The sequence below is a fragment of the Triticum urartu genome, chromosome 7A, assembly GCF_056163025.1.
Source record: "Triticum urartu cultivar PI428250 chromosome 7A, HENAU_Tu73, whole genome shotgun sequence".
Taxonomy (NCBI): Eukaryota; Viridiplantae; Streptophyta; class Magnoliopsida; order Poales; family Poaceae; genus Triticum; species Triticum urartu.
This window is the reverse complement of record NC_141879.1, coordinates 48,855,658-48,927,746: the sequence shown is the minus strand read 5'-3', so window position 1 is coordinate 48,927,746 and position 72,089 is coordinate 48,855,658. Positions and strand designations below refer to the sequence as shown.

General features: G+C 45.0%; 3 protein-coding genes and 1 long non-coding RNA gene across 4 annotated transcripts; 2 read left to right on the top strand and 2 right to left on the bottom strand.

The window, feature by feature from the left end:
- Window positions 1-22,300: 22,300 nt before the first annotated feature.
- Window positions 22,301-40,781, top strand: LOC125520708 (uncharacterized). Its single transcript, XM_048685694.2, has 2 exons — window positions 22,301-22,809; window positions 36,637-40,781. Exons 1-2 carry the CDS (start codon window positions 22,400-22,402, stop codon window positions 40,469-40,471), a joined length of 4,245 nt encoding a protein of 1,414 aa, XP_048541651.1. The 5' UTR covers window positions 22,301-22,399; the 3' UTR covers window positions 40,472-40,781.
- A 4,065-nt stretch (window positions 40,782-44,846) lies between these two features.
- LOC147957579 (uncharacterized) lies at window positions 44,847-45,388 on the top strand. The gene has a single exon (XM_087537247.1). The coding sequence runs from the start codon at window positions 44,919-44,921 to the stop codon at window positions 45,177-45,179; it is 261 nt and encodes an 86-aa protein (XP_087393373.1). The 5' UTR covers window positions 44,847-44,918; the 3' UTR covers window positions 45,180-45,388.
- A 1,121-nt stretch (window positions 45,389-46,509) lies between these two features.
- On the bottom strand, window positions 46,510-46,996 carry LOC147957578 (uncharacterized). The gene has a single exon (XM_087537248.1). It carries the CDS (start codon window positions 46,903-46,905, stop codon window positions 46,660-46,662), a length of 246 nt encoding a protein of 81 aa, XP_087393374.1. The 5' UTR covers window positions 46,906-46,996; the 3' UTR covers window positions 46,510-46,659.
- A 6,510-nt stretch (window positions 46,997-53,506) lies between these two features.
- LOC147957577 (uncharacterized) lies at window positions 53,507-54,183 on the bottom strand. Its single transcript, XR_015612155.1, has 2 exons — window positions 54,033-54,183; window positions 53,507-53,816 (listed from the first exon to the last, which is right to left on the bottom strand). It is a non-coding gene; the product is annotated as an uncharacterized LOC147957577 (long non-coding RNA).
- Window positions 54,184-72,089: the final 17,906 nt, after the last annotated feature.

The following is a 72,089-nucleotide window of genomic DNA, read 5'->3' as shown; positions in this document are numbered from 1 at the left end:
AGGTATAGGAGTACCGTGGGAGCATTACAATATCTAACTCTCACACGTCCAGATATCTCATTTGCTGTCAACAAGTTTTGTCAATATTTGCATGCACCTACTTCTGCACATTGGTCAACTGTCAAGAGAATTGTAACATATGTGAAGCATACTATGGGAATAGCACTTCATTTCAAATGTTCTAATTCCTCTCTTGTGAGTGCATTCTCTGATGCTGACTGGGCAGGATGCAGTGATGATAGAAGATCAACTGGAGGTTTTGCAGTATTCTTTGGGTCTAATCTTGTTTCTTGGAGTGCTAGAAAGCAAGCCACTGTGTCACGGTCAAGCACAGAAGCTGAATACAAGTCCTTGGCGAATGCAACTGCTGAGATCATTTGGGTTGAATCACTTCTTGAGGAATTGGGAATCAAGAAGAATCGTATCTCATGTTTATGGTGTGATAACTTGGGAGCAACATATTTGTCTGCAAATCCTGTGTTTCATACAAGGTCAAAGCACATAGAAATTGGCTTTCACTTTGTGCGAGAATGAGTTGCAGCAAAGAAACTCGAGATACGGTTTATTCCCTCCAAAGATCAAGTAGCAGACAGCTTTACAAAGGCATTACCAGCGAGACCATTTGAGGAGTTCAAGAGTAATCTTAATTTAGGATAGTTGAGATTAAGGAAGGGTGTAAGAGAATATCTTTGTATCCTTGAATCCCGTTGTAATCTCAACCTCCTTCCTATTCCTTGTTCTACTCAAACTCCTATAATCTCTCTTGTACATCAAGGCAAGGCTTCTGCCCACATCAATATATATGAGACGCGGCTCCCCTGAGGGAGTAGGAACACTTATTATCTTTCACCCATCAATCAGATCCCCATCGCTGCGTTCCTTGCAGCGCGTCTCGAATCGACCTACTTAAGATCGGCCTGCTTTCTCTGAACATCTCGATCCCATACGGATCAGATCCGCTGGGCTGAACTGACACCAACATATCCCCCTACCCTAACCCCAAGCACCAGAATTCATACATTTGACAACCAAAATCCAGCAAATCTCATCCCGCTTCCGGTCAAGAGCCGCCGGCGCAGGAGCGCTGCTGACCGCGTCGCTCTTAATTTTCTCGTGGTCTACTCACCAGTAACCTGTGTTTTTTCCAACTGTGCACTTCCATGCGGGAGTCACCGGTCAGGACTCAGGACTGGGTGGTGTTTTCAGTTTTGGGTGTGCACTCTGTACCACTGATTCCTCCCTGTCCAAAACAGCAAAAGCAACCTTTGGAAGTTGAAAAACACTCGCCCAGCAAAAGATAGCTCTCTCGCTGGTGGGAGGCCTCTGTTTTCAGATGTTTCTTCGAGTTTTGTTATGGTTTATTTCCTATTCAGAAAGACGAGACGACGGCGACTCACTGAAGATGGAATAAGAAGTTCCTTCGAGTTTTGTTATGCTTTGTGTCATACTCAGAAAGACGAGACGACAGCGGCTCACTGAAGATGGAATAAGGTTCTTCCCGCCTAGCCCCCGTCCTGGTGATGTGTCTAGCATCGTAGTGGGCTTGTGAAGGTGTGTCTCCGGCGGATCAGTCCTTGGTGGATTTGCTCGGATATGGTCGTACTTCGTGTACGCTCGTGTGTCTTCTTTTTGGATCCTTCTGATCTATGCTACTTTTAACAATCGGTGGTTGCTATTCTGTTGCGCTGGTCCTGTGAGGCAATAGTACGACGACTTCCCGACTGCCTACTACAATAAGTTTTGCCCAGCTCAGGTGAGGGAGCGGCGATGATGACGGTGCGCCTTCGGCTCGCTTCAGTGTTTATAGTTATCGCTAGATGGTCTACGAATGTAGATGTATTTTTTTTCTGGTGTCTGTTGTACTATCATGATTTAACATTAATAGATGGGACCACCTATACCTCAGGTGCCCCCAAAAAAGTATTGCATCAGTCACTTTCAACAAGGGCCATTAAATCTTCATCCAAATGGCTGAAAATAGATCAGGTCACTGTTTATCTTCAACCTCCAAATTCTTCTTCCTCGCGTAGCCACCGGCCAACTCCCTAATTGTCTGCCTCATTCCCCCCGCCCTCCCCTCGGCCTCCCCCCACTGCCGTGGTGGTTGTCGCTCTGGCGATCCCTCTAAGCCCCACAACGGTGAACAACCCCGGCGACCCCCCCCCCCTGCACGTCCACACCCCTAAGATAGATAGTGAGGCTCCAACTTCCCCGCGAACATGCACCCCCACATCCCTAAGATATATAGTGAGGTTGCTTCTTCTCCGGCGAGGTCCGGTCTCCACATCTAGTGCGCTTACAAAGAAGAAAAAAGTGATGGACACCAAGAAAAAATTCAACCATCTAAGGTTTAGCAAACCGAAATGATTTTTATTTGAATGAGGCTAGCTGATGATAGTTCGTTTGCACGCCAATGTGTTTTGCTTTTACTTTTCCTCGCGCAGAAAATAGGAACATTTCATTTGTGCGACCTACTACCTGCTTTGTTGCCACTTTTTTATCAAGCCAAACAGAAAGTATTTCTTTGACAAGCTAGAGAATTCTCATGCCAATATGGTCTAGTTATAACCACTGGTGAATGTTTGCCGACATGTTAAACTTGGGACACGTCAGATGGTACAGAGAAGGCATGGTTGCCCGCCAAAGGAGTTGAAAATACCTGTTGCAAGGTAGCCTCTGATTCATGTGTACATAGGACTTTTCACTTAGTACTATTTTCCCAGTGTCTTCTCATAATTGCAAGTTGAAGAATGGTATGGCTTAAATTTTGGTTCAGACAGTTTTGATTGGATCCAAAGTTCACCATACGCTCTTGTCAGTTACAAGAACTACATGGTGTAGGATAGACCAAACTGAGTGAATAGAAATTAAGAGGTAGAAGCAGTAGCAGCGGAGCCGACCCAAGCAAGTACAGATAAGAATAAACTAAAATCTAGAAAGAAAAATGGACGAATGGGAGAAGAACAATTATGAAGTACAGATAAGAACAAACTAAAATCTAAAAGAGTAGTACAACGTCGTTCCTCTCTTTGTATGCGTTCAGGCCTTGATCATACCTGACAGTTACTCTATCATTGTTCTCTTATTAAAGAGTGGTCCATCACTGATCACACCCGTGTCAGCCCCGCCACCCTGCCGCCATCTTGTTGCCGGCCGGCCAGCGAGCATCTCTGGTCCATTCCTGAAGGCAGCCCGCTTGATTCTCGCCGGTGCTCACCATGTCAGCCCCATCCCCCGTCCATCATCGATGGAACTCAGTACCTAGGTTGGCCGCCTCCCGCCAGCTAACCAGGTTCCCGTCGTGTAGTCTTAAGTCCACTTAGGACTACCCTTTGGCCATAAAGAAATCGACTCAACTGTGCGCTTGAAAGGAAGTTGCTACTGACAAATCAGATGGATGGCCCAGAGAAGGCATGGTTGCCTGGCAAAGAGAAATTAGATCTTCTTGTGCTAGGTACCCTTTGATCCATGTGTATATAGGAGTATTTATCTCAAAAAAATTCCCAGCGTCTTCCAGTCTCACAGCATATTTTCTTTTCCCGAAAAGGAGGTCGATGCCCCCGACCTATCCATCATTGTGATGCAGACAACATATGTATCATGATACTCACACTTTTGTACGATCGGGTTGATAGAGGCAAAATTTGTAGTGACAATTACAACATCAAAACTTGGGTTAGAAGCAATGATATTTCTAATACCCGGCCAGCCGTAGTTGTCTAGTATCACTTCATTGGGCAATGACCTTAATAAATGATACTCCCTCCCATCCATAATAAGTGTCGCAGTTTTGAACTAAGGTTGGACAACCTTAGTTTAAAATTGTGACACTTACTTGCACTAGTGCAGAACCGGGCTGTAGCATCGGTTCGTAAGGCCCTTTAGTGCAAGGTCCCCCCTCCCTAAAGGGCCACCCGCGTGGCATGAGCTGGCGTCGGAGGCGGGGGGACCTTTAGTACCGGTTTGTAACACCAACCGGTACTACAAGGTTTGGGGGGTTTTGGTTCAGGATTTCTTTTTTCTTTAATTTTGTGTTTTTCATTTAATTCTTTTTCATTTGCTGGTATTTTATGATACTGCATATTGTACACGTTATGCATATATATAAATAGAATTTCTCATAGAACCGATATCATCGAATGTCTCGCACCACCATTTACATATACACACGTATATATATACAATTTGGTATATACAAGTTCTCCTACATGGAGGCATTACTGCGATAGCAGGTAATGGAATTCTCCTGTGGGCTCTATGACATGGTCCACCAAAAATCCCACTGTTTTCTCTGCAATTGCTCGTACACGATTCTTTGCTAGGAGGTTGCCCCGCACCTCATCAAACTTTTAAGAAAGAGATCAATATGCATTTATTAGTCGTATTGTGTGATTAGATATCGATAATGATGTAAAAATTATGAATAGTGTTCTGGCAAACGTACCATAGCTGTCTATCAGATTTGCTCCTTTCGGACACCATCATGTGAATGTTCTCGCAAACGTAGTATGCATATAAATCAGTCCCCGGTGCCTGCTTCATGGCATTTACAAGAATAGAGTTCAATCAGATGATAATTAATCAAGCATTATAATTAATGGATTGAAATTAGAATTAAAGAGGTGGTAGCTAGCTATAGTACTACTTAATTACTTAGCCTGAGTCGAAACCAATTCAGATTTTCTTTGAACTGGCCCGGAACATCTTTGATGAACCTCCGCCAAGCCCTGCCCGCCGGCAAAGAAAATGAATAAAGGAGTTATTAATTAGTTGATATCAGCAAATGACGAACCAAAGAGGCTGACATATAGTTCAATAATGATTGGAATTAATTACCTGTTGACTATCCCCTTCACGATTGAGTAGTCTTTAGATTCTTTAAGCAGTGAGTCCAGTACTTCAACTGTTCCTTCATCAACTTTAATGATTAACAAAATCCAGTGGTACTTGCATGCGCATACGTTTGCATGTATAAATTAAGCGGGCATGTGCATAACACTAATCAACTAACCCTAAACCCTATACACTTATTAACATCCAGCTAGTAAACAAAAACAGAATTTGTAGTACAAGACAGTGTGACTCACTGAAAGTTGTAAGGAAGTAATATATCTGGATTGGTATTGAGGCGCTTCAAGAACTCTAGCATGTTATTCTCTACTTCTTGTTTATACCACTCATAGCTCCATGTCTCTTCATTAATGATATTTGGGTCAATGAACCCAATGCTATAGCGTCCACCTTTTCTCAGTTCGTACATCTTCATCTTGCATAGTACCACAGAAAATAATATAGTGACGATAATTACAGGTAATGATCAACGAGAGCACTATAACTAGCTTGAGACTTAAATTATAGAAAGAAATCACTTACAGAAAATAGCAACTGATGATAGATTTGTCGAGTACGTCTTGATTGAATAACTGAAACAATTCTGTATACTCAATAGACAGAGCTTTCTCATGGAAGTAATCCTCTTCCTTGACTTTCACCATGAGGGACTCGGGTCTTGCAAATTTCCATGTATCATTGATGCAATTCATACATTCTCATTGAGAGCTTCTTGACCTCCTAAGGCTTGACCATAGGTTCGCCGCGGACATATTTCCGTTTTATGCCCTCCTCTTTAAGCGTATCCATGGGCTCGATCTCTAGGAGTTGTCCAACAGTGATACCGAGCTCTTCAGCCTGCCTTCTATGCTCGTCGGTTATTACCAGCTGACCGGCGCCGGTACTCTCATGTGTTGGTACAACAAGCGGGGGGATCGATTGCGCCGCCTGTTCTCCCAGCTGGGGAACGGTTTTCCCGCATTTTTTGCCAGCTGCTTGGCTCGAGCTCGAATTCGACTCCTTCTATAGTCGTGCTCGATGTGCCTTTCTGATTTGGCGCTCATAGTCTGAGTCAACAGGCTTGGGAGCTAGTTTTCTTGCCATACGAATAAATTGGTCAACGAATTTCTCAGGCACTTTCTCCTTTGGCGGCGGTGGCGGTTCCGGTCCAAAATGAGCGCCCACTTGGGCCTTCACTATGGCTGTGTTTTGCTCCTCGGTCATGTCGTAAGGCCTCTGAGGAAGAGGCGCGAGGCTTTGACCATATTAAAATCGCTTGCCTCTGCCTGTACCTCATGTAGTACCTCGATTTGTAGCTCTACGCACCATAGCTGCGGCGGCTCTCTTCCGTTGTTGCTGAGTTGGCGGCAAAGACTGCTGACGTGGCTGACTTGGAGGAGAAGTGGGCTGACGCGGTGCCGGACATGGAGGAGGAGGAGTGGGCTGACGCGGTGCCGGACTCGAAGCCGGACGCGGTTCCGAACTTGGACGAGGAGGAGTGGCCTGACGCGTTGGCAGACATGAAGGAGCAGGACTGTGCTGAGGCGGCGGCTGATGATCACTTGGAGGAGCGGGAGATTGCTGACGTGGTGGCGGACTTCGAGGAGGAGTCGGCTGATGCGGTGTCGGTGGCCTTGGAAAGATGATGCAATCCTTTCTCCATAGGATGATACGATGTTTGGCCTCTTTCAGTGTGTGCTCCACGTCACCTCCAGGAATGTCAAGCTCTAGCCCCGAATATTGGTCCACCACTTCATCAACCTGGAAACGAGCATAGCCAGCTGGAATCGGGTTGCAATGGAAGGTTGCTTCGGGGGAATTTGTATAAGAAACGGCGCCCGCCACCTTTCGTGGATATGTTCTTCATTTTGAAGTGTAGCTCAAAATTAGTACTCTCCATGATGTCATCCACAGGGTATCTATCCAGCAGCTGTGCCTCGCCGGGGCAGAACCCACGCTGCTTCTCGGCATGGAAGGGATGGTGCTATCCAATGCTGGATTATCCGCTAGCTGCTGCCACTGCTGAGACCCCATTTCTTGCCTAAGTGAGTCGATTTGCTGCGGCTGCCGCTGGAATTGGAGTGCCAACTCCACGTGCTTTGATTCTAGGCCTTTAAGGCGTTCTGCTTCCTGCTTCCTCTCCTCCTCCTCCAGCTTCCTCTTCTTCTCCTCCTCCATCTTCCTTCTCGCATGGCTTATGTAGTCGGCGTTCCAGTCTGAAAACCCCTCATACCATGAAACAACGCCTTTGCCTCGTGTTCTTCCCGGGTATTCAGGATTTCCCAGGGCACGCGTAAGCTCGTCGTTCTCTCTGTTGGGCGTGAACACCCCCGTTCGAGCCTCTTCTATTGCAACAAGTATCTTATCTTCGACTCCTTTAAGACTTGCCCTCTTTGAAACCTGGCCTGTCTTCGGGTCCAACGCCCCACCATGCGCATAGAACCAAGTTCTGACCCTGGGGGGCCAGCTGTTAGTAACTGGAGTGACCGCTGGATCCAGTTACTTCGGCAGATGAAGAAGAAGACAATGATGATCAACTGGTGCTGGCAACGGCAACGGTTGATCATACTGGTCGAACAGGGGCATTTTTCAAGCCTCGTACACCAGGGGACAATGTTAGGATGAAGCTAGCTGAATGGATAGAGGATGTTGCACGGTACAACACTTCTGAGGACAAATCAATACCATCCACCGCCATTGTGGCACCGGATCAGCAAGAAAACCTTGCTATTGCAAAGGAAGCTTCGGATATGTGGAAAAAACATGGCACATGTAGTGTTCTGGTTGATATCCCCGCAGTGCACTTTTATGCCGATGAGCTACGAACCCAGGAAATTTTGTTCTACATCCTACGGGAGCTGCAGTCTACAAAATCCCAGCCCCAACAACGAGAAGTTCAAGTTGGCGGAGAGGAGTATACTAACAAAATAAAAAGTGATATCAGTTCCGAAAAGGACAAGCTATTGGAAAAAATCACAGAGCAAGTCCTAGGGATGAAGGTTGACAACAAGATTTTGGAAATCAATAACACTATTGAACAAATGAAGGGCACCGAGTTGCATCTCAACTTGAGTGTCGACCAGCTTGATATGCTGAAATCCACTAAAGATGAGCCCATAGGTGTATTCCTCCAAGCGTTATGGCTGCTCAAGAACAAGCCAGTTGATGATGCTCCTGGTACCAAACAAAGCCATGAAAGGAAGAAAGCCACACATTCAGAAAGGAAGGAAGATTCATGTTCGTATGCCGATATCGTCAAGGAAACATCCAAGCAACTTAAAAAGCATATGGAAAAGGATGTAGAGGAATCGGCCAAGCAATTTGAAAGGCCCATTCATCTCGAGGAATCACACGATGAACATATCCTATGGGAGTTGTTCCCTCTGGTGCCACCCAACAATCCCCGCCGGGGTAGGGAGAAAGACTCCAAACAAGCCACCGCCATCAATGGCACTATTATATTGGTCGAGGACCAATTCAAAGATATGATCCACAAGGTGCTACAAGAGTTGCAGGAAGACAAATCTGTGAAGAAACAAGATGCAAATCTGAGAAGAAAAAAGATGCATGTCAGTTGCAGGAAGACAAATCCATGAAGAAACTAGATATGCCTGAAGGTAAACCAAGTAAGGGTTGTATCTGAAGAAACTAGACTATCCAAGTGTGGCTGAACGAACCACTGAACATTGCAATCTGCTCTGTGAAGATGGAGTTATATATGGAAATATATTTAAATTCACAAACTAAGGTTGGTGGAATATTTATTACTTGTTCTTTCCATTTCTCTGGGTTTGATCATTGATCAAATGTCTGTACGATTCTACGGATTTATGTTACACCCGCTTGGCTATTTCAACTCTGTTGGCAATGTATATGTTTTTCCCCTTATTATGTTTAGCTTATAATATTCCTTTAGAATCATGTGTATTGGATATCAAACTTCGTTCAGTTGGGGCAAATGGCTCGACAGGTGTTTATCTTGCATGGATGACTATTTGTTCTATGGGTGGGTTCTCCAACACCCTAGTCGATGTCATTTATTTTTTGTTAAACCATGTTACATTTAATTTTCGGTGGGTTTTGAACTTTATTGGGTTTGTGCATCTTCGCTACATAGAAGTTGGGTTTGTATGTACTCACAACGGTTGTATCACCTCAATGTGTTGTCTTTTTAAAGGCAACATATTTGTTTAGTCAATAAATCTTCCTTTACTAATAAGAAATATGAATCAACAATTTAGAAAACTAACGAGATACAAAAGGCAATAAGCAATTCTAATCTGGTTACCATAGCAATCAAAATTTCTGATAATAAAACCACTTGGACTAAATATAGCGATAGATATTTACGTCTCAAATGGAATATACATTACTTTATCGTACAAAATAAGGTGCAAGTGCAAGTGTGCCTATGTTTGAGCGTTTATCTCTGTACTATGTTTCAACAAAAAATCTGTGTGTAGGAGTGTGCAACCGTCCAATGCTGAGGAATTGCACAAGAATCCAAGCTAGCTGGTGTGGTGGTCCAGCTAGCCAGCGGATAGGCGATGGTCGATGATGAGGCGAGCTGAAGAGACGATCAGACTACGTAGGAGTGGTATTAGGCTACTTGTCGTCACATCTCCACATATATGTGTTATTAGAGGGATGAGGTATGGATAAGCTAGCACAGTTGCCCGGTGAGGACAAATCTTCTCCTGATGCGTCCGGTTCCTAAGTCTCTCTGTCGTTCTTTGGTTATCTCTCGCCTTCTACTTTTTTTTCTGTGTTTGTCACTTGGAGCAAATGAATGGAGTAGTGAGTACTAAAGTGCGGACGAAAGAACCACTGGAGCCAGCAATTTGCTCAAGTGAAGATAGAGTTATATATAGAGAAATCAATATTGACGAGGTTGGTGGATCATTTATATTGTTTATTATTATTTGTTTTGGTGGGGGTGTTTCGTTGGTCACATGCATCTGCTGATCTACATGTGTGATTGATGCTTTACTAGCCTGCCCGTTTCAACTCAATTTGTACTCTTATTGATTTTCATTATTATGTGTGGCCTATAGATATTCTTTTGGAGCCATGCATATGGGCATAGTAATTTATTTTATATGGTACTGGTTGTAAAACCTGATGTATGTCATCAAAAGGCTAAATTAAAACCCTATGACATTGGGACTATGTGCTCAGTAAATGAGTATGTAGTAGTTTCTAGTGTGGAAAAAGTGCATACAAGTCCTCAAAATAGAAAACAAGAAAAAATGCATTCAGCTATTTTCTTTGCTGATGACCATCACATGCTTCTGAGTAACGAGCTTATGCATGCATGAGCGACTTCATTTGTGTGCAGTGGAGCATTGGAGCAATGCCTATTGCATTTTTGTGCGAAAAGAGCAATGCCTATTGCATGCCAACACTTTGATAGAAGGGGCCATATCATGCAAAATTATGCATGGCTCCTCCATATCATCACTTCGAATAAACTTGTATCTGAAATATATATATGTAAATCTGTATACATTGATGTGTTTCAAGTATGCTCCAAACCAAATTCGACAAAACTAAGCACAAGAATTGACAAAATACCATTGACTTTGAACTTCCAAATCATTCACCTCATTCAGACATACCAACCATCAAATCCAAATCCCAAATGAATACACAAAGCTTGCGTATCATTTGATTGATAGGTACGAGAGAAGCAAAATTAGCTTACAACAGAGAAGGGGGCATCACACTAGGATTGGGAAGAGCAGATAGGGATACAACACATCACTACACTATACAAAGCTCGAACTCCAACCAGCAAGGCAAATAGACGAGGTATACTGAAAAAGGGTTTCCCCCCGCTTTGTATACAAAGCAACCAACCGAGACAACCAATCGATAGGTGCTGGGGCGGAAGCAGCACAGTCAAGCCCAAAAGAAAAGAAAGAGAAAATACAAGAGAACCAAATGCTGACAACGGCGGATCGACAAAAAAACGAAGAAGCCTCGTGGCCGCTGCATCCACCGGAGATCGCCCACCAAGCTCCGAGCCTCCGAAGTACCAGTACCAATCAACACCTCCAAGAAGGGATCCGATGATGACGACGCTGCTGCCAAGGGTTTCCCTCGGTACGCGGTGAGGAGAGAGGAAGGGTAGCCCCGACTCCCTCCAGGAAGGTCTGACGACACCCTCATGCTCCACCGCGTTGGTGTCGGCCAAGCCAACAGGGATTTCTCTCGATCCCAACTTTCACCTCAGGCACTCCGGAGCTCACCACCAAACAGACCCCCACCCTGTGCCAACCCGGTCACAAGCTTCCCACGCTGTCTCACCACGGCACCATGAAGCAAGGCCTGCACAATGAAGAAGAGGAGCCGAGACTAGGGAGGCAGCACCGTCGGCATGCGGGAGGGCCCCACCTCCACCGTCGAAGACGGTAGCTGACCGGATGCAATAGCAGGAACATACAAGGCCCGTGGATGCACAGGCCCGGCCGGGATCTCCGAGACCCGTAAAGTTCCCGCCTTTGCGTTGCAGCCGGCACGCCGTCGGCGCCGCCGGCCCTGTCCAAGCCGCACCTCTGCCTCACCACGCAGAAGACGACGAAGCCATGCAGGGGACCAACCCGCTAAGACCCAGATGGGACCCGCAAGGCCCAAATCTGAGTCGGGGACGCGTCGTCGGCCACCCCGCGCCACCAATCCGCCCCGCCGCCACCACGTCCACCGCCGGCCACCCCGCCGGGTCACCGGACCGCTGCCATGCCGAGCGACACCGCCGCCGCCCCTTGCCCCAGGCCAGGAGGACGCATGCGCGGGGAGAGGAGATCCTGCCACCGCCGGCACCCCCAGGCCGGAGCCGGGGGCGCTCGCCAGCGACGGCAGTGGAGAGGATGAGGGGGCGAAGCCTAGAGCAGTGGCGCGGGGGCCGCCCCGGCCGCCCCCCAGGGAGGCGGCGCGAGGACGGAAGGAGGGGCGGGGAAGGAAGGGCGGGAGAAGGGGGATCGGATCCGGGCCGCGAGCCGGCGAGGGCGGCTAGATCCCGTTGGAGACGGGCAGGAAAAGGTGGTGGCGGCGAGGGTTTCATAGACGAGGTATAAGGCATCTAGACCGCGTAATGACTAAAGCTAGGATCTTCCGTCACACGATCACGACTCCATGACTGACCGAATCAACATACCTCCCACATCAAGCTTCTAAAGGATCGCAAGTGGGTTGAAGGACATGGTCGGACAGAAGGGAGAAGACATGGAGGAAGTGGTACTAATGTCGTCCATTGCGCCTCCGAAGCCAACATAACTTTCAAGATCTCCAAATAACACCATGCACACCGCAACCAATCAAGACATTCCTTCAAGAAGGAGGCGATGTCGAGTCTCCGCCGTCCGATCCGGCATACCAGGCCTATGGTCTCCCATGTTACTCAAAAGGAGCACGGAGAGAAGGTCATGGCGACGCCTTCAAGAAGGGGACGGCACCCGCAGATGTTGCCACCGCCAACATCGACAAGCTATGCACGGATTTCGCCCGGGCATAAGACGAGACTGGGCCGACCCATTCGATCGTGGCACCATTGTGACACTGAGTTTAGCTATTGTTTTCACATGTACTGTATCAACACCAACACGTGTTGTAGGGTTTCTTGTGCATAATATAGCAACACATGATACCCCTAAGAAAGCGACAGATAATTTATTGGTTTTTTTTAAGAAGTGGTCATTTTTTAATATTTATAAAGATTTTTTGGAATTTATTTGACATTATTGCAACATGACCATTTAAAAAAATATTTATTTTTTTAAAACACAAACAATATTTTAGAAATATGAACACTTTAGAAATTTCGAACATAGTTGAACAAAATTTAATTTTTTCATACAAAATTTCATGAATTTGATTTTTTTAAATCATGGACAAAAAATTGTAGAAAAAAATAGAAAACTCTGAATATTTTATACAAAAATTTCTGACTTTTTGTCATGTTTTTTAAATGGGAAAATTTTATGCAAATCTACATAAAAATTAAAATACCATTTTATTAAACGCAAAATTTTAAGTTTATGTGATAATTTCCAAAAACGGAACATTTTTTTAATTTCTGAAAAACCTTTGAAAAGAGCAATTTTATTTTGAAATTCCAGACCATTTTCGGAAATGCGATTTTTTTGAAATGATGGGAAAAAAATTTAGAACATGTATATTTTGTTAAAAATAAAAAAACGAAAAAAATAAATAAGAAATAGACCCGGAAAAGAAAAGAAAGCTGGCTGTTTGAATGGGCCGGCCTTGTTTGTGGCACCGATGCGCGTCGAGCAGCTAGGTCATATAGGAAATTTGGGCCGCTTGCGGTGGAGAGCAGTTCTACTGGGCGTTGCGAACTGGCCATGTTTTACCTCAGATTGCTTTGCCTCAATTTTTTTTGGAAAAAAACTCAGATTGCTGCTCCTGAATTGATTTCTGCTGTGATGAGCTACCCTTGGGTGTATGGCTGTATGCCTGTCATGTTGTCCAAGCCTACAATTTTCAGTTTGCGGCAAACATAATATTCCAGGTGTCTTCCAATCCTAGCATGTGCAACTATATATGCACGCTCGCCATGGAAGTAGCATTAATGGTAGGGAACATGATGCTAGTCTCTATGGTGTCCGCAGTGGCATTTGCAATATATATATATATATATACAGAGAGGTGGGTTCATGCGCAAGGGGTGCATATAAATAAGTACCATCAGGTAGCTTTATTTTTTGCAGCCGGCAAAAGCTCTGAATTTTCATATGTACAAGAGAATTGACCGGGGTGAAAGAAAATCTCGTAAAAAACTGATAAAAAAAAAAGATCACCTAGCTTGCAGATTATTACAACCTAAGGTGCATGCAAACTTCAATTTATTGGCTAAGTTCCATGACTTTCCATTGTGCATGATAACTTCGGTGTTTGGCTATGTCCCGATTCCTCCCAGTACTGCTCCCCTTGACTTTTGCGTGACAGAGAAGTTTCAAGAGCAAACTTTAATGAAAGATAAGGAATCTGATTAAAGGTTGTCTTTGGTGTGATTTTTTGGGTTCAATAAACAATCAAAGATAGGGAAATACTGATGTTGTCTATATGCCGATCTATTATAAGCAGAAGTGGATTATACTGGTTATAGATATATATAGGATGTAGATAGAAGTTGATTATATTATTATCTTTGCTCGAAGAATTGGAAATACATGTTGGGATACAACGACTGACATGAATCACGGAGCGCATCTGAACATGAGAGCCGAAATGAAATATCCGCATTTGAATGTAGTGTTGTCTAAGTTCCACGGCAAGCATCGCCAATGAATCCTCGATCAGTTCGCACTTCAATATTGCTTAGCTATGTTCCTCATTCCTCCTAGTACTGCACCCTGTGGCTTGTGTGTGGCATACAAGTTCAAGAGAGCAAAACATTAATGAAAGAGAAAGAATCAAATTAAAGGCTGTCCCAAGCCTGAGCTTTGTCGGTTGGATAAAGAAGCAAAGATGGAGAAAGAGTGATGTTGTCTATATGCTAGTCTAGGTTGTACTACTTTGTAAAGTCTTTGTGAATAATTAATAAAATGGCCGCATGCATCGCCCAGATGCAGAGGCCGGGGTACATGCTCCTTCAAAAAAAAAAAGGACCATTCTGATTTATCGCTTCCTTTAAAAAAGACTCAGGGTCCCCTACCTCGTATGTCATCATGCAGGGTTGTCCTTCCTTCACAGTTACCTTATATTGTGCTGGATTGTGAGCCTAGCTCGCGGCTCAAGCTTAGCTCGTTTGGCTCGTGACCTGCGAGGATGGTTCAACTTTATGAGCATCGACGGTGAGTTCAAGTATTCAAAAGATAAACAACAAAACTATAATAATATCAGAATAAGTGTATCCATAAATACAAAGAACATCAATTCAACTCGTCCCGATCTCTCCCTCCCGCCGCCGCCCGAGTTCACGCCGACGAAGCCTGGGCTGTGGGCTGTGACGGCGGCGGCGGGGACCTCTCCCTCGCGCGTGGTGGTGTCTCCATCTGGCGTCGGCGACACAGACACTCCGGTGATTCGGCGGCGCAGTGCGATGGGGTCCTTGCGGCGGATGTGGCGGCGGCGTGACCTCCCGCGGCAGAGGCGCCCCTGTGGCGGTGGCCCGGACCTCGGATCTTGTCGGGCCCAGATGGGCTTAGGCGGGCTGACAGATCTGGTGCGCGGCGGAAGGCTGGCACGGTGGGCCTGACGTAACCGGCTGCTCTGGCACCATGGTGGTGCCGTGGCCGGTCAGGCGGCGGCAGCGGTTGGGTCCTTTTGGTCCGGTCCCCGGCATAGAAGGTGGCGATCCATGCACAAAAAGCTGGATGGAGTACTTCGAACAGATCTGGGTGAAAACCTGCTCTTAGCTAGATGCCAAGACCGGCGATGGCGGCGCTCTTCGGTGTCGTTCCCTTCTTGGAGGCATCGCCGTGGAGAAGTTCTAGGCCAACATCTGCTACCTCCGGAAGAAACCCTAGATCAGTAGATCGGAAGACGGCAACGCTCTTGTGTTGTTTCCCCCTGGGGGCATCCTTCTTGGAGGTGTGCACCGGCTCGAGGGACTAGTGGACCACAACTTTGGCGGAGCAATGCTTCATCCTACACATTGATTGCGACGGATCTCGACGGTGTGAGCAGTGCATATTCAGTGTCCGATCTGTGGGGATGGACTTGCGTAGGAGGACGACGCTGTTTGGCGTCGTGGTGGCGTCGATGGCAGAGAGGCCTGACACGGTCGATGCGTCAATTTCTACTCGGAAGATGGATCGATGGAAGACAGTGGTGTTGGACCTTGCATGATGCGCATGTGGTGCCCGCTGTGAGTGCGCCGGACCGGTGTGTGACCCAGTCCCGCACTACTAGGGAAAACTTTTTACACAGCATCTTAGTAGTAGCGCTGGACAAAACAGTGCGCTACTGCTACTTAGTAGTAGCGTGTTTAAATAAACCGCGCTCGCGTGCTAGGAAAACGCGCTGCTGCTATGTTTGTACTGGGCGCAGATGGCTAGCCCCACTTAGCAGTAGCGTGTATCTGCAACCACCACTACTACTACGTTCCATAGCAGTAGCGCGTGTCTCAGAAACGCGCTACTACTTACTTACCTTATCCTCACCACGCACCCAACCCTCTCACTCACTCTCGCCCGCGCCAAACCCGTCGTCCGCCGCCGCGCTGCTCCTCCACCGAGGTACACCCTCCGTCCCTCCTCCTCCCTCCTCCCTCCTCCCCTCCCTCCTCCTCCCTCCTCCTCCGGCAACCCTCCTCCCACTGCCCCTCCCTTCTCCTCCTCCGTCCGCCCCCTCCCTCCTCCTCCTCCGGCTTCCCCCTCCCCCTCCTCCCCCACCCCTCCCTCCTTCGATCCCACCGGCCTCCTCCCCTCCTCCTCTCTCCTTCCTCCTCCCTTCCCCTCCTCCCTCCATCTCTTTTTTTTCTGTTTTCTACCATAGTTTTTTTACTATTATATAATGTAGTTTTTTTACTGTTTTTAGTAAGTGTTTAAAATAATTAGTAAGTAAATTAATAAAACTAGTTGAACTAGTTTATTTTTAGTAAGAACTAGTTGAATTAATAGAACTAATGTATTTTTAGTAAGAAAATTAATATTACTAGTTGAACTAGTTTATTTTTAGAAAGAACTAGTTTATGTTTATTTATAGTAAGTTTATTTTTAGTAAGAACTAGTTGAATTAATAGAACTAGTTGAACATGTCACATTTGTTGTTTTTTTTTAGTTTAAGCAATTATTCTGGAATCGACGTCGACGATGCCTATCCCGCATCCTCGTCGTCGATACCCATCGTTCGCTAGGGTTTTAGTTGTATTAGTGATGTTATATGTATGATACTATTCAGGATGTATTAGTGATAACTTATAGGGTTTTTGTTTTTGCAGAAATCTAGGAGCCCCTCCATCATCCCCGCCGTTGTCCCCGTCACCGACCCCCTCCGACCTCGAGGTGAGACCAGCCAAATCTCCATGTCAATATGAGTCCTATAAGATATGATGTAGATAAAAACATGTATATCTTGTGTTGCTCAAATAGGATATGTGTTTGCCCAAGTGGCCGGTCATGTTTATAGGTTACACCTCCGAGTGGCCTATGTTTTGTCGGAGTGTTGATTAATTTCCGTTCCGGCAAATTTCAGGCGCTCGATATGTCCTTTATTAGCAAAGGTCATGCCGGAATTTTCCATGAATTTTGGCATGACTTGTGCTAGAATATGTAGGAAATGTCGAGTGCCTGGATTTTTTAAAAAGATAATTAAACGATATTTCGGGTTGACTTTAAGTCTGTCGAGGCCAAAAAATCCCGACTGTTGTCGTGGGGGTCGTTTCTCCTTCTTCTCCTTATGCTAGAACTTTGTTATGCACTAGGGGAAGGAGGAGTAACGACCATCACCGACGGTCGCAAATATCAGAGAGGAATCAATAAGGGAGAGTCTCCACCATATATGAGAGGACGAAGAATCCCGACTGTTGTCGTGGGGGCTGTTTCTCCTTCGTTCCCGTGTGCTAGACATTTTGGTGTAATGCACTTGGTAAGGAAAGGAGGAGCGACCATCACCGACGGTCGAATGTATACACCACGTGAGCTGAGAGTTTTCAAGAAAAGACTCGATAGACCGATAGTCAACCCATGATGAATAATAATGATCTAATTTTGTTTTTGTAGTACATATATTTAATTGTAGAAGTTCAATCTTTGAATTATGAGCATAGGAAATGTCGTACTCGGACGACAAAAGTCTCCCGGGGGAGTGCGAATGGTGCAACGACGACCGAGGTCAGTGCGACAGGCCTCACCTGGACGAAGATCGGTGCTTCAGCATTAAGCTCTAGGAGAGCTTCGATGTTGAAACAGTACGCAACGACGACAAGTGTTATTTTTCGTAATTAAGCACGACTTCAACTATTTCAACGTGTAATTTTCATCTTTTGTAATTCGACTAGCTTATCCCATACCATGCAAGACGCTATGTCTTGGAGAGGATGGGTTTTGAAGACCATGAAAATTTCGAAACAAAGAAAATACACCTAAGGACCCATCATGATATGAATTTTGAAGTAAATTTATACAATTCTCAGAGCGTAACCCATTTTGGTTGCCAAAATTGGGAAGCACTTTGCAAGATGTATGGTTTTTATGAGGATATGATTGTCACCATGGATGTTGGTGATCCTGACTTCGAGCAAGACAATATGGACATCTGGGTCCTTGTTGATACGTTTCCGATTCTACCGCTATGTGAGTTTCTCAAACATAGTTATTAACTAATTTATATTGTTTATTTTAAAACAGTTGACAGCTTATTTCCATTGGCAGCTTATTTTCATTCTTCAAACAATGTGCGGTCTACCGCTATGTGAGTTTCTCAAACATAGTTATTAACTAATTTATATTGTTTATTTCAAAATAGTTGACAGCTTATTTCCATTGGCAGCTTATTTTCATTCTTCAAACAATGTGCGGAAGATGGTAGACAAAACCCACTACACCGATGGCTCCGAATTAACTTATAAGGAGAAGAATCATCTGATGCATTTTGTACTGAACTTGAGAATTACAATAACTATTATCATACTCCTCTAAATTATGGTCAATACATGCCACTAGTGCACATGTTGAACCACGGTAACTTCCATGGAGATGCCCTGGTAAGATTTTTTACTATTACGACATCCGTGCATCTTTTGCATACTTCTAAAACTAGTACATCATTGCTAACTATGAAGTTATTACTATGTTTTTCAACAGAAAATCCTGATGGATTGTGTGCCTCATTTGATGTATCAGAATGGCCGCCTTGATCTTTTGAACATACAGCCAGGTCATCCTACGAATCTCACCTGTCCATACCGGATTTCTAAAACCGGTGAACACATGATAATCAAATAATAGAAAAAATGTATGGGCAGTCGTAAGGAGGTTCTTTTAAGCAACATTGTGCGAAAGGCAAGAATTGCAGACACGATAATCTCCATTCTCCATAATGAAGAGTCAAGGGCTATCTTGTTTTATGCTATTTTACCTAAGAGAATATAGTAGGTCCTAAGAAAATGTAGTAGGTTGAGGTACAATATGTTTATGAGAGTTGATGATGAGGAGTAGCTGTGATTATGACTAGTGACCAACTTGCTATGTGATGTCTCATTGATGAAAACGATGATCATGAGGAGGTGTTATATGACAATGATGTATTATGATGATAAGTTGTTAATGATATGATGATGATGATGATGATGATGATGATATTTATTATATTATTGGGTGAAAAGACCGCGGAATAGTTTCAAGTGGATGTCCATCCACTTGAAACTAGTCCACGGTTCTTTCTCCCAGTGATGTAATAACTCATTATGATGTAAAAACAATCTCTAAATTACTGCAGTATGAAAACTTGTATAAAGGTGTATGAATACAACATGAAATAAAAAATAAGTAAAATACGGAATAATAGTAGTAGCGCGTACTTGGAGAAGCGCTACTACTAATTACCAGTAGCGCTCATTGTAGAAAGCGCTACTACTAAGTCGATATAGCAGTAGCGTGGTCTAACCCACGCTACTACTAACCTTAGCTGTAGCGCCTTACTACTAGCGCGGTTCCCCGCACTACCGATAGGTATTAAACCCGCGCTACGGCTAGGGTTTTCCCTAGTAGTGCCGGTATGTGGCTAGGCTGGGGCATCCGGCGTTAGATATTAGGCTTTGGTGCGATATCTGTTTGGTATTAGGCTGGGACATTCGGCACCCCTTCATCAAAGGGATAGGAGTAGCAACAGGTGTTGCCCTGGATGGTGGCTTCAGGCGTACTGATGTATTACTTTGTAAGGTCTTTATGAATAATTAATAAAACGGCTGCATGCATCGTCCAGATGCATAGGCCGGGGGTACATCCTCTTTTTCCAAAAAAATCAATTCAACTCATAGGTCAGACAGAATAGACCAAGTGGTACCAAGGATTTTTGGATATCAGCCACTATTTTTTATTAACGGCCCTACAGAAGGTTTTAGAGTAAATTCCGGTTTTTACCCCCTATTTTGACATTTTTGACATTAATTACCCCATTTAGCAGGATTTCATCCATTTTACCCTATTTAGTAGAAATGTTGCCATAATTTACCATGTTTAATTTTTTGTGAGCATTCTAACCGGCAGGTCCAATTGTGTTGTGCCTATTTACCCTGTCTATTTTTTGGAGTTGATGGTATTCTCCTATTATTTATAAAATAGATCCTTCTCTATTATTTGCAACAGATCATGGAAATAAAATGCGAAAAATTTGTGTTATGGCAACTATTTCTGCCTATTTGTTCCCTGGGTCATGATGTCAATTCGTCTCCTTATTCAAGGATCATGCTGTCAAATTATCTCTCTTTTGCCAAACAGATCGTATTTCTGCTTCACACTACTGTCAAAACTGATTAATATAGGCTATAGACTGCTCTGGATTCACATGTTCGAAACAGGATTGAATAATGCTTCCCATTTATAGATAGCTTCACTAGTTCACAACTACACAAACTACAGAATACACCAAACAGTGGCAGTGGCAATGACAGGCTACACAAGCAGCGGCACAAACACCTTGTCAGTCTTCACCTTTCTTAGCTCCTACACATTGCAGAAGGGTGACATGTATACACATGATCTTCAATAAGCATCTTAATTCTGTCCTAATGAAACGCCTCGCCGGCTAATGCATGAGTCGGGAAAATATCAGACTACACAAATTGCTATGATAGATATGGTCAAAATCTTGTGGAATGGGGTACGACTGAGAGGGATTGTTTGTTCACCAACCTCACTAATTTGTTGGACCAGCCATCGCCATAGCCCCGCCATCAACTGAGCACATCCTCATGGGGTCCCTGCTATGTCGCCAAAGTAGTAAGATGAACTGGTCACAGCCTGATGGGATCATGTACATGGACGCGCCTATGCCAACGTCGGCGAGCTTGACGGAGCCATCGGATTCCACAGGGTCATTTCTTGCTTGGATGCCGCGGCCATACAACCCTGCTCGAGGAGGTATGAAATCGCATGGCCGGCCGCTCAACACTCATTGCCGCCACCGCCGTCATCATCACCGCTGCCTGACAATCCCCAACCCAAGGTTCGAGCGAGCCTAGCATGTGTGTGGGTTGGAAACCTAGACGGGCGATGCAATCGATAGGGGACAGGCAACACAAGCAAGAACCGACTGGAGGCAAGCGTGGCCCACGGCCGACTCGGGCGTTGTGCGTTGGATGCGACGCGAGCGACCTCCATCGGGCTGGTCCTGTTCCCGGTCAAGGAGAAGCTAGGAGGACCGGTCCAGCAGGAAGAAAATAGGCAGGAAAAAACGGTCGATGTGGGATGCCAAGTGGACCTGACAATTGGGACATGTCGGTCAGAACGCTCACAAAATTTTAAACAGGGTAAATTGTGGCAGAACTTTTGTTAAATTGGGTAAAATGGATGAAATATGGCTAAATGGGGTAATTAGTGTCAAAAATATCAAAATAGGGGGTAAAAACCGGAATTTACTCTTTTTCTTAAAGAAGGCTATCCTTTGTATCTACATCGGTCCATGCACACAGCCATTTTTATTAAAGCAGCGTGAAAATCATCAGAGTTGTTATACAAAATGACAAAAAGTCTTAGGGAGCTGATTAGATAAAGTTATATGACTTATTTTATATCCTATAACCGAACCATGATCCAAACTGATTTAATCCTCGGCTCCCTTCCAGTGATTACACACGAAATCCATGGATGCCTTGGTCTCCGCATGTTTTTTTTTCGCGAGGAGAACTTTTGATCTATTCATCAACTGTAAAGGTAGTACAAAGAACATCAGAAGTAAAAAATACATTCAGGTCAGTAAACCACCTAACTACGACTACAAGCACTGAAGCAAGGCGAAAGTGAGCCGCCGTCTTGGTCTCCGCATGTTGCAGCAAACATCACATCCAGCTTGTATCACTCAACATAACCTGTAAAAAAGATGGAAGGACAATTTTTTTTAAATGACTAGAAAAAAATTTCTAACTAGGAAAATGAATTGGTCAAAGGGCACTAAGGTTTGGGGTCCATGTAGTGTGGTCATTCACGGCGATCAGGGAAGAAGTGATGCACCTTCGACTTGCTATGAAAACGAGCTATAAATTAGTAGTGATCTAAACATTCTTATATTTCTTTACAGAGGGAGTACAAATTAGGTGGCTCTCGGCTCCAATTGATCAAAACAAACTAAGCTAAGACTAGCCGGCTTGAGCATAACTTCTTCCAGCCTGTAGATCTGTGACATAGAACCACACGTCTTATGGTGATGACAAGGTACGTATTCTTTTCCTTTTGGAGGAAAAGCTAGCTAGGTACATATACTTGCCTTGAGCATGCGAAGAAGAACAAGTACTTGCCACGTACATTGATGCATAAGAATTAGTACATCACCAGTTGGCCTGTAGCCCGAGTAAAACCGATTTGAACTAGACACGAAGCCACCGGCCGGCACCGTTGTGGTGCAACCCGTGCATCTTCGATACAGAGGTGAGGAGAGGGAGGAGCTAGCCATGGCGGAGCTCGCGTCGGGCGCCGTGAGCTCGCTGCTGGGCGTCATCCGCAATGAGGCGCTGCTGCTGGGCCGCGTCCGGCACGATGTGCAGTTCATCCAAGAGGAGATGGAGAGCATGAAGAGCTTCCTGGCGCACCTGGCAAAGAAGGCGCCCGCCGGCCGCGAGCACGAGGAGCAGATCCGGACGTGGATGAACCAGGTCCGGCTGCTCGCCCAAGACAGCAACAACTGCATTGATCTGTACCTGTACCGTGGCAACCCCGAGATCCACCTCGCCAGGGGTGGCTTCCGGCGCTACGTCTCGTGGCTTCCCTGGTTCCTGCACAAGATGGTCGCGCAGCATCGCGCGGCCGTCCAGCTGCGTGCTCTCAGGGAACGGGCGCGTGACATTGGTGAGCGCCGATTGAGGTACTGTAACACCCTCTCGATTTACCCTACATTCTGAAAACATACTTACTGCAGTTTCCTGCGTCACCACCTTTGTTTCTTAATACATGAAACGAACTATAACAACTTAAACATGAACAGAATACACATCGACGCATTCTAAAGAAACATGATAAAAAACAAGCCTCAGCAACGCTCTCTACGTGATATAAAATCAGGAGTGATTATTTCTCGGTCGACATGCAAATAGTTATTTCTCACTGGATTTTGTAGGTTAGTACCATAAAACAACCAATTAGAAGTAGTGGCAGGCTAGGACCATCTTGAACAACCATTGTGCAGTATCCCCCATGCCGAACATCGCCCTTGCCAGCGAGTCACGCGAGAAGGATAAGAGGTGTAGAGACCCAGGATCCTGAGCCATCTAGGAGATTTTCCCTAGTCTCTATTGACGTGGCGGATCGTATCATATTATGTAGGTTCATGACTTGCACCAGGCGGAAGGCGCCACTCTATACGGACTTGGAGTACTCTTTTGAAGAATCGAGCCATTTTGCTCACGCATGGCACAAGAACTAATTTGTAGATTCATTATAGGTATTGTATTCTTTGTAAACTCATGTCCATACACTACAGGACGGATGATATTATGAGGCATTCTAAAACGCCTCTAGATGGTGCAAACATGTCTCTAATTTTTTTTCAGTGTTTCCCTAAAATGCTAGAATCGATCGCAAAGGGAAAGGTCAATCGAGGCATTTTTTTTAATGGGAAACGTTTGCTGCCGTGGCGCCAGATGAACCCGGGCCTTGCGGTTGCTTGATCGTGCGAGTACTAGCCGACGGGAGCACCCCTAAAAAATTGTGTGTGACAGGAGTACTCTTTCCAATCGTTTGTCCCCACTTCCTCTTCCCCATGACGCGGACACCGGGGGCACCTGCACCACCAGCACGCACGTCTCCGGCCGTGACCATGACACACCCTCCGCCATGCGCGCGCGCCCTAGCCCCATTCGCATCTCCCGTTCGTCTCCCGCTGGAAGCAGCATATGTCCCTGACAGTTGAAGCTTTTTCCACCAAGGTTGAAACTTTTTCCCCCAACATTTGCAGCATTTGCATGATGGATCATGCTGGTTCCAACATCCTTTGTCGAGGTTGCAGCTCCCCGTCGCCCCACCGCTCGTAGCACGCGGTCACCGCAGTGGTAGCAAAAAAGCGCACCAGTTGTAGAAAGTCATAGTGGCCGTGGTCAGTGGTCACCCATGTCGCCGCTCGTGGCACCACCGCGCGCAGGTTGCATCACCCGCACACCAGTTGCAGTAAATTCGGTCGCCGGTGGTAGTTTTTTCCCACTGCCAGTTGCAACAAATTCGCAACCATCGTCGCTGGCCACACTTCGTCCTCTTTCTGGTTGTAGCAGAAACGGCCACTGGTAGTAGCTTTCCTCGTTGCCCGTTGCAGCAAAAATCATGGATAAAAAGCTTCAAGTGAAATGAAATGATTCATAAACGAGGGAAGCAGTCAGGAATGCTCACTTTGTGAGGGATACAAACCGTCACTATGATACTTCTCTGCTTTAGTGACAGTCATATCTTCCACAGAGGGTGCAATGATGACCGTAGCTTACTGCTTTTGGATAAGGCTGCAATTTAAGCTGGTCGTGTCGCTCCTCAAGAACCGAGGTGGGCCTAACCACCTGGTATGTTTGTCGAGTTCTTTCTATAGGGAACTCAGAAAAGATATTACCCCTGGGATTACGATTTTAAATAATAAGTATTGGAAAATGTTTACCGAGTTGCCGTTAGACGAAACTCAGCAAACGAAAGCTGCCGTCAAGGCTCTGTCTCTTGCTGCAAGGCGTGGCCCAAATGTCAGTATTCACCGAGTTTTTTTCGTTGGGAACTTGGTGACATGGTTATTCTGCTGAGTTTTTTTTGTTCACCAAGTCGTTTTTCATCAGAACCTGGCAAAGGCACATGTCTTCCGAGTTTCATCTCACTGCCGAGTCGGATTTTAAATCAAACTCGGCAAACAGAAGTTCGGCGAGTTCCCGATGGAATAAACTCGGCGAAGTCTTGGAACTCGGGACAAAACGCGATTCTAGTAGTGAACCGTGAAAAACATCTTCGAGCGGTGTGAAAAAAGCTTCAACTGGTGTGCGAAAAAGCTTCAACCATGAAAAAAGCTTCAATGGCCATGGAAAAAAGGCTTTAACATGCCAAAGTAACTTCAGCCATCGTGAAAAAAGCTTCAAGCAACATTGAAAAAAGCTTCAACTGATACGGACATGCCGACAATGGTGCGAGGGGCGACACCGGGGAGCTTTGGGACGACGGCATGGCGGTGCTACATCGCCACCGAGCTGTAGTCATGTCGCCACGCGGGAGCCAGGGACAAGGGCGGCGACCAGCGACGAGGATGACCGGCGAGTGCGCCGCAGTAGTGCTTCAAGCATGGTCATTTTCTCGCCGGGGTATGCCGGGGTGTGGGCGGCGCTCGGGGCGTTGCAATTTTCTTTGGGGAAAATGACTCACGAGGAGGATGAAGTGGGAGGATAGATCTGACGGCCCGTAATCGCTGCATCGGGCGTCTGTGGCTCGACCGACCCAACTATTCGACCGGCGTACCAGCGCCTAGTGTCCGCCTTTTTTAATAGACGACTGCCAGGCGTAAACCGCCTGATCCTAGGAAAGGATCAGCCGCATCGCCAGCCTTCGATTCATCACGATTAGGGTGATCCCCTGTTGAATTGACCACGCCATCACTCTGATTCCCACCTGCCCATGTTTTCCATAGCGCATCTACAACAGCTGCGTAAATTGCAAGGCAGCATCCTTGGTTCCTAGTACACGCACGCGCATAGCTCCGACGGGGCACCAACCCGCCGACCCGTAGCAGCCGCGCTGGGAAGCTTGCCACGATAGAGCATGCTGCAACGCAGCATCCCATGTGATTCCGCCGAGCAGCCGGGCTAGGCCAGCTCGTAGCAAAATGCTGGTGAGATCGCCATGCCCCGAGCATGCCGCAACGCAGCACCGATGAGAAGCCGCACCCTACCAGCTGCATGTCGGGACAAACCCTCCGACAGCGAACGGCGAGCAGCCTTCGACGACGGACGCCGAACCCAGGCGCTCTAGCTGGACACACCAGCGACATACGCCGTGGACACACACGCGAGCTGGTCACAGAGATACCATATATGGGTGAGCAGAGACTCTTGCGGCGACGAACGCCCGGTCGCCGAAGGACCTGTCTGTTGTTGGCTTCTACTCCCTCCGTTTCTAAATATTTGTCTTTCTAAACATTTTAAATGACTACCACATACGGATGTATGTAGATATATTTTAAAGTATAGATTCACTCATTTTATTTCGTATGTAGTCACTTGTTGAAATACCTAAAAAAACAAGTATTTAAGAACAGAGGAAGTATTCAAATAATCCACGCACACACTAGACCCAGCCAGGCCACTACCGGCCAGTAACCGACGCCCGCATGGCCTGCTAACTATCACGGCCACTAACCGCATGCACTGACTACTTCATACATGCACGTACGAGTTGCCCAAGCTAACAAACTCTTGACTTGATCTTCTTCTAGACTCACTCCAGGATCCAACCGACTCAGGGCATGTATAATGGTGCTATCTTAGAAGTGCCACGTAGGATAAATGATAAGGTGGAGGAGAGAGAATTCATAAGAAAAGGCTTGCCTTCTCTTATCTAAACAAAGACAAGAGATGATCTCTTAGCCCAATATATCTCACTACATTTTTAGAAATAACTAGTTATTGAAGATAAGGTTAAGAGATAGCCCATTGTAGACTCTTTTTATTGTTATCTCTAAATTACATGCAAGACTTAAGATAAAAGTGTCTTATCAACCATTGTATATGCCCTCAGCACACATGCAGCTAGCTAACTTGGCCGGCACACCCGCCAAGGGTCATGGACACGAACACAGACGCGGCCACTCACCGCAGCCCAGACTCGACATAGACGCGCACTCGCTGGTCGACACCGACACCGGCAATCCCGTGACGCCTCGAGCATGCTGCAACGTTGCACCAACTCAGGGAAGCAGCCGCGCCAGCTTGCAAGCACGACAATGCTTGGGGAGTGGGGAGCCGCTTGATGTACCCCGACAGCATCGCAGCCGCACAGAATGTTGCATCAGCGCCTCTCTCCTCGCTCGCCAAAGGACATCCGACTTGCAGCAGTCTGACACGGCTCAGTCGCTTCTTCGAAGAAGCCGGTGCTCCCAGCGAGCTAGAATACGACACTTCGGCGAGCGGCATCGTAGCACCCGATGGGCGGTGCTTAGCTCCACGCAACTCCCGACGACGGTGCCTTTGTCACTCAGTGCACGCCCCCTGCACACCCCAGTGCACGCCCCCTGTTGTCCTAGAGCATCAGTATTTATGACCATCTGTTGAAGCAGCGGTGACGGTTGCATCTTCGGCGAGCCCCACAGTTCTAGCAGGGCGGCTGCTGGGACCACCAAATTTGTAGCACCAGCTGCGGGCTTGCGATAATAATGTCGGCAGTGTCTTAACGTAGGCATTCTTTTAGTCAATGAACATCATATGCAGATTTTTTTTTTACTTCCTGAATCTCTTCATAAGTTGTCATATCAAGAAAAGGGCTTCGATGATCTATATCCCAGACAGGGCCGTCTCCAGAAATTTGGGGGCCTGGGACGAAATACAAAGTGGGGTTCTAAAATTTTAAAATTCATATAACTAAAGAAGTATCCAAGGAATATCTTATATTGCAGTGGCCAAATAATACCTCCTAGCTATCCAAGGGAAACCTCATGCCAAAGCATATATATAAATTTGGTTGACTGCATAATATATGTAGAACTGAAACTCGATGATTAACAATCTAACCAAATAGATTAAACAAGACAAAGAAATACAAATAATAATAAGGGGTATAAAAAAATACCAAATCAATAGTAGTTTGCTTCATCCATTCCCCTGTAGAAACTCCTGTCGTTGCAGGTCGCCAATGAAAATATGTCTTCATCTTATTTTTTTGTAGCATGAAGTAAAATTGATATAAAAATGCACCAATTCGGGTTTCATCCATACATGCACACATTTTTTAGTTCTAAATTACTCCGTAGTTAATTGTTCAAAGACATCAATTTATAAATCAACACATACAACATGTCATCAGTTCAAACTTCCAATGCACTAGATGATGCACCGCACGTTGTTGCGGGATGTTTGCAATATTTCAATGAGATTTTGATTATATGGAACATGGATTCTTAAAACAATAGTTTTTGAAAGTATATAAGAATTAAATGTAAATAGCATAATAAAATGGAATATTACATGCATGCATGTTGTCGTGGATTTTTAATATGCATAGTTGTATGTTGAGGTGGGCCTTTCCTTATGCATGTTGAATGATGAGGTAGCATGCTTGCATGTTGAGAGAAATATGTTAGTGGGGGCTAGCTATTTAGATATAGAAGATTACTCATTAATTAGTGGCTGAGGCGACAAGCAGCACCTGTGTTTCTCGGCTTTGGAGGGGCAGCAAGTCTTCGGTGTAGCGGAGAAAGTGCCAGCGCCCGGCGACCAGGTGGAGGACGGAAATCACTGCCGCTAGTGCAAGCACGGATCAGCTAGTAGGTGGAGCGGCCGCCGACGGCGATCTGCAGCAGACCAACACTGGTTGATTCGTTGCACGGGGGCATGGGAGATCGCGCGAGAGAGAGAGGCGGCGCGCGTGCGCGAGCGCAGGGGGGGTCACGACCCTATGGCTGAAGCTGTAGCGGGCGCCGCACATGCAGTTTATTTCATGTTTTTCTTCAATCGGGGCCCCACAATTTTGGGGGCCCTGTGCGGTCGGTCACTTTGGCCCTCCTTGATCCCAGACATGAAACCAAATTGATTTTTGTCACCTTGTCATTCTTCTTAAGCGGTCCTCAATGACTCTTTGCCATATCTTCATTGTATGGATCATCAGTTTAATTCCAAGGTAATTAGTACAACTCTGAAAATCGCATTGTTCTTTAAGATCGGTACTAATATACTTCGTCTTCATTTTTCTAGCATCTTGTTTGGCCGGAAAATGAGTTTGAAAAGCTTAGCTAGCCATAATGTTGCTATGTCTCTGAGGCCTCGCCACACCTCAATAGGGATACAATCAGGGTCCTTTTTAAACCCCACTTGACCTGCTTGACCTCAGACTCCTGAATCCGCTATCATCAAAGGAGTTGTCCAACTCAATGATAGAGCTCTCATTTTTCCCATTCAACAACTTATCAAAGTACTCCTCATCTATGCGTAATCTTCTCTTCCTTCACCAGGAGTTGGTCTGCTTCATTCTTGATGCATTTGACTTTGTCGACATCGTTTGTCCTCCTTTCCCGGATCTTGGCCATCTTATAGATGTCCCTTTCGCCTTCCATCATGTCTAAGCATCGATAGTGATCCTCATACGCCCGCCCCCTTGCTTCACTCATAGCTCTCTTTGCGGCATGTTTTGCCACCGTGTACTTCTCTATGTTCTTTGCACTCCTATCCAGGTAAAGGTGTCTGAAACAATCTTTCTTCTCCTTAGAAGACTTCTGGACATAATCGTTTGACCACCAGATATCTTTAGCTTCTCTCCTACTTCCCCTGGACCTCCCAAACTCCTGGCCATCTTACGAATGCAAGTTGCCATCTTTATCCATGTATTGTCTGCATCACCATCTTCCTCCCAAGGGCACTCCTTAATGACCATCTCCTTGAATGCCTAAGTTACCCCCCCCCCCTTGAGCTTCCACCACTTTGGTCTAGCGACTTTGGCATGCTTATACCACTAGACATGAATCCGAAAGAAGAAGTCAGCCGCCACAAGCTTATGCTGAGGGATAACACTCTCTTCAAGTATCACCATACAATCTAGGCAAGCTTGCATGTCTTCTCTTCTCAAGATGATGAAATCAATCTGGCTAGAATGTCAACCACTACTAAAAGTCACTAGATGTGATTCTCTCTTTGTAAAGAGGATGTTAGATATAATCATGTTATAGGCCAGAGAAAATCTTAAGACATCTTATCCTTCTTGATTCATGATGCCATAGCCACAGTCCTCATGCACCCCTTCAAAAGTTGTGTTCGATGTACCCACGTGGCCATTAAGATCTCCTCCTATGAAGAGCTTCTTGACAATAGGTACACTTCTAACCATGTCCTCCAGGCCTTATTAGAACTCCCTCTTGGTGTTCTCATTATGGCCAACTTGTGGGGCAGACGCACTGATAACATTGAGAACTAAGTCCCCAACTACCAGCTTGACCAGGATAATCCGGCCCCCACGCCTCTTGAAGTCTACCACTCCATACTTGAGGCTTTTCTTGATCAAGATGCCTACTCCATTTCTGTTTGTAGTTGTCCCCGTCTACCATATCTTGAAGCCGGCATCCTCCATCTCCTTTGCCTTCTGTTCCTCCATTTGGTTTCTTGGGTGCAAAGGATATCAACACCTCTCCTCACCACTGTATCAACTAGCTCCCGAAGCTTACCTTTTAGGGACTTTATGTTCCAGCTATCTAAGCGGATCCTCCTCGGCTCGGCTACCTTCCTTACCCTTTGCGCTCGTCGAGTCAAATGTGAAGTCCCTTGCTTATTTTCCACTACACCCGACCGTCGATGTAGCATGCCACTAAAGATGCAATGACCGGATACTTGCTCACTTGCCATGGTATCCAGATCAAGATACAGTGCGCCACCAGGGGGTGATGGCCTGGCCCATGCCCATTTGACACCACACTCAAGTTCCGATATGGTGTTGCTGAGAGGGTTATGCCCCATGGATGTTCTTTTGGGTTTCATCTTCATAAGAGTGGCTAAGTTTTGATGTTGGCTCACGAAGCCTATCACAACCATCTTCCTTCACTCGGGCTTGGGTCCAGCTATGTTGAGACCATACCTTAGTGTGAGTTTTCTTATTAAGTGAGATGGACGGAGACCTGTTGATAAATTAGCAGACGATGGTGGTTGCTTCAGCCCAAAAATGTTTGCCCATGTGAGCGTTGGGCAACATGTGACGAGCCTAGGAATTGACGCTTCTGTTTATGTGCTCGGCCACACCATTTCGATGAGGAGCGTATGGTATGGTGTGGTGCCTGACAATGCCCAAGTTTCTGCAATAATTGGTAAAAGCTTTTGAACACACTTCCATACAATTGTCAGTACGGAGTATTTTTACCTTCCTCGGAGTATGCCTTTCTACCATAACTTTCTAGTCCTTAAAGGCATTGAAAACATCATATACAATATGGACTACATATGGAGCAAAATGAGTGAATCTACACTCTAAAAATACTTATATATACATCCGTATGTAGTAAATATTGAAATGTCTCAAAAGGCTTATATTTAGAAATAGAGGGATTAGAAACTAAGGTCACACTTTTATGGAGTAATCATCAATAACTATAAACATATAAGGAGCACCGGCTAGCTAGATAGGGTTTACTAGAAGGTCCCCACAAATTAGCATCTACATAATCCAATATACCTTGCGTGGTATGAACAAAAACATTGAACTATACCCTCCTATATTTACCAAAGATGATGTGTTCATAGAACTCCAACTCACTCACATTGCAGCAATCCATAAGTTCTCTCTTGTTCAAGTCTACCATGCCAAGCTTACTCATATACCCAAGGTGCATATGCCAAAGATTAGTTTTACCGGATTTATCAGAAGTAACAACACCAGTTGCACTACCAGTGATAGTGCTTCCTCTAAGAACAGATAACTTGTCATAATTCATATTACCTATCATATGAATGAGAGATCCTTTAGATACTTTCAAAACTCCACCTGAACCAGGGTGCTTGTATCCTTTGAGGTCAAGAGTACTCAGCCAAATGAGGTTGCTGGCCATGCCTTGTATGTGCCTCATATCTGTCAACATGTGTATCAATGGCATTAGGCATTCTGATCTGAACGAACCAATGCCCACGATCTCACATGGGTTGTTATCTCCCATATGCACAACATCTTCACTCTATACAAACTCATAATTACTAAACCTAACTTTTTTAATACATTTATGTAACGAATAGCGGAATAAAATATCCATTCATCATGACATGAAACACAGCGAGCAAAAACAACAAGAGCATCGTCTGAATCAGACTTATTACCAGATGCAACATGGACCTTACCATCACCATCTGATTTGTTTTTATGCAAAGATTAGTAACTGGTTCAACACCAAACCACCTTCTTGCAATTTGTGCGTGAACAACTATCATCCTGGGCATCTTAATCGTCAGATCCTTGGACATGCAGAATGACTCCAGTTTGACGCAGATGGCAGCCGTAGTTTCTTCGCCAGCACCTCTTGCAAAATATTATTAGATACTCCCTCTGCATCAAAATGGAAGACATTTTTTGACACGTTCACAGTGTCCAAAAATGTATTATATTTTGATACGAAGGGAGTAGATGAAGAATCAGAGACATAGCCTTATGGTCTTTCCGTTTTTCTTCAACGGTCTACGCCTTCGGTTCTTTGCTGCCAAAACAATCCAACGGGTCATCCAGATCAGGATGTGCCAGCACTGCCCGCATCTTCACTTGCTATAGGAAAAACCATGTGTTGTAATCTAGCAACGGTAGATGAAACTTCATAGATGTCACATAGTCAAAACCCTAGACAGAAATAAGGCTCTGATACCACTTGTTAGAGATATGATATGCAGTCGAAAATGATGTAGAATGAAATCAACACAGAACACACAAGATTTTAACATGGAAAAGCCCTCCAATACGAAGGAAAAAAAACACTGGTGCCAGCCAACTAAACTTTACTATATTAGGAGAGGTCACAAACCTTGGGGATTTACAACTAAGCAACTTCTCCCATGCGATGGCTTTGAAGTGTGTGTGTGTGTGTGTGTGTCTATATATGTGCTGGACAAGGATGATTACTTCACCTTCAAAAGCGAGAGATCTCTGGACTGTCGTCCTGCTAATGTTCTGCTAGATCTTGTGCCACCAGAGCAACGACGTATACCATGATCACTCTACTCCGGCTACGGACATTGAGACCTAGCGTTTCGCATTGGCAGGAGGGCAAGCAATGTCAGCATGCTAGGCTCCTTCTTGGAGCTCGTTTCTCCTGCTCCATTCCACGTCCGTCGTCCATAGCTAGGCGGGAGTTGCAGCTAGTCCACTTGTTGATTGTTATTTATTGTTTGGCAAGCTGGAGGCTTGGTTGTTCGAGCGCACGTAAGCTGTTCCAGTGTTGTTCGTTTTTTTGCCACTTTCTTCGATGAAAACAATACTACCTAATTTCAGGGCGTATTCTTAAAAAGTAAAACATGATGGCGTACTCTTGAAAAAAACATACCAGGCCTTTCGCCACTAAGGAGTCGTGCCCCACAACCTGAGCATGCAAATAGACAAGTTTTAGAGCATGCAAATTTTGTATTATATCATACTCCATCCGTTCCTAAATATAAGACTTTTTAGAGATTCCAATATGGATTACATACGAAGCAAAATGAATGAATCTACACTCTAAAATATGTCTATATACATCCGTATGTAGTTCATATTGGAATCTCTAAAAAGACTTATATTTAGTAACGGAGGGAGTATATATATCCATGTTAATCCACATCATCAAGATTAATTGAGCCTTTAGATTTACCCAAATGATAAGTGCCACACGTGTGACGCGAAGCACCATGGTGCAAACGCCCATATTACTATCCATTTTGCCACATCAAACAGATGGCATCAGCGAAATCTTTTTTATTTTTTGGACTTCAAAATGTTTTATCTCTGAAATAAAAATCGATTGAAAATCTGTTTTAATAATTAAATCCATCTCGACGAGATCTTCAAAACTAGATCACATATTGATATGTTTCGATGACTTTTTCTCGGCCAGAAGTTTCCATGATGTTACCCTAAAGTTGTCATAGTGTTTACGCTAAAGCTGCTGTGATATGTTTCATCTATTTTTTTCTTCTAGATTTAAAGTTACCTTTGTATTTCAACTACTTTCCACTGCAAATTTTATTAATTGATCATGGCAATTTTTAGTAATTAACCATGGCAAATTTAATTCATGGATCATCATAATTTTTTGGTAATTAATTATGGCAAATTTATTTATAAATCATGGCAAATTTAGTTTATAGATCACAACAATTTATTTATAAGTCATGGCATAATTGCCTATTTGCTTGCCTGGCTGGTCGAAATTCCAATATTTTCGATATAAAGTTATTTTCGTAGTCCAAAGTAATTTACCAAAATAATTACTGATAAAAATTGGGACGTGCGTAGCTAGCACCATGGGTAGCAAATTATTTTCGTAAGCGATAAAAAAAATTTAAAATTGAAGACCCAAAAGATTCTCGTTGACACCATCAGTTTCGTCATTTGTGTATGCATGCGGTGATGTGGCGAGATATGTGTGAATTGACGTGATCTGTAGTGATGGAGGCATTTGACCCAAGTTACTTTGTGCCACACCTGTGGTACTTATCGGGGTTCTAAAAGAAAGACCTTACATTCTAATCCCACCAAAGTGAAAACCACATGCATGTCTGATTGAAGGAAGGAACAAACACGTACACATAAGAAATCCAGAAGCCTCAGGTTGGGAAGAAAGCCTATGCTAGATTGAAAAAGAAATCTTATTCCCCACATACAAAAGAAGACTCGGTTAAAATAAATTAAATTAGACACAAACGTACATAAATCTCTCCCTCTTGGGTCCAAGATATTATCACAACCAAGGTCAGTAATTTAATATGTGTAATTATGTGTAAATTGCCGCACATCAAAAAATATTATATGAACTTAAATAATTTGGAAATATAATAAAATGAATAACTTTGCTTTTCTATGCATGTGGGGGTTGGTATATAATTTCTTTTTGCGCTAGGGTTTGGAAAATCTAATTTTTTTTTCAATCCCACATACCAAAATCTCTCCCTGTTGGATCATAGATATGACTGCTAGCAACATCTTTAATTTATATGTGAAATCACCTAACTTTAAGACAAGTATAAAAGTATGCTAAATTTTCACACATTGTAAAATAATATATTAGTATAAGCCTATTAAAAATATTAGTTGAAGCAATATCATTGCTTTTCGTGCTAGGGCCTGTCAAAGGCGGGTTGTCAATTTTTCAAATAGGGATATTTCACAACCATATCTATTAAAATTTAAATTCATAGGGTTATTCCTACCATGTTTACAAAAGATTGTACTATCTAATTTCATGGTATACAGACAAATTCTCAAAATTCGCAATTATGTATATAAATGTTTATTTGAATAGATCGGAAGATTTCCTGCAAAAAAAGTATAGAAAATTTTATTCGGGAAGTTGAGGCAGGAGCATTGACCAGTGCATTAAGAAGAACCATATTTAAATGCTAAGAGTAGCATCATTATTGTGATACGTATATATACCAAGAACAACGCTTAGATAGTGGAATCCATCACTAAATGGAACACATATTTGTCACTAGATTATTTCTAGAAAACACTCACTACCAATTCTATTGAACAAAGTATGCAAATCTTTAGATATACACACCATCTTTGAAAAAGAACTGGCCCATGTAGTTTATGCCGCCCATTCCAAATATTGTTGAATGATGTTTGTGTAGTGTATCTTTCTCGGAACATTTACATAGATGTGATATATAGATATGCTACAATTTGGATCTAAAATATATGTATAATTTTGTATGTTAGGACGATATGTACATTGCCATATGGATAAAAATATGAGATATAATTCAGGAAGAGTTGCATTAACCGATTATTATAGGAAAGGTTCATTCAGTTCAAAGATAGGAGTTTGCAGAACAGGGAAAGCAGAAGTGCTCCTTCCAAATATAAAGTCTATAATACATGTGCATTTTTTTTACATTGTTTTAATAACTTAGCACTTTTCCAGTCGTACGATATCTGGTGACCTCCTACATTTTACGTGTTAATAGACTTTTGTTAATAATTATTTATCCCAATAATAGCTTGGTCGTGCAGGTGCACGGGTTGACGACTAGTAGACTTAATGGCAAGCAAAATGATAATCTCTATCTAAACAACTACGAAACTATATATATGACACCTAGTTAGCTATCATCACATTATTTATGCTTCTTTTGCCATATAAAAATCCAAATCAATTTGTCCGGCGTTGTACTTGAACTTTATCACAACTTTGAACCAACTTTTCCGTGCGTATGTGCAATGCATGTTGATATTATGGAGGCAGTTAATTGCATGTTGATATTAGGTCGGATATTAGCTACACATTAATTATGGGATTAGCGCACATGTTAATATTTGATGTGATATTAATTGCATCCTTGCCATGTTGGGCGCTCCCTTTGGGGCATTTTAGATAGTTGGATTGACATGATTCGATGGCCAAGACTAATTGGATCTGCATGTTGGTTCTTTTTTATATAGAATAGTCATAGATAAACTGAGACACCTGGAAAGTTAATTCATTCCTTATACTAAAGTTAAAAGGATTATTTAGTTTTTTACATCAATATCTACAAGTGCAACTAATAAAAGTAAAATACTTCAATAAGATTGTCAAGAGGATTATTTAGTTTTTACATCGAAATCTACAAGTCCAACTAATAAAAGTTATATACTTCAATAAGATTGTCAAGAGGATTATTTAGTTTTTACATCAAAATATACAAGTCCAACTAATAAAAGTAAATTTTGTCTAGCTCTTCGTCTAACCATGGGGCGCTCATGAAGGAAAATGGACTTCCAGTGTTCGTCCATGGTCAAGATTTTCCTTGTAAATGACTATTTCTGTCTGTTCTAGGTATGGCGTCGAGGTACCGGCGAAGGGAGCGGCAGCTGGACAGTCCCAGTCTGCTGTTGCAGGGACTGCACTCACTCCGGCGGCAGAAGTTTCGCCATCGGTCCATGCAGCCGCAACATCTGCTCTTTCTGGAGATGAAGAAGAAGACAGTGATGTCGACCCATTAGTGGTGGCAATGGCGCCGACCGGTCATTCGGTCCTAAGGGAGACATTTTTCGAGCCCTGTACGCCTGAGGACCACATGAGGGCGAAGCTAATTGAATGGATAAAGGATGTTGTGGAACACAACACTGGCGTGGGGAAGAAATCAATACCATCTGTTGCCATTGTGGCACCGCATAGGAATGAAACTGGAGCTATTGCAAATGAAGCTACATCTATGTGGAAGAAACATGGCATGCGCAGGCGCAGTGTCTTGGTAGATATCCCAGCAGTACACTTCTATCATCAGTTGCTACAAAGGCAAGACATTCTCTTCTACATCTTACGGGAGCTTCAAGCGCAGCAAGTTGCAGACAGAGAAGGGAAGGTGCTCCCGCAGGATGTAGTACAACATTTCTCCCACCCCCTCCTCGGGCCCGGACTCCGCCCTTCCAACCAGCAACATATCATTCGCCCGTTCTTGCAGGCTGTCTTGCATCATTCTAGGAAAAGAACAATTTTGATGAAAAAATCTATGTTGGTTGGTGAAATCACCAAAAATATCGAAGCAATGGGAGTTAACCAAAAGATTTCAGAAATCATGAAAACAGTCAAAACAATGAAGGGCGGCCAGGTGCATCCCAACCTAGAACTGATGACTGACGATCAGCTGGACCTGCTGGAATCCGCTAGAGATCAACCATTAGGAGTGCTCCTCCGAGCGCTCTGGCTGCTCGAGCACAAGCAAGTTGAAGGTGAAGGTGCATCTGCTACCAAGCAACGCCAAGAAAGGAAGGAAGCAACACATTCGCATGATGATGTCATTATGGAGACAACCAAGAAACTTAGAGAGTATATGGAAGGACGTGCATGGTCGAAGGTCAATGTTAAAGATGTTTTGGAAACAAAAGCAAATGCAATGACGAAGCCTCAAGGGCATATGGGAAAAGATGCAAATGAAAAACTAAAGCCTGAAGAAGAAGCACCCGTAAAGATGATTCGTCTGAAGGAAGAGCAATATGAACACATCCTACGTGAGGTGTTTCCGTTGAGAATCAAGAAGCCCCAGGAAGACTCCAAGCAAGCCACCTCTGGTACAGTTATATTAGTCGACGACCAAATCAAAGAATTGATCAGCAAAGTCCTACAGGAGCTGCAGGATAATAGATCCGTGAAACATGGAGGTATAGCTGAGCCGCAGGAAGACAAATCCGTGAAGAAACTACATACTGCTACTTGTAAACCAAGTCATGATTGTATCCGAGATGCTCTAATTGAAGAAACCATGAACAAGATTGAAGAAATCCAGCGGAAGATGAAAGAGCAGCTCCAGATCAAAGGGATCATGGACAGAATTATTGATTGTTTGGAGACACAAGGTGATGAGATGATACTGGTTATCCTCAAACTTGATGATGACTACGTAACAGGATGGGAGGAGACCAAACATGCTTTCCGCATGCTAGGTGGCATAGCTGGCGCACTCATATTGAAGACCACCGTAAATTGTACACAAGCCAGAGAATATTGTTGTCCGCCGCGGGAGCCCATAGACTGTTCTCTTGTTGGCCTCTACCGAGATATTGCACTCGAGCTTAGAAAAAACCAGATGAATGGAGATAGCACCCAGATTATTCTTGACATTTTGGACAAGTGTAAGCAAGATGAATTCTGCATGAAGGTCTTTGTTCATGCTTTGTACGCCAACCCCAAGAGGAGCAATGAAGAACTAAGAAAGCTGCGCAGAACAATGCATGAGGTATCGGAGAACTCATTGGACATCATCGATAAGAAGATGTTCAAGTTCTCTTATAGTGATCTGCCCAAGGAATACAAGTCCTGCTTGCTGTATCTAGCTATCTTCCCACCAGGGCGGAGCATTAGGCGGTCAACCTTGATAGGACGGTGGGTTGTAGAAGGGCTAATAACCAAGGAAGACTGGGCCAGTTCTATCCGTCGTGCCAATCAATGTTTTGATGCGCTTGTCCATCGGTGGTTTGTTTGTCCTGTTGATATTGGTGCTACAACACAGGTAAAGAGTTGTGCGGTAGATGATCGAGTTCATGGATTCATTACCAAGATCGCCAGAAAACAGCATATTGTAGAAACCCGTCTGTCACATCACTTGGCTCGCCACTTCTCCATTTTCAATGATCTCCAACTCCTTGGCTCTGATAGAATTTATAAATTCTTCGAAAAGCTCCATGAAGAGTCTCGAGTATCCCTGATCAAGGTACTAGATCTGGAAGGTTGTCAATGCTTTGGTGGGAAGAATCAACACTACCTCAAGGACATCTGCAGCAAGATGTTACTACTCAAGTATCTAAGCCTAAGGGGGACAAATGTTACCAAGCTGCCAAGTGAAATCAACAACCTCCGTGAGTTGGAAGTATTGGATATCCGACAGACAAGGGTGCCTGCAGCTGCAACAGTACATGTCATACTCTTGAAGTTGAAGCGTTTGCTGGCTGGCTCAGTTGTTATGAGTTCAGGGGCAAGCAATAATGAAGTATCTTATGTTATGGTGCCTGACAAGATCGAAAAGATGACAAATATGGAGGTAATGTCCAATGTCAAAGCACGAAATAGTAATGATTTGAAGGATATTGGCAAGCTATGGCGGTTGAGGAAGCTTGGTGTGGTTATTGAGCAGAAGGACAAACTCATCAGGAATTTGCTTCAAACTATCTGTGACCTGCATGAGTGCCTCCGCTCTCTGTCAATCACTCTTCCTATAACCGCAGAAGACTCTTCTGACGATAACTCTCCCAAGCTTCTTTCCTTTGAGGGACAGTGTCCCAAGTTTCTGGAGAGCCTAAGCATTCGCGGAACCGCAGAAACGGGTCAACTTTTTCAGTTGTTGACCAAAGATGGTGACCAACTTCAACTTGCCAAGGTAACTCTATCTGGTACTCGACTAAGGCAGGCTGATCTGGAGATCCTCGCCAAGCTGCCCAAATTAGTCTGTCTCAGGCTCCAAGACAGGGCATACATCGATGACAAGCTCAGTTTCAACAAGGAGAAATTTAAGGGTCTCAAGTGCTTTCTTATTGAGAGTTCCGAGATAACTGTCCTTAGCTTTAATGGTGGAGCTCCTAAACTCGAGAAGATCATTCTGTCGTCCACTGATGGCCTACAGTCTCTTTCTAGAGTCGAAGACCTTCATGAACTGAAGGAAGTCGAGTTGAAGAACAGCAATAAGCTATCATTATCATTATTTGAAAAGGCGAAAAACATCTCCAAGGTGACTCTCTGTCGTACCATTCTTTGTCAAGATGAGGTGGAGATTCTTGCCAAGATGCCTAACATGCGCAGCCTAGTACTCAAGGAGATATCTTATGCACAGAGCCTGCTCATCTTCTACAAAGACGACTTCCCAAGGCTCAACCTTCTAACCATCGACTTTTCTGTCATCACCTGTATTGGCTTTACTACCCAATCTGCTACTAAGCTTGAGAAAATCATATGGTCCTACAGAAAGGGTACACTACTCTCCGGCATTGACGAGCTTCCAAAACTGAAGGAGCTCGAGTTCAATGGTGATTTTGTCCCCGATGAGGTGATAGATGCATTGAAGAAACACAAGAACAATCCCAAGCTTATACACAACAAACCAGGCAACCAGGAAGCTGGAAACATACCAGAAAAGAAAGATGCTCCAAGATTCCCATTATTCTGGAAGAAAGAGGACTGACGCTGCAGGTGCCCTTCCTATCATCCGTTCATCATCATCGGCTCCCATCCCATGGTGTGGTTTGTACGTGCTCTTTGGTTTGCCATTGTGTGTTACTGTCCGCCATGCATGTGTGGGAAGATATATTATGTATATATATGTATGTGGATTAAGTGAGTGTGTGCCCCTGCTACTTATTCTACATGTGTGTCCTGTAACTAAGATCGAGCACAGGTAATGGTGTGTACATGTGTCCCCTGTAACTAAGATTGGGCATATATAATGGTGTGTAACTGTGTATATGTGTGCCCTCAAACTAAGATTGAGCAAATGTAATGGTGTGTTGTTTGTGCTCATGGATTGGGATGTCTCTACTGCTTGAGTGAGTGACGTATGAGATTTGAAGGTGTGGGAATTAAGACCCTCATCTCCAGGTTGGAGTAGCTCATCCAGGAGACAAACCCTCTCCTCTATTGTGATCCCTGTTGAAATCACATACTCTTACCTTTCCACTCATCCATTCTACATCTCAATCATATCCCCGTCGCCGCGTTCCTTGTATTAGAATAAATCCGAGACATACCGTCGATCTACTGAAGACCAAGCAATCACACGAGCACGACATCGAGATTTGTTAACGAGATTCACCGATATGACTACATCCGGCCTGACTATGGACGCTCCTTCCCATGACACCGCTACAATACCGCACCCCGGCCGCCTGGGCACCGGCACACGCCGCCGGCTCCCCCGCGTGCCCGTGCTATTATGTTGGCATAGATTACATCGTGTGTCTACCCCCGCTATATATGAGAGGCCTAGGATACAAGTGTCCTACTAGGACACGATTCCATATTCTATCTAAACACAATACAACAACAAGTCCAATTGTAACCTACCTTGTACACAATATTTGACACAACTATAACAAACTCCACCTTGGCGAATATTCTCCACCACCTTGAATTCGTCAACGCGTCAAACTTCCGTGTACATTGGACTTGAGCTTATCTCATGAGAACCGTTGCTACTCAAAATACTCCATATGACTCCGTCTGCAACTTGTAGCCCCTCCTTTTCCTGACCACAGTCAACACTCGAGCAAAATTAAGTTCCTCTTTACTCTAGTCTGTGCTCCCAACTTCCGGAGTATTAGTCCAACACCATCACACATTGATCTCTGACCTGCGTGAAAGTGAACAATTCACATATTGGGTGTCACACATAAGAGTTACCTGAACTCAACATCACTGCTCCTTTCTTGATCGCCTGTCTGAAACTTGAAGGAATTTCACCATTGCTTGTAGTCATCCCGAGTCAAATTCGCATTTGTCTCACCACATGTATGACCACCAGAGCCCTGGCCCGTCTCCATGTCCCGTGCATACCGCACACCTCGTCGCTATTACCGCGTCGAGCCTCCACTGTCTCGATCGAGTCTCAAGGGTCGCGAACCCACACCACCCAACCCCCACTGCAGAGTACCACCGATCATCATCGATCGATGACGAGTTTCACATTACCATCAGACCACTGGGCTCCAGTCCGAACTGCATGTCACTCGCTTTTTCCCGCTGAATAGGCTTCGACTCTCTGTTGACTTACGCCGTAGCCCCTCAATCAGCACTGAGTGAAGTCTTCCAGACTCCAGCTCCACCTTCAACATGACTCCATGGTAGATGATCAGTCCACCCCTCGCCCCATCGACTTCAAGCTCCGTGTATACACCACCTTGAATCAATCCCGCGCCATAGTCTTGTCGAAGCCCACAGGCCCTCCGGGCCCGCGCCACGTGTTTCCACGCCCCAGAAGTCGGTCACCATCAGCATCACGCTTCTATGTCGTCGTCGCCGAAATCACCACCGTCTTCTACTTTGACCGACATCTCCGTCGATCCGCCAGACGGTCCAGTCCGACCCAACCGAAAATATCCGACTGCAACCATGCTCCACCATATGTCGTGTCCGCCCGCACTCCGTGCCTTGTGTATGCATGATCCTGCCACGACATGCTCCGGACTCCTTCGAGCCTTATACGCACGTCCCCATCCTCGCACGCGCTCCATCTTGACCAACTATGCATCATGCTGCACTTTCATCCGAGAAATTATTTTAACCCAAGCAGCTTCTCGCACGCATTGCACTCATGCCATGCATACATGCTTCTTTGTCCAAAAGACACACTCGGTATTTGTGCCAATTTTCCATAGAAAACTCCTGATGCTTCAATTAGCAACCTCATGCACCGGCTCCTAGGCCTCAACCAGCCACCGCGTCCTATACCTGACGCGATACATGCATAAACTTGGCCAATAAAAGTTGATCCCCTGACTGAGCCTGCGCGAAGATATTCCTTTTTTTTACCACACAAATCTCGAACACACGTCCCAACACGCAGCACCTTGTCCTCAGGCTGTCTCGTACGCGCGTCTCCTGCTTCTGCAACAAGGCCATACCCGCGCCTTGGTCTGCAGCCCCTCATGGGCCACAGCCCACCTGGACCTTATCCAGCCGGGCGCTCCTGCTGCCGCCGCTGTACGTGACCCAATGCTGCACCGCCCACGTAGACCACCCGCGTACACACCGCCCGAGCCTCCGAGTCCGATCAAAATCCTGCCGAGATGCTCAATCGCCTGTATCCAATACGCCGCTCGTGTAGCCTTGCCCCACATGCCCGATCGAGCTGCTTGCCGCTGCCGCTGTACGCGGACTCCTGCTCTCGTGCGTTGGCCACCGCACGTTACGATGCCTGCACATCGGATCGATCTGCTTCGTGTTGCTCTTGATTGCTTTACATGCAATAATCTCCGATTGCTGCTCGACGTCTCGCACGCAAGCCGTGCTCATTTGCAGCCGGTCTCCATCGCTCTTCTCTAAATCAACGATCCAGCAACTTCTTAAATTGAACCTTGCTCATGATACCACTTGTTAGAATAAATCCGAGGCATACCGTCGATCTAATGAGGATCAAGCAATCACACGAGCACGACACCGAGATTTGTTAACGAGATTCACCGATATGGCTACATTCCCGGGGACTGACTATGGGCGCTCCTCCCCATGACACCCCTATAATACTGCACCCCGGCCGCCCGGGCATCGGTACACGCCGCCGGCTCCCCCGCGTGCCCGTGCTATTATGTTGGCATAGGTTACATCGCGTGTCTACCCCCACTATATATAAGAGGCCTAGGATACAAGTGTACTACTAGGACACGATTCCATACCCTATCTAAACACAATACAACTACAAGTAATATTCTAACCTACCTTGTACACAATATTTGACACAACTCTAACTCCTTGAATCACACCTCGAACCGGTCAAGATCGATCTCCTTTCCCACCATCAAGGATTCGTGAATCCTTTCCCAAACATCTCCATGCCATACGGACCGGATCGGGTTCCTTCCCGGCCGACTCCTTCCTCGAGATCCTTCCTGAGCAACACATTCCCCCGAGCACCAGAATCCATATCTTTGATACCTGAAATCCTGCATCTCTGATCCCGCTTTAGGTCGAGAGGAGCCACCGGCGCAGGAACGCTGCCAAACGCGTCGCGCGCCCTTGCTCTCACTTTTTGGATGGACGCCTCCCTCTCTCTGTCAGCTCATGGAGTCACGAGTAACCTGTTGGTTTTTCCCAAACGAGGTTTGTATTTGCCCACAAGTAACCTTGCTAAATTCCTTAACATTTAGAAGTATTTAACGTACTCGGCCTATAATTTTGTATTTTTTTTAGTTAAGTTCCTGCCTAGAGGGCTAAATTGAGATCAGATTTTTTAAGCATGGCAAATCGAATATTCTTCATGACAATTTATGTTTGCGTGAGCATGAAAATTTTAGTTGGCGGGCATGGCAAAATTGCCAGAATTTGCCAACTCGACAAAAATAATTTTATTTGTCATGTCTAAAGCTCTGAACTTTGTTGGATATTGGCGTGTAATTATAGGGAGTGCCTAGAACTCATCTAGATGAAATACAATATCAGACCGAGTAGGCAAAGACCCAGAATCGAAGCTTGTGCGCATGTGACCAACACCTAAAAAAACACCTACGTACCCAACTATCAAATAGAAATATCTCAAAGAAAAAACACACAAAAAAAACACATAGGTACCCTTACCTCGTCAAAAAACAAATACAGCTGCGTACCGGTCTGTCAGCACGTCAACTCTTGGACAAGCCAGAGATGGCAGCAGCAACGGGGGAGAGAGAAAAGAAACATGTGTGAGGCCACGCCACCGCATGCATCGCGAGCTCGCTCGCAGGTTCTCTCTCGCGACCGCGGCCACGAATAATATGGACTCCTCCAGCGCAGGTAACCGCCGTGTCCAAATTATCCTCGATGCTCCGACGTATATAAGACAGGCTTCATTCTTCCCTCCCTTCATCAACCATAGCAAGACACAAACCAAGCAAAGACCAACGAATCTGCTGCGGGAATCAATCGCGCGTCTCTAATCGGTCATGGACAAGATGCTTGTCTTCTTTATCCTAAGCGCGTCGCCGGCCGATAACAACCCCGGCGCCCGCGGCAGCTGGGCGAGGCTTTCCTGGCGGGGCATGCAGCAGGACGAGAAGCGGCCGGAGGCTGAGCAGCAGCACCAGCAGCAGCTTGGAAAGGGGAAACCGCAGTCGCAGTCGCAGCTTCCGCCGCCGCGTCAGCCGCGGTTCGCGCCGGAGTTCGACGGGATTGACTGCTTCGAGACCATCATCTGGCGTCAGTGAACTCCATTTCTGAGGGACGCTCGGCTGACCCGGGGGTGTGTAATTCTTGATTCTTTCTTGGTTTGACGAAGCTGTGCTGCGTGTGTGGCGATCGGTCTCCGGAGGATCGGTGCTTTCAGTCACATTTGGCCAGGAGGTGTGCAGAGTTACATGTATATATGTGCGACCAAACTCTTATTTTCTTTTGATTTGATCACATTCATATGGAAGCAACAGGCTCGAATCGTGGTTAATATGTGCATAAGCTCTTGTGTCTAGACTTTCGGGAAAGAGTTTACAGGCACTGTAGTTTTATGTTTGACGTGTTATAGAGATGTTCAGAGAAAGCAAATCCAAAACATGATGCGCCTAGTCCCGAAAGAAGTGGACGCGTTTCTTTCACGCAAATATCACCTGCTCCACAAATAAACTCCTATCTCGTTGCATACTGCGTCATATTCTTACTCGGCCGAACTAATTGGTTTGGTCTGGACTGAACCACAACCGTCACCGTTGGCCTTCTGATAACAAAATTTATTAGTTCACTGGCTCGGTACAAATTAGAAGCCACCTCATTGCTTAGAGAAAATAACATACAGATGGTGAAGTATGCTGCCAAAGAATTTATTATGTAGAAAGGTTGGTCAACTTAGCCTTAAGATGGAACTAGCCAAGTGGGTAAATGTCAATCACAATTGCCATTCAACTCTTATTTTCAAATTGACGAACTTTTCACCTCGATTTCATTTCCAGAAAACAAATCAATAAACAACATTTCACCCCGCGCGAGAGGGGGCAAATCTTTCAGGTTGTGCCATCATTCGCTGGTGACAACTCATTACTAACATGTGCCATGTTTCCTGGATTTTGTATAGAATGTGGATATTTCACAGGCTACTGAATTCACCGAGTACAAACTGCTTTGCTCCTGATGCTTCTGATTCCCAAACATTTGTGAACCCCTTTGGATCATCTCTTGACGCTTTCCTCTGGTTGCGTAATAGCTATTTTTTTGAACATTGCGTAATAGACTAATAGCTAATTATTTGCACGATAACATGTCAAACAGAAGTAAGAATAAGTATCGAAGCGTACATGAACTATTGGACCTCGCTATATGTTCATGTGAATATAGACTTATATATAGCACAAGCATTAATCACAAAAGTAAAGGTTGGCTGAGTATTTAGTATTTAATTTCATTATTTATCTTTCTGTGGCTTTTTCCCCGTTGATCAATGCATCGTTGTTTTTCTGCAAAAAGAAGAACGTGCGTGTGTTCTAACATTTTAAGTATCACACAGGGAGTTGGGGGCAGCAATTCTTCATTTTTTTTATCTTACACTAAATAGAATTTATTGCTCGAGTTAGCAGCATAAAAGATGAGCATGAAGCGTATGATCAGTAATTCATTCACCTCCTCTGAACATACTAATTAAGCAACCAGCAAAAATAGACTTGAAGCTCGCTAACTATCCCGAGACAGCAGCAGATCAGCCGCTCAGATGGAGATGATAGACTCAAAGCAGTTGATGCCGTCGAACTCCGGGGCGAACCGCACCTCCCGCTTCTTCTCCGGCCGAGAGCCCTGGTCGACATTCTCCTCCTGCCGCTGCTGGTCCGTCGCTTTCTCCGGCTGCTCCCCGCTGCAGCACCTCCATGAATGGCGCGTGGGCGTGGCGTAGCTGGCACCCGCGATGTCCGCGGGCGAGGAGCTGAGGATAGAGAAAGCCAAGATCCTGTCCATGGTCAGCGGCGCCTAGCCTTGATGCGTTTCGGTTTCCTGGTATGCGAGTGTGCTGCTTTGATGGATGCTTGGTTTCCGATGGCTCCGCTCGTGCTCTGTATGCATATATACGAGGAAACGGGGGCAGGAAAGTGGAGCCCTGACGCGGACGAGAGACGCGGTCGATTGTTGACGGTGTCGGAGAGGCGGAGAGACGTGCTGCGACCTGACACGAAAAGCCGCACGTGGAGTTGGTCAAGATCGTTCCGGCAGGCGGATACGTCGCTGCTGGGTCGGCGACTTGGACTTGGACTCGGAATATATATTGGTTGGTCGGCGTCGCGCGATGCGCTGCCGGCCGTTTGGGTGCGGGACGGCGAGCAAAGACTCGGTAGAGGCTGTTGGGTCGCCGACTTGGACTTGGACAGCCAGAGCAGGTGTGCCACGGCCTGCGGGTAACAGCGCTGTGCATGTGCAACTTTGGGTGCCGTATACCTAACCCACAGAACTCAGCTCTTCTGTCCGTCGGATGCTCTAGATTTCTAGGGACAAAGACTCGGTAGGGATTGCTGTCGATTACAAGTTCGTCACCAGGGGCTCCTCTGCATGACTCGGCCAAAATTCTGCTGAAGAAAGGCAACGGCAGGTGCACTGTATGCCGTGTTCACTGTGTTAGATGAGCCATGACGTACACCGCCACCACGAGAAAAGTCTGAAATAAACCCTTACTTTGTAGAGACCGACGTAAATGAATCCTCAACTTTAAATCCCTGAAGTTGGTTGGTACCCTGATCTCTTTCATTCCGGTCTATTCTAACACTAGTCGTGTTCGGCGCACTGGGAAAAGAGATGATCCCAGTCCGGTGCAGAAGCTATTCTCACCAACAGTATGGGTCCGCAAGTCATATTACTCTCTCCCCTATTATCTTCTTCTTTGGAGCTGCTAAAAATCAGTCGACTGAGACTTCGCGAAGTCTGAGTCGACTGGCGAGCCGTCCGATCCGTTTGTTGCTTGTAGATTCACGCTGGGTTGTTTTTGTGCCTTTTTTCGGCCTGTCTAAGGCGCGGTGGGCTCGGACCAGTCCGTTCGCCTTTTTCTACGTCGAAGCGCTGCCGAGGGTGAGCGTTTTGCTTTTTCGTGGGCTGGGCTTTTTTGTTTGTCTGTTTGTATCTTGATTTTTTTCTCGGTCCGCTTTCTTCTTTTTGACGTTTTGTTATAGGGGAGGGGAGGCGGCCACCGGTGGTAAATTAGAGGAGGGGAAGCTGCAGTCATTCGTCTCTATCCATTCCCCTCTCCCCCCATTCTCTCTCTATCACTTTTTACCTCTGTCAAAATCTGAAGATCTCTGCAGCAAACGAAGGAATTGCTGTGCTGCTCAACGTCCAACGATAATATGGGGGACGCTGCTGATGGAGTAAGTGCTACCCCCCCCCCCCCCCCCCCCCTCTTTTTCTTCCATCTTTGTTTTTCCATTTGATTTGTTGGACGAGAGTAGTAGATCTGAGGGAGTTTTGAGTTCCATTTTCTTGTTTTTGTTGGGCGAGAGCAGTATACCTGATTTGAAGCATAGAATCGATTCTTTTTTTATTCAAGCAGTGATATGTAGAGTGTCCTCTTTTTTGTATGTGTTGAGGATTATTACTGACCCAGACCACCTCATTTTTTGTTACTGAACCCAAACCCAAACCCCCTGAAATCAGTAGCATGTTTTTGTGAAATCAGTAGAATGGCTGAGGATTCCTTTTTTGTTTGTGGAATACAGTGGCTCAGTCTGTTGTTTTTGTTATTTTTTAGATTGTTTAATGAAAACCCTACTTATTTTACTGGAATCAAGAGAGATACTTACTGAATCTATCATTAGGGGAGTGGGTATCTTCTTTTGTTTTTTCAGATTTTGTTATGGGACCCTATTCTTAATCAGTAGCATGTTTGTGAAATTACTGAACCCACACCCTCATATATATTACTGAACCCAAACCCATCAAAATGAGTAGCATTTTTGTGAAATCAGTAGTATGTTTTGATTATTTTTTTGTTGAATGGAGTGGCTTAGTCTGTTGTTTTAGTTTTAGTTTTTTAGATTTTAATGAAACCCTATTTTTGTTTACTAGAAACAATAGAGATAATTTACTGAATCTATCAATAGAGAGTGTGGTATCCTTATTTTGTTTTTTCAGATTTTTCATATGGAACCCTTTTTTATTAATGAGTAGCATGTTTTTTGAAATCTTTCCCCTGTAATAAAAGAAAGATTTGTTACTGAATATGTCACTAGGTAGGAGGGGGCATGTTCATTTGTTTTTGTCAAATTTCTGGCTGAAACTGTATTAATCAATAGCATGTTCAAAACTCTCTTGTTTTTCTGGAATATAAGAGAATGATTACTAGATTGAAGCATAGAATCTAAGGGGATATTTTTTGTCCAAATTTTTTTATTGATTGAAATGTTTGTGTGCCTAATTCAGTAGATATGAGAGGATCTTTTTGATTCGGATTAAGTTCAAAGTACTTGTCTTCTAACTTGGTCGCAACTGTGGGGATCTTTGTTTTTGTCAGAAGGGGCGGCGTTGAGAGAGAGAGAGAGAGAGAGGAGCCTAGTTGCATGCTCAACTTTAGGCATGCAACTGCATGTCTTATAACTTGGTTGCAACTCGAGTTTGCATTTTTGTTGTACTGGTAGAGGGGCCAGTTGCATGTCCCACAACAGGCACGCAACTGCATATCTTCTAACTTGGTCGTAACTGGGAACCTTTGATTTGTCGGAGGGGTGGCGTTGAGAGAGAGGGGGGACAGTTGCATGGCCCACACTAGGCACGCAACTGCATGTCTTTTCCCAACATGGTCGCAATTGCATGTATTATAACTTGGTCGCAACTCGAGTTTCATTTTTTGCTATATGAGGAGAGGGGCCAGTTGCATGTCCCATACTAGGACACGAAAAAGCATATCTTCTTGCTTGGTCGCAACTGGGGACCTTTGTTTTTGTCGGAGGGGGTAGCGTCGAGAGAGATGGGCCCAGTTGCATGTCCCACAATAGGCACGCAATTGCATGTCTTCTAACTTGGTCGCAGCTGGGTGGGCCTTTGTTTTTTGTCGGAGGGGGCGGCGTTGAGAGAGAGGGGCCAGTTGCATGTCCCACATAGGCACGCAAGTGCATCTCTTGTAACATGGTCGCAACTAGGGACCTTTGATTTATCGGAGGGGCGGTGTCGAGAGAGAGGGGGGCAGTCGCATGCCCCACACTAGGCACGCAATTGCATGTCTTCCAGCATGGTCGCAACTGCATGTCTTATAACTTGGTTGCAACTCGGTTTTAATTTTTGTTGTACGGGAAGAGGCACCAATTACTTGTCCCACAACAGGCACGCAACTGCATGTCTTCTAACTTGGTCGCCACTAGGGACATTTCTTTTGTCGGAGGAGGCGGCGTCGAGAGAAGGGGGCCAGTTGCATGTCTTATAACTTGGTCGCAACTCGGCTTCCATTTTTCTTGTACGGGGAAAGAGGCCAGTTGCATGTCCCACAATAGGACACACAACTGCATTCTTCTAACTTTGTCGCAACTAGGGACTTTGTTTTGTGGGAGGAGGCAACGTTGAGAGAGAGGGGGCCAGTTGCATGTCCCACACTAGGCACGCAACTGCATGTCTTCTAACTTGGTTGCAACTGGGGACCTTTATTTTGTTGGAGGGAGAGGCATCGAGAGAGAGAGAGGGCCAGTTGCATGTCCCACACTAGGCACACAATTGCATGTCTTCTAATTCCGGCATCGTCGCAATTGCATGTCTTATAACTTGGTCGCAACTTGACTTCCATTTTTTGTTGTACGGGGAGAGGGGCCAGTTACATGTCCCACACTAGGCACGCAACTGCATGGGTTCTAACTTGGTCACAATTGGGGGCCTTTATTTTGTCGGAGGGGGCTAGTTGCATGTCCCGCACTAGGCACATAATTGCATGTCTTCTAACTTGGTCGCAATTGGGGGGGCCTTTGTTTTTGTCAGAAGGGGCGGCGTTGAGAGAGATGGGGCCAGTTTGCATGTCCCACTACAGGCACGCAACTGCATGTCTTCTAACTTGGACGCAGCTAGGGGACCTTTGTTTTGTCGTAGGAGGCGGCGTCGAGAGAGGGGCCTGTGTTGAGTGATGCCAACAAATGGTGCAAATGGCATATTGTAACAGTTCGTCTGGTATGTCGTGCCAAAACTCAAACAATCACCATATAACTCATACATTTTTCTTGAGTAGCCATCCGCCCAGGATAAGCACAACACCTTGTTGATGTCCTCATCAGCAACTTTGAATGCATAGTAGAAATTTGTGTGTAACACAAGCTGGAAGCTGCAGAGTTTTATAGATGGCCATGGTTATAACATATCACAATAGAAGATGCATAAGCAATCATCAAAGTTTCACCTGTTCTTGTTGTCATGTTTTTATAACACAAGCATCAGTAAAGTTTGTGTATTCCTGAAGTAGAGTTGAGAATATTCCTGAAGTAAAGTTTGTGTTTTTGATAAAAGGAACTAAAACTGTCTGGTGATTTGTGCTAGTGGCTATAATGTTTGTCCAGTTCATATCCTTAGTTTTTTCTGCCTTTTTTTTTAGTCCCCTTGTTCACAACACTAATGTCACATATACATTTTGTGAATACTGCAGCACACGAGCACTGACACGGATGAGAAAGGAAGCGACCCTGAAAATAAAACAGACAACTGAAATGCAGAAGGCAAAGAGCAGTGTCTTGGAGATCCAGCGTTAGAAGAAAAAGGATATCGCGTTAGAAGAGAAAGGATATCATGAAGGAATCACTGACACGGAAGCATGAGAGGGTTCGCTTTTTGAAGAAGTTGCTACAATGGTTAGTAACCTTTTTCTATAAATATTCATGATTTTCTTAGTTTTATTTAGTTGAAACAGTGGGTTAACTAGGTAACACATGATGTTAACTAGCTGTGTCGCCGCTCCATACTGCTAAAGTTTAAACTAACTAATACATGAACTTTTGTTAACTAGCTACTTAATGCAGGGAAGTTAACCAGCCGTGTCAACATGTCTATGTACTCTTGTTGAAACTAGGAAGAGGAGCATCTGCAAGCTGCTAGTCAACTTTAGTACTAAAAAACATCTATAAGTTGCTCTGATCAATTCCATGAACAATGGACGGCACGGTTCTGTTTAGCTAGCTCTAAACAGCAACTCCCCTCCTCATATGTGCATTCATAATTTTTTTGTATCGATATTGGTTGGGCCTGGCCTCCAACTTTTTTGTTCAATAACTTTTTCCGGAGGTGTGTACAAACAAACAAACAAACCATAACCCAGCCCATCCCAAAGTAGCAAACAAACAAACAGGAAAACAAAAATAAGCCCAGTTTCTAATCGGATACAACCTAGCAGTACAAGAGCTAGTAAACAGACCTAATCTACTGGTGATGACGTCAGCCGACTGAGACTTCGCGAAGTCTCGATCGACTGAGACCTAGACAGATCCCTTCTTCTTCTATCATCTACTCTCCCGATCCTCTTTTCCACTCCACCCTTGATTCCCCTTTCTCCCTCCACTGTTGATCCGTCTTGAGCCTACCCTGTCCGGGCCGACGACTAGAGTCTGCTGATGCTGGAGACATTCGGGCAGCAGGGCCAACACACTGGTGGCGGCGGGGTCTCAGCGGAGCGTGACGGGGCCAGTAGGGCCCGTGCGCGACACGACTAGGACTAGGGGTCGTGGCGGCCTGCATGCGTGGCGTGAACGTGGCGGCGAGCGCGCCAGCATGCGGCTTGACCATAGCAAGCACGGCGATACGTGGGTGAACCGGCTGCTGACGTGTGCTACTAGTGGTACCGAGGCACGCGGTGGGCGGCGGTAGCCAGCCTATAGCGTGGTACGTGCGGCTCATACGACGCAGTCATGGTTGGCATGGCGGCAAGGACCAACACAGCTCAGCCTTGCAAGTTGGCCATTCAGCACGAGGCGCCGGTGGTGGCGTCGAATCGATGACTGCTGAGAGCGGCGGCGCATAGCTGCGAGAAACTGCACGAAGCAGGTGGCATCGGGCATGAAACCGAAGCACGGCTCTGCGGCTGCCAACCAAAGTTCAGCCAGAAACACTGCGGCCAACGGCCGAACGGACACATGGGTGCGTACGTCGGCTTGGCACGGCGAGGCTGCCGCCATCGGCGAGCAAATTCCCCTCACCGATCGGTGCTCATGTCGCTGACCATTGTCGCCATCTTGTTGGGCTTGCCCCATGTTGAGGAGCTTTTGAAGAGATGCATATGACACATGGGCCCACAGTCTTGATGATCAACCGAGATAATAATCTTGGCAGTAGACGTCTCCACATGTGAACAGTAAAACTGCTATCGGCGGTAATTCATCTGGTTCTTGAGTTTTGTTGGGTGACGACCAACAAATGAGGATTTAGATCGTCCATTTTTGTCCTTTTACTGTGACCCGATTCGGTGATAGCTATCCCGTTGGGCTATGACGTGAAGGGGTGTTCGTTGCCTTTATATTTTTTGTCCTGTTGAACAAAGAGTAAATTTCGCGTCTTTAGTTAAGACATTCCGTCCCCTTGTGTTTACCAGATGTTGACTTATTAATTCTGCAAACACGCCTAAGAAACTTTTCTAATCTTTATTGACGAACAGGCCTGGACCATGATCTGTTCCGATTTTTACATGAGACGAGATAAACACATAAAAATGAGTTTGCTAGCTTTGTCATCCATCATCTGCCATTGCAGTGGCATTGTTATTTCCTGCGCTTAATAGATGCAGCAGCACCTTGGAGTGGGATCCGGATTGCAGTAGGCTTGTTCCGGGTTGTAGCCAAAACTTTTGCAGATGCTTTTGCACGTTTCCCTGTTTCCCGGCGTAACCGGGTCCTGGCAAACCGCCTCCGGCGTGCACCAGCTGGGTGGGTCGACTGCACAGCGGCACCAACAGAGATGAACGGTCAGTTTTGTACCAAGGGAAAGAAAGAACAGATCTATAAAGAAGAAGATGATGGAAGCATATATTCTTTTTTTTCTTCTGTTTTTGGCTTCGACCGGGTTGTCCTTTGCTCCTAATATATCAATATAAAAAGCAAATTTTTGCCTTGTTTCAAAAAAAATTGTACAGGAGAAATGTATGTTCTTACTGTCTGCGTTACAGGAAAGGAAGGCGGTAGACATGACCAGAAGAGCTACAACCAAGAGCAAAATATGTGTGTTGTTCCTTGGACGTGCCATCGTGAATTGGTTCTTGCAATTCCTCTTCTTCTGGGCAGCTAGTGTTGTTTTTCTAGTCTAGTCGATGGATGCCAGTATTCGCCATGATGGTGATCATATATATAGAGAGGACTTATCGCAGGAATTAGGGGGCATTAATGAATTCCCATTTATCCTCTCGTTATCATAGCAATATATAAATAGAGGACTTATTGCAGGAATTAGGGGGGGCTTAATGAATTCCAACTTATCCTCTCGTTATCATAGCACTAATGCGCCCGTAATTACTGGAGAATCAATTAATTATCTACCATTTATAGGTGGATAGCACTACACACCTACACATGGTACGCACCAAAAAAAGTAACTCGTACGCAAAAATATAGTACTTTTTTTGCGGGTAAAAGGTGAAATATTAAGCAACAGAATTTACAAGGAGGTCTTGGTCATAAACCTGAGACATGTTCTCATGTCCCGAACCAAACCAAACAGCAGTTCTTCCCTCTGTTCTCGCAAAATTTGCGAGACAGTGACTTGCCCTATTTTGCGATCGATCCACTTGTACAAGAGAAATAATTCTACTACCCATACACAAACCTCTAATGAGCGAAGCATGATCGGTCTTGACTCTTCTCTCGATTGGCATCAGTCCAGTTCGAGTTAAACCGGCTTCTCGCTCCATTGCATCGTCAGTGTCAAGCCTTCCTCACATGCCCTTGCGTCGGCCTCAAAAGGAACTGAACAGTTCAGCAGTTGACGACACGCCGAGAAAATGATGGTCCCATTCTCATCTTGATGCCCCATTCCAGCTCCGGCCGAGCCATCCTCTGCCTTAAGAGAACCATCCCAATTCAGTTTCACCCACCCAGCTGGAGGTTTGGCCCAAACTTTATCAGGTGGTTTCTTCGGTTGTACCATGCGAGGATCACACGCCATAGTGATCATAACGGGTTGCTTTCCTTTTAAAATTTCCTCACTGGATGATTCCTTTAGGTTCCTCAGTGTTTTAACATAATCAGGGAGGAATCTCTTGGAACCTTCAACCGTAGGCAGAGGATTAGCATGGGTGACCTCATTGTGGGCGTACCATGCTCGCCAAGCAGTCAAGATGATGTAATTAACCATGCTTTTCGGTGCAGACTCCAGTACATCTCTCAACCAACAGGTGGAGGTAAACTGCAAATCCATTTCCGCAGGTAGGTGCCATATACTCCTCATAGAGCTCTATAGTTGTCTGGCATGGGAACAATTATAAAGAGCGTGTGCATGCTGTGTCCTCCTTTGGAGGGATAAAAGTCAAACGATTGTAAAGTTTGTCTAAATATGTAAATGGTGTATTTTGCCACTATTGCCCATATTCGCATGCAAAGTTTATAAACTGTTTCCTTTGAGGTACTCACATCAGTGACATGATTGTGTTGACAAGTATAAAACCACGAAAGAGGTTTTTTTTAGCGTGTGCCAGTTCTAGTGTTACGACCAATCATGTAAACACCAACTTGGAAGAGAAAAAGATGGTTATATCAACGGCATGGTGGCCATGTCTTTTTAAGAGGGGTTAGCGTCAAATGAATGAGTGTACTTCCAATCACGGTGTGAGCCAACAGAGGAAAAGAAAAGATGAACTTATTTAGAAGAAGCCAGAAAACTGTGATGATCATCGAGGATCGATCTAGGACTTCTTCCTGACTTGCAACAGATATGGGAGTCTAACACTCCATATGGCCTGGATCCAAACATCTAGCATTTGGTTGCTTTTTTAGTTCTTTGGAAAATACAGGACTCAAGAAATGCTTTCGTCTTCTGTAATGAATTCCATACGTCCACCCACCATGAGAAACAACGTACTCAACTTATCACTATTGATATTGATATTTAAAGATATTACTCTGCGTGAAGCGGCTAGATCATGGCTATTGTATTTCTCTTCTAAGCTTCAGTCTCTTCCCTGATGTAATGGCAGGCTATGTTTATCTGTACTATATTCATGTGGGGAAGCTCTTCCCCCAAGGATCGTTCAAAACAAAAATATTTCACATGTAATTAAATTTAGTGAACCTTTCACTGCAACATGAGAAGAATAAAACAAGAAATTTGATATAGAAAAAAGCGCAAAAGACTGGTGATGTATATAAAAATTTGAAGACATCAGCGGATCTTGCACTTGCTATGCACTTTCAAGAACGCCGACAACGAAGAAAAACTGATCGATGGTATCATGATGGGACATACTTGGTACTCCGCTCCTAAAGATAAGATAGGCTTTCAAGTGAAAGTTAATTACAACTAAAGATAGAATCAAGCCTTCGTAGGCAATGGCAATCTTCCAGGCATGTGATATATTAGAAGTACATGTCCTTGTAGATATATAGATTGTAACATTTTGTCTTCTTTCTTGGTCTAGAAATATAAATTGCGACTTTGCTAGGCACAATGTTCCTTGTATCACCTAACATCAACCACTCCTTTTTTTCCTCAAAGGAAAAAAAACTAGTACCAACTACTCCATGGCAGGAAAGGCAAAAGTCTTGTAGTATAAGACAAAGAATCTAGTTGCTTCCATCCCATAAGAAAACACATTGGTATTCACGTTTCTTGTTGTTGTTACAACCATAGTTTCTACTTGTCATGATAACAAATAGCTGGCAATGTGAAATTTATCGAGAACACGAGGGAGTTGGCGACATTGGTAGAGAAGCAAGCATTGCTCATGGAATCCGGCAACCAAATATCGTCCCAATTTCTCTTGTTAATCCAACTACCATGGCTCCTAGTAGCACTAGGGATACAATCATCTCTTGGAAGATGATAGGGTCGTGAACTTAACTGACAAGGTCAATCAACTCTTGAGGATGCACACCGGTTTGTGGTAAATTAAGAGCCATTGCTCGACCGTTCTGTCCGAGTCTAGCACTCGTATATCACTTCATGGTTGGTGTGGTGAAGCCATGACTCTTCTTCGAGAGATCGTACTCATAAGCTATGAAACAATACCGTACAACTTCTTCAATTTGGTACTGGGCCAATGCGATTAATACTGAAATTTGTAAAACATGGATGCGTTTTTTAGTTTTGCTATTTTCAGGTACCTGGATTTTTTTGTTGTGCTAGTCACTTTTTCCTTCTTCCTTCCCTCTTCCGAGCGCACCCGATTGGGAGGCCGGATCTCAACAGAGAAGAAGCACACTACAAAGATTCCGGTCTATTGCAACAAAATTTATTGCTACAACTATGCTTTGTTGCAATCAAACGCAATATTACCACAAATTCTCCGGTTGTGGTAATAGGCCTCACATATTGCCATAACTTAGTTTCGTCGCGATACATACTAACTTTGTTGCAATACATGCCTCATATTGCAACAAACTGTGTCGGCATTGCAATACGATAGTGGTATTGCGACAAACAAATTTCGTTGCACGAGGGCAGTCATTTTGTTGGAATAAAGACTAGGTATTTCAACAGAATAACTATTCGTGGCAATATTCAAAAAGATATTGCAACATCGGCGTGACGTTGTATTACTTACAAATGTTGTTGCAAAAAAGTGGCTAACTATTGCAACAAACTGCATTGGCGTTGCAATATGGTAGCGATATTGCGACAAACAAATTCCGTTGCGCTAGGCAGCCATTTTGTTGTAATGGAGACTAGATATTTCAACAGAATAACTATTTGTGGTAATATTCGGAAATATATTGCAACATCAGTATGATAGTGCATTAGTTACAAGTAAAACAGTGGAAAAATATGTTAGCATGAGAGCATATTATATATACATATTGTACCTATAAAAAAATTACAACATGCGGGCCCGTGACAACATAAAATGACCAACAATGGGGCAGTTTGACATGCATGAAGAAAAAGAAATGATCCGTACCAAGAATCGAACTTGCTACCTCCAAATTTAAGAACCAAGCGATTATCATCGGGCCATCATCACTGTCACGCTTATTTCGACTAAATACAATTTTGGTAAACGTAATGAACGGCTGAGCCAAGGTCCGTTAAAAAGATAGGTGTTGGCTGGCCGGTGAGTAAAATTGGGCTGCGATTCCGTGACTTTGGCCCGGTTTTGCTTCTGGAAGATTCCACCTAGTTTTTCTATTCTCCAAAAAAAACATAGTTTTGCTTCTTTTTCGCCTAGGTTTTTCTAATCAGCTTTTAGTTTGTTTTTCTTCCGGTTTTTGATTTTATTTTCTGCTTCCTTTTCCTATTTTCTTACTTTTTAGTTTCGAATTTTCCCTTTTTTCTTTTCAAATTTCAGTAATTTTTCTAAATTCGTGTATTTAAAAAAATTACCAACAATTTCCGAATTGACCAACTTACTAAAATGCATGATTGGTTTTTGTTAAATTGGGAAACTTTTTAAATTTCGTGAATTTTTTGGAACCGTGATTTTTTTTTCCAAATTTACAAACTTTTTTCCAAGTCACAGAACATTTTCATTTCCACCAATATTTTTTGATGCCACGTTATTTTTCAAAATTGTGGACTTTTTTCAAATATGTAGACTTATTTTTACTTTGGCAACCTTTTTAGAGTTTGAAAACATTTTTTTAGAATTGACGAACTTTTTCTGAAATATATTGAAAGAATCAAAATTCGTGAATCTTTTCTGAGTCCATGAATTTTTTAAAATTTAGTGATCTTTTTTAGAAGTGACAAACATTTTTTTTTCAAAATCGTGAACATTTGTTTGAGGCCACAAATTTTTTTCAAACTCGAAATTATTTTAAATTCTAAAGTTGTTATAGAAGTGTACGGTCAACTATGCCATGGGTCAATGGTCAACCAGTCAAGCGGTCAACATGGTGAACCGGTCGAAACAGCCGAGCGAGCGAGCTGGGTAGAGCGACCTCGCAGAGCTGGGTTGGCCCAGGGCGCGCAGCGCATTTGCGCCAGTTAGCGTTTCTTGCGCCACAAGCGCTATATAGGCGCTCTCCATATTTTAATATGCCATAACACTAAAAATTAAACACATCCAAATCAAACAACTCACAGATTCAATTTTGTTGGTGCATGTCATTAAATCAATAATTCTGCCATTATTCTTGCACGCAAATTGAAATTGACTAAAATTATGAATTTTTTTCTCGCTATGAGATATAAATATTTCTTGTATGTGATGTTTCGTTTGATATGAGATGTGAAAGTAGGGAGCTTATTAGGAAGAAGGAGCCTTTAAATATGTAGCCACGAAAGTAACAGTTATGCTCAGCTCAGGGGCAACCCAAAGGTTATCCCTTGTATACCGGGCTAAGAGCAACTCTAAAAGATCCCACATATTGGCCCGATCCCCAAAAATCGGACCTATATGCGATCTATGGACCAAAGAATGACTATTAGATCCCGCATCTTGGCCCGATCTGCATATTTTTTACTGGAAACCTACAATTGTCCCCCTTGGAGGGGTATATGTACGGGATTTGGGGTTCCAGGATCCTACAAAATCCATTTTGGTAGAAGAATGGGGAGGCAGTGAAGAGCGAGAAAGATCTTACCAGCATCGGCCAAGCATCCTGGTCCAAAGCGAAGTGAGGTATGAAGGTGACTGCCAGGTGTCCTAGTCGTCCTTCTTGGCTGCTCCTAGACTCGTGAACTGAAGGGAGTTATGGTCGGTGTTGTATTGGAGTGAAGGAAGGTCGGAGTTGAACCAGTCAGGATAGCAGACCAGAGACGTTGGCTCTCGCGAGGTAGAGAAGCATGCTGCATTTGGCCACCGAGATAGCAGATCAAGGACGCAAATGGTTCCGGCGAGTCATCTTCAACCTTAATGCTTTTCTGATATTAACTAGTAGATCGTAATCTCACATGTACAGTAAAGCCATAGTGGCCATAACACATCATAATTAAACTTATGGTTTGATCCCTTGCTTCCTAGGGTACTCAATTATAGTGTGCTTGGGACACCCCATTTCCCATGTCACAGACAGTAGCCAGTAGCCCCTATCCTTGTCATTTGACGTGGGTCATAAATAGTGTTGCATCAATCTAGTTTGAGTTAGAGTACATGCCATGATCTTCTAGAATGTCACCGCCTTGATGAAGCCTCGACACAGTCTCTTGTATAGGTAGGCATGGCATGGTAGTGTCCTATTTCTAGGGGATACGATACTATCAGATGATCCCTTGATTATGGGAAACATATCTTTTATAATTGATGAATCTCTCACATAGCACATCCATCCTTATCCCCTCCGAGCTCCCCGCTTTGATGACCTCCTTGTGAAAAAAATGAAAGAAAATAATACAAATTCAATAAATGCAATCCTTTCGCATCGAGTCCTTTTATGTGTACTAGTTGCCAGGAAAAATACTGAACTTGCAATATGATCAATTTGAAAGAACAAAAATCCTTCACAAAACAAGGTATCATGTATGAACATTCATTTCCAAGGTGATGGCTATATTCGTTCCATAGTTTATGATAATGTGCCCAAATTGGGCACATAGGTGCATCTTTCCATTACAAACAATGTTGACAAACATAAAAAAACAATGTGGACAAATAGAGTTTCTAACATTTTCTTAAAAGAAATTCAATTTTCACAGTTTAAAAAATGGGTATTTTTTGTGAAGCAAGTACAAAACCATGGGTTTAAAATGGCACCACTCAAATTTTCATAGAAAGTAGACCATATTTGAGAGACAATTCCCAAGTTTCATGGGTTCTTTCGTACATTCATTGCATATAATTCAAATTTAAATCACAAGTGCATAAAAATGTTGGTAAAATTTTGGTTTAGAAAAATCCTACTTATATCCCTTAAAAGGCCTTTAAAAGGGAGAAGAAAGAAAAAGATAAGGGAAGAAAAAAAAGGAAAAAATATTACGAAAATTTTTACGGAGTGCAAAAATATTACACTAAAAACTACATCGTGTTTTGATTTGTCAAGGTAGCCCTCCCACGGATCACACATCGGAACCGTTGGATTTGCTTAGATCGAACGGCTGCGGCCCTGCGGTTGCCCTATCCTTTTATCTCCTCTCTCTCTCCTTATCCCTTCACACACACGCCTACCCATCGAAGCCGCCGCATACCATGCCGCAAGTCGCGTGAGGCCCTCATGCCGCCGCCGCTCGCTCCTTACTCTGTAGGTTGCCAACGCAACCCTGTGCCCAGGGTCGTTCCGTCCTTCCCATAAGGCTCGAGGAAGCCCAAGGAGGCGGCCATGAGGAGCGCGCAGCCACCGGAGTCCTGGGCAGATCTAGCCGGGGCCGTCGGCAGCCATCCTCCCTCCGGGCGGCCATGAAGAATTTACGAAAAAGGGTCTCCCCCCGCTTTATATTCTAAAGCAGCGAACAACTTGAGCCATACAACACGACACCACACCACAACGCACCCAAGGCAAGACACAAGGGTGTTAAGGTTCAGCAACACCACTTTGGACAACTCCCAACACACACAAGATATACATTAAGCAACGCTAGGAGAGGCCGAAGCACTCAAAGCAACACACTAAGAGACGAAGCTGAGCGTCGATGATCCGAGAACTCCAAGACGGTGCCTTCAGGAAGGGCATGCCGCAAGAACGCCACCATCGCCCGATCCAAAGGATCTAGATTTTCATCCGGAGATATGCGGAGGCCACGAAGCAACCGCGACGAGGCCTTCAAGAAGGGAACGACGCCCAAAGACGCCGCCCCCATCGGTCTGACCAAAATCAGACAAGGTTTTCACCCCGGCAACACGCTCCACCCCGCCACGGAACACCGACCACCAGCCGCCACGCCGCCCACGCAACCATGACGGCCGACCAACACCTGAGCTGCGAGCCCCGCCCACGAGCACCGCAACTCCCACCAGCCGGGCCGCCGCCCGGCATCCAGATCCCCTAAAGCACCTCCATGGGCATGAGCTGAGCGTCGACCAGCAATCCAAACCATCAATGGAGCCGCCGGTGACCAGCCTAACCAGAGCAAATCCGGCACCAGGAGACACCAGGCGAGAGAAAGGGGGAGGAAAGGGAGCGGACCTCGTCCACGACCGGCGCATCCTCGCGCCGGAGATGGGTGGCCTCATCGCGACAGAGCCACCCCTCCCTCCCAATGGCCTAACCAATGGCCTCCCCCACGCCACCTCCAGTGGCGCCCCGCCATGGCTCCCGACCGAGATCCGCAAATGGCCAGAACCAGCCACCCGCCCATGACGGGGGAGCGCCGGACCGAACGTTGTCCACAGCCGAAGAGGAGCACTAGGAGGACCACCATGAGCCAGCCGCAAACGCACAGACGCCAGATCCAGCTGCCGCCGCTGCACACCCGCACCGCATCGAGAATCCGCCACAGCACAGCAGGAGCGACGCTGCGCAGTCACGGACCACGCTCAGAACAGCGACCGTAGCCGCCGCCTCCATCCCGCGCCGCCCGCCAAGACCAGCACCAGAGCCAGGGGCCCGACCCGATCTAGGCGGAGCACGCCACCACCAGAAGCCGCCCGTGCGCAGCAGCCGCGCTGCGAGCGCGAGCCCAGGCCACCGACGTCCGCCAACCCGCGCGCAGGCCCGCCACAAGCACACGTCACTGCGCCGCCGCACCCCACGAAAGCACGGCGCCTCCGCTCGTCAAGGACGTCCCGCGCCAGCCTCCAGGCGACGAGCGAGAGGGGAGCAGAGGCCCCGCCGCCGCCAACGCACCCCGGGCTTCGCCCGGCGACGCCTGCCGGCGGTGGCGTGGGAGGAGGCGGGAGGAGGGGGTGGGGGAGGTGGCGGCTAGGGTTCCCCCCCAGGGCGCTCGCGGGAGCGCCGCTGGAGGGGGGAGGGGATGGTGGTGTGTGGCCATGAAGAATTTAAACGGCTTGAGCAGAACTAGCGCATGGACCATGTGCGCCTCCCGCGCTAGGAGCCACCGGTCCTCGTTATCTACTAGCATCCACGAGGAATCCATCCATATATAAGCTACCTTCCACAATAATCCATCTAGCAGGCTGCTTGCTTGTTTGTGTGCTAGTGCAAGGGGAGCAAGATACGAGGACGTCATTGAGGGTACATGCCCGCTGGTAATTGATTCTGCTGGTAATAATCGTAGTACGTACGTGTTCCTGCCAGTTTGGTTCTCAAAGTTAACATCACAGGTTCGCAACTACACCGAGGGGGAAAGTGTAGCGCCACTACTACCGCCCTATTGCTTGATTTTAACACACGTCATAAAATAGATACTACTAATAACAATCATATGTGTTGTACATCTTACTTAGATCTTAGATGGTACTAACAACAACCGTAAATTAGATTGTACAATTGTCCAGTGCAGAAAAGTGAGTAAACATATGTATATTCAGCATGATTCCTTTGTCTGCAGAATGTCACGCATTTAAAAATGTCAAAGGATGTGACGATGCAAGGAAAGAACTTGAGTAGTGTTCTACTCGCCTTGGTGGAAAGGCACCAAAGATAATTTGTTCTATGCCAGTCTGCAACGTGCATTTTCAATCTGCTATGGACCTGTCTTTATAGAATATTCTAGATACATATTTGTAGCTTAAGATATTTTTGGTTCAATGTTGATTCAATATCTCCGAACCATTAATAATTTTTATTTTTTCTGAGAATGCTTTTAACTGGAGCTCATAGAATTGGGAAGAACCTGTTCGCTAGCTTCATGTTATTCTGAACCGAGTAAAAGAACACACCATCTATGAGGTACTTGCTATGCTTCGTACTTTGTTTTCACACACAAACAATGGATGTTAACTATGTATGTGGGAATAGAATGGTCAAAAATTCTTGTATTTTCACTTTTCCGCTTCCATGTTTTCTAGCAAAATGCTTCATTATATTCACTGAAAACTTGTGATGATTATTTGGTTTGCAAATTTGTGTCCTCTTTAATTCGTAGCAGGGAACATTGCCCTTACTTTGCATGATAAAACACTTGGAAGGGTTTTGAAGAATCTTTTTTTTAGCAGTGAGAACAACCTTGATCATGAAATAAACCTCCTTTTTGTTAGACATAAAAGAACCATCGCCAATGCCTATCCTTCTACTACCTGCAGTAGGACCAAATCTAAGAGAAGATGGCCAGAACAACTTATTTTTAGAGTGGCTGTGGGATGCACAGACCTGGAACAATGGGATTTATGTTTGTTATATCAGTGGGAACAATAGCACTCGATGTCAACTAATCTATGGTCGATACATGATATATTTGTAATGAAAACTTGTAGCTGGGTTGAGCAAATCCGTCGCAATGGCACAGTCAGCATCAAGTTGAATAATTGTGTCGGGCCCTATTTCCGAAGTGCTAAAGGGGTATGCTAGGGCGACCCATATTCTCCTTTCTTGTTTAATATGGCCGTGGAATGCCTCACTAAAATGATCAAGAATGCCCAGAACAATAATCTCATTGTTGGGTTAGCTTCGAATCTTATTCCACATGGAGTTGCGGTGCTGCAATACACAGACGACACGATCATCTGTCTAGAGCACGATATGGAAAAGGCCGTTAATCTTAAACTCCTGTTGTACGCTTTTGAAATGATGTCTGGCCTCCAGGTTAATTTTCACAAGAGTGAGATCTTAACCGTTGGGGGGGATGCCCAGACTACTAAGGCTTATGCTGAGCTATTCAATTGCGATATAGGTCAATTCCCTCTTAAATATCTGGGCATGCCAGTGAGCTACACGGCTTTGAGAAACTCTGACTGGGATTTCATAGTTGATAAATATCTCCTTGGATTTGATGCCTGGGTTGGTAATGCTGCTTCTATGGGAGGGAGACACACCCTTCTAGACTCAATAGTTACTCAACTCTCTCTGTACCACATGTCTATGTGGCTGATGAACAAAACTTTTGTGGAAAAATTGGACAAACATAGAAGAAGATTCTTCTAGCAAGGGTGTATTAAAAAATGGAGATATCACTTGATCAGATGAAACATGATATGTAGATCTAAAGAGAAAGGGGGGCTGGGTATTAAAGACCTACGCAAACAAAATATTAGTCTGATGCTCAAGTGGTGATGGAAGTTAGACACCCAGAAAGGGATATGGCAAGATATTGTTCGGGCTAGATACCTTCGCAACCAAACTGTTGCAACTGTTAGCCCTCGTTTTTATGATTCACCCTGTTGGAAAAAATTGCTGAAAATCAAAAACCTGTATATGATAGGCAGGAAACTGTGTGTAGGGACAGGTAACCTAACCAGGTTATGGAAAGACTCTATCAATGGGTTAACGCCTTTCCAAGAACAATTCCCATGCCTGTTTGATATTTGTGTTGATCAAGATTGTACACTAGATAAGCTAAGCTCCATAACCTGTTCTAGCTTTTTCCGCAGAAGATTGAATGCTGATTTGATAGACCAGTGGTCTAACCTTCAAGGGCAGGTGCGGAATTTGAACTTACCGAATACCCCTGACTCGGTATATTGGTACCTGAATAAATCTGGCAAATATACTACCAAATCCATGTATAAATGGCTCGAAAAGCCCCTTAGTGGCTGCAACTATAGATGGATTTGGAAGGCCAAGATCCCTCTCAAGATACAAATCTTTCTTTGGCAACTTTCACAAGACGCCATCCTGACTAGGCAGGTGATGCGACATCGAAAATGGCCTGGGAACCCTGTGTGTTCCTTTTGCCAGCAAATTGAAACTTCCCAGCACTTGTTTTTTGAATGTTCTGTTGCCAGAGTGGTTTGGAGATCTATTGGAGTAACTCTGGGGACTGATCTTTGCCCCAAAAATTGCTGGCAGTTTTTTGTTTGGTGCTATTCTTTCATCCCTGAGTACGAACGCTTTTATACAGTGGCCTTGGGCGCAGTCACCTGGTTCATCTGGCTGGCACGGAATCGTGCTACCTTTGAGAAGAAGATGATCAAATCTCCTTTTGAGATTGTTTTTATGGTGGTTTCTTTCCTTCTTTATTGGGCAGGGCTTCAGGCGGGAGACGAGTCAAGCGGCTTCGGGCAGGGGCGGAGATGATTCGCGATGGGACGATGATGTTGATGCAAGCCTGTGATGCGCTATCAAGATTGGAGAATGAACAAAGGAAAAAGGAGCTCCTCAAGCACCCCATGCCTTGCGCTGCACATCTTTTACCACCCCTGTTCATTGGAACAGTGGGCTTCTGTCTGAACTTTGGCTCCTGGTGTTTTGCTGTCATACTTTCTTGTGACTTCTGGGCTGTCATCTGTAATAGGTATAGATGTTTGGTGCTACTAGGTTTTCGCCCCATAGTGGACGTTTCGATGGCGAGCGGGCGCTGTGGGTTTCCTAGTAGTGTGTTGAACTCGCTCTCCCCCTCTCCCTGTTCTTAGTCTCACCCTTGTTATCTCAGACTGGTTGTATTTCCGTTCTAAGTAATGGAAAGGGGGTTAGCCCGGTTCAAAAAAAAAATTGTAATGAAAACTGCAATAACATGTGCGATTTGCGGAGTGTAATGAAGTTTAAAAGTTCTATTACTACCACAACTGAATATATATAGTATGTACATTTTCAGCACATGAGCTCACATGCTTTTCTTTTTCAGAAAATTCAAAGAATGGAGTGTAGATAGTTCAGAGAGAAAATTTGTCATATAGATTATCTTGAGTCGAAGTTTGCATGAATTTCTGTTTTTGCTTTTTTCTATACAACCCAAAAGACGTAAAGATTTTCATGAAACTTGAAACCTTGATATAATAATGAATCCAACATCCCTAGAGTCGCATCAGATTAGGCAAAGAGAATAGACATATAATATTTCTTATCATTTGAATATTGGCAACTGATATTGATGAGAAATATATTCATCTATATTTTGAGCACAAGCTTCTCAACTATGTTCTGTATTAATACAATTTCGTAATAAATTTAGGTTCTTATTTTTTGATTTTTTAATTGTTTGTTAACAAGAATAAAAGACAAAAAATCTTCAAAAGGCTTTACGTGCATTGCACGTGCAAGCTAACTAGTTTGTTAATGCATAAAATCTTGGTTTGGGTTAAATTGCTAAACCTTCAAGAATGTTCATTGGAGTGAGGACGTGGTCGGACATTCACCCTACCATCCATCGACTCATTGTTGCTGATATCATAGTGCATACAACCTTTTTCACATGTGTTATCTTATTTCACCATGGATAATGCACTGCTTATGTATATTCATTTGTTGTATGCTTTACATGACAGATGGGACTTGGAAGATACACCAGAAACAGAATAAAAAGTTCTCAAAATTGCGGAAGAGCGATATAGAGGCTGGCGATCAACTCTAAGCTCCACTTACAAGGCATACAAAACAGATGCAACTAGATTGGCTATCTGCTGTTAGATTTACAACCAGAAGAGTGGGAATTGATGATTGAGTACTTTGGCACTGATTCAAAATTTCAGGTTATCTCTAAGATCACTCTTTGTCTACCATGTGTTAAGATGAAATTGCTTTTCTGTCTGGTTATATTTGGTTTTGTTGAATTGATAGGAATGCAGCCAAAAGAACACCGATAGTCGTAAGAAACAGAAGACAAAACACATAATTGGATCAAAAACTTACTCGCAACTAAGTTTTGATAAGGTATGAGTCTAACTAAATATGATGCCTCGCTGCTAACTATGGTTTCATTTTTCAAGCATCTCATTGGTATATTACTTGCAGAGAAACTTGAAAACTGAAGAAGAGCCAGATTGTATTGTTCTGTGGGAACTCACCCACACAAAGAATGGAACATGGTCTAACACAGAGTCCCAGGATGTTTACATGAGTACACTAACTTTTGGTTATTCTATAGTTATTCAATGATGTGCATTCGGCATGCTACTACATCAGCTGGGATTATTCATGCATTGGATCGTGTTATTCTTGTGTCATCTATTATAGTGTCAATATTGATGCCGCACCTATAATTGTTCTTTCCGTTTTTAGGACAAAGCAGGTCTAAGATGTTGAAAACAAAGATACTAAAACTCATGGTCCACTTTCAAGTGAGCATGTCATTGGCCTTCATAATTAGCTAGCTGCTGCTTCTCTTTCACCGTGCATTGTTGCTACATCAAGTCACAACTTAAAAAAATGAATATGTGCTAGATAGGGACATGAATTTAACTGAAACTATAGAGTGAGCCACAACTTAAATCAATAGTGGAAGATTTTAGTACATGTATTTGTGCTTATGTTTTAGGCATTTACACTTGTAAAACTGTTCTGATCCCTTAGTTACATGCTTGCTGACACAATATTACTCCAGTTAGTCTGGCGGCAGTTCTTTTTAACAATGGGCAGGAATAATTGTATGGCGTATGTTATGTTCGACTCATTAACTAGAACTTTTTTTTGATTTCTTGATTGCAGGATCCAAAGAACTAGCTCGACTGGACTTTAGATCATGGACAATTTAGTCTTGGAACTTAATTAGGATGGCTAAATTACATTTGAATTTCATTTGATGGATATTTGCTATGAGAATTATGAATTTTATGAATCTACATATTATACATATGGTTTTGAATATTTTAATTGAATGCCTGTATTTTTTTAGGTTGCAATAGGCTATTGCCACAACCCGCTTTTGGTTGTCACATGTTAGTACCATGAAAATTTAAATTGTCGCAATAGTTTCTCGCTACAAACATTTCACCTGTTGTGATATATATTTATCACCGCCAAAACTAGTATGTTGCAATTTCTTGTTACGAAGACTGGAATATTTGTTGCCATAACTTAATGCCACAAGTGTAGCAGTTCGTGGCAAAATGCCTAATGCCACAATAACAAGGATTGTCGCCATAGTTTATTGCCATAATTGACTATTGCCATGGAACAGTATGCACGACGAAACGAGCGTCGTTAGCATAGATTGTTTCCACAAATGTTTATCGCCACGAGCAATCAGCTGCCATGATTCGTTACATGTTGCATTAAAGCTATCTCCACAAAGAAAATTGTGGTATCAGATAAGTGTTGCCACGGGAAAACATGTGGTGACTTCCCACATGGCTGTTGCAATAGCACACTTTATTGCCACAGTTGCTTTTTCGTGGCAATAACCTATTACCATGCGTCCAGTCGCAACGGCTGCCAACGAATGCTGTTTTGTGGCAATAGGTACTTATCACCACAAATCGACATGTATTGCGACGAACAATTTTGTTGCAATAGACCTGGATCCTTGTAGTGGCAACCTCGCCGGACAAGAACCAAACCCACTATCTATCTTATGGGAGAAGCCATAGTCTCATTATCTATATTAGGGGTGTGACAGGCCAATATTTATCTTAGGTACGGGGGATGCAGGGGATCGCCAATATTATTCACAGGTGATGCGGGGCTTAGAGGAATAGCCCGGGCAGCGGCCAACACGGCGGTTGGGGTAGGTAGACGGGAGGACGGAGCGGATGCAAGTGATTAGGCTTGGGTAGGCCGCAGGGGAGGAGGACGAACCGTCGTGTAAGGAATAGGAAGAAGATACGGGAGCAAGAAGATGAATAGGCCGCGACATAGATCCTGGGCGTGAAAGTGACTGATGTAACTTTTTTAGGCACCCGTTAAATAGACAATCCTTTCTTTTTGAAAAAAATGGGTGGCTTATATAAATCATGAATTCAGGTCGTGGAGGAAATTTTCACCTGCTATCAATCTTACTTAATCCAGTAGAGCATCTACATCGAGCATCCTGAAATCCTCCTCGAACTTGGTACTCCCCTACTACCGATAGTGCCTATTTTAAATAATATTTAAGTACGAGTAAATAAAGATAAATCAGGCCTTCATGGATAATGGCAATTTTCTAGGCATGTGATATATCGTAAGTATGTGGCCTCTCCTTGCCTAGTCTAGCTCTATAAATTGCAATATTGCTAGGCACAACGTTCTTCGTAACAACTAGCACCAACCACTCTTTTTTTCTCTCAAGGGAAAAAACTAGCACAAACTACTACATGCCACAAAAAACAAAGCTCTTGAAGTAAGACCAAGAATCTGATCGCTCAAATCACATAAGGAAACACATTGTCACTCACCGCTGATCGTTCCCACCACATTTTCTATTTTTTATGGTAACACATTGAATATGTGGCAATCTGAGATGTATTGGCAACACAAAGGAGTTGGAGACATCGGGAGAGGAGCAACCTTTGCTTGGCGAATCCAACAACCAAGTAGATTCGCAGCGACACTACATAATCCAATAGGCATGCCTCCTAGTAGCATGAGGTATACAACTATCTCTTGAAAGGCACCAAGTCTGTGAACTTTCCTCGCAAGACTACTCGGGTTCCTGAGGAGAGGCATACAACTCTTTAATGCGTTAGGAGCAATCTGTGGCTGGTGCGGTGAAGCCATGCATGCCTGTCCTCCGAGAGAACGTGCTCCTGATCTTGACAACAAAGATGTGCTTCCTCAGCCGGTCTTAATGTTCTAGGCACATACCTTCGAAAGCACCTTAATGTTGGTCATTGTATTTTTCCGCGTACTAAGTATGAAGATCATATTTTGCAAACAATGTGATCAACATTGAGATTTAGGGAACGTGGATGCCTTGTACATAAAAAAATCAGGAAAGTGGCACGGAAGATTCAGATTTTCAACTATCAGTTTTACTACTAAGAAAAATAATTGTGCAGCTCCTCTAAGCATGCTCACATTATATCCCCAAAGCCAGAATCCAGTTGCGACCAACAAAATCGTCCAGGGCCTATAGAAAAGAAAAAGGAAAGCTCGCATGATTCTCCAACAACCTCAAACAGAAGAAGGAATAGAAGAAAATGTCATCGTCTGCTCGCGGCCCTGCCTCCGCCACTAGATCGGCTCTCCGCCGGGCACCCCATGCAGACGCAGGCACGTTGTCCTCTTCCGCTGTCAGAGCTGCTGGGATGCTCCACAGGTAGGTTTGTAAGGGCATCTCCAGCCGCGTCCCCAACAGGCCCTTCTCAGACGTTTTTGCCGCGCAGCGTCAAAAAAACGGTCCAGTCGTGTCCCCAGAAGCCCGTTTTTCGCCGGCTCGGGTCAAAACTGGTGCCGGCGGACCCAGGCCGAACCCGGCGCCCTGGGGGCGCTTGAGGAGTCGGCACAATCGAAAAAAGGCGCGTGGGTCCGCCCTGGCGGCGACCCGAGGGCCTTTTCCCGTCGTTTCTTGCCGCTCGCTCGCCTTCCTCCCGCCATTCCCTCCCTTTCTCCCGCCAAACCCCCTCCCGCTCGCCTTCCAGTCGCCGCCATGCCGTTGAAGAAGTATGCCATGCCGCACGCGGCGGCAACCACGACTGGCACCGTGGCCCAGCCGAAGCAGAGGAAGCCGAGGGCGCCGCCATTGAAGCCACCGGGCATGTCCTACGCCGAGTGGAGGGTGGAAGTTCAGCGACACGACGCAGTCACCGCCGACCGGCGGAATAGGGCCATCGCCAAGAAGGCCCGCGATAACGCGGCGCGCGCGGCGGCGTCCTCCTCATCGGTCGACCACGCGGGGATGATGAATCCACCCGTCGTCAGCCACGCCCAGTACGCGCCCTGGGGACAGCAAGGCGTCGGATCTCCATGGGGATCGTCGTCGCCCGGCTACGCCAACGGCGACGCGCACGGTGGGTTCAACCCAAACGTGACCTTCCCCCATGGCCACCCCGCGACGCGCACACCCTCGCCCGCCTTCGTCGGCGTGCAGTACCCTCCATACAACTACTCGCCGCCCGCCTACGCGTCCACACCGACGCCCCATCTCCGCCATGGACCGCTGCCCTTCTCGCACCTCGGCGACACCGACGACACAGGAGCCGACATGGATGACATCATCGCGACAGGATCGACCGCGGCCGCCGCGTCTCCCGAGTTCGCCACCCAGGACGAGGTAGTGAATCTCAGCGGCGACATGGAGGCCGAGCTCGGCTACGTCTACGGCGAGGACGCGCACGAAGCGCAGGAACCCGAGGAGGAGGAGGAGGACGAGGAGGAGGAGGAGGAGGAGCCGGCTCCTGATCCAACGAAGGTGCGCCAGAAGAAGAAGCGGGCGGCTAGGCCAGGCGAACCGCGCATCAAGTGGACGTCCAAGGAGGAGGAATGCCTCGCCGAAGCATG

What these genes read in the sequence shown, in the direction of transcription:
- LOC125520708 (XM_048685694.2), top strand. Translation starts at nt 22,400, where the DNA reads ATGGCGGAGCTCGCGTCGGGCGCCGTGAGCTCGCTGCTGGGCGTCATC. An exon ending in ATTGGTGAGCGCCGATTGAG is followed by an intron (nt 22,810 to 36,636) that starts GTACTGTAACAC and finishes TGTCTGTTCTAG; the next exon opens with GTATGGCGTCGAGGTACCGG.
- LOC147957579 (XM_087537247.1), top strand. Translation starts at nt 44,919, where the DNA reads ATGGACAAGATGCTTGTCTTCTTTATCCTAAGCGCGTCGCCGGCCGAT.
- LOC147957578 (XM_087537248.1), bottom strand. Translation starts at nt 46,905, where the DNA reads ATGGACAGGATCTTGGCTTTCTCTATCCTCAGCTCCTCGCCCGCGGAC.